Raw genomic sequence first — 72,089 nt, 5'->3', positions numbered from 1 at the left:
TATGGTCCATCTTTATTAAAATTTTAATTTAACATGCTTACAATTTATATTTTTACTCATTTGCTTCCATCAAATTAAAAAATGAATATGACAATTGTCACTTTTCTTATTATTGTTCATCTTCACTGAAATTTTAATTTAACATGCTTAAAATTTATATTTTTAAATCTTCAAAATAATTGAAAAATTATGGATATGACAATTGTCACATTTCTATGGTTCATCTTTCCTTATATCTCAATTTAACATGTTTAGAATTTATTTTTTTTACCCATTTGTTAAAAATAAAAAAAGACCGCGAGCTATTATGAATTCTGTTTAAAAAAACACTTCCCGATTTTATGAAAAATAAAATTTAATCATAATAATGAAATATTTTTTTATAAGGCATAAACCTAATTAGAATAGATTTCACTTAAATCTTTATATCTCAATATTTATCAAATCAAGGCATTGAAGATTATCAGAAATAAATATATTTTAAAAAAATAGTGTTAAAAGAAAAATTAGGCAAACTGATCCGCGAAAAACCCGATCAGCCTAAGGAATCCATCTTCTTACGCCAAAGACTTGCTACCGCCATCATTTGCTCTAACTATCTAAGCTTCATCTCTTCCATTAAATAACCTTCCATTTTCCAAATTTCCTATTTTTTTATCCCCCATCCTTTCCCGTAAATTCTATATCTAATATTTTTCACCTTTATTCATTTTACCTTTTTAAAAAATCAATTATTTACTACTACATTTTGACAACATATCATATCAGTAAATATTCAAATAAAGTAATCCATGACCGGAAAAAAAAAATTTATTATAAAAAATATAATTCATATAATATTCGTAAAAAATGTATAAGTTAACATTTTGAGAAATAAACCACCTTTAGAAATTAATTATACATAAAAAAAATAGTAAAAATATGTTCGTAAATTAACTTTAAAAAAAATATATAGAAAGAATTATCTTAAAAAAATATATAGAAAGAATTATCTTAAAAAATTATTAGCATAAATAACAAAAATTATTAAAAAACATATTGTTACATATGTATACTATAATAACTTATCTTTTTATTATTATTTGTTTTTAAAGAATCAATTTATATTATTGAGTTTGCAGCTATGTTTTATAACCGTAATTGATTTACATTTTATAAAAAAAAAAATATATTTTTCTATTATATATAAAGCTCATGAGTAAATTATTTATAGATACAGATTTTATTTTTATACTTTTAATTGATAAATTAAAGAAATCTTCGCTCGATAAATTAAATGAGCTAAATCCCTACTAATTTCTCTCAAGACCGACGGCCAATATACTATTTTAGACAAGACTTTTCCCCGCTTGTCTTTAGATATAAAGAAATAAGCTTAGCAAATTTATTTAAAAAATAATATAACATGAAAAATAAATCATCTTAAAATATATATTAATAGATATATTAGAAAAGTAAGAAAAAAAATATATATATATACATTTTTTCCGGTCATTGGTTATTTTATTTGAATAGTAGCTGATATAATATGTTATCAAAAGGTAATAGCATTAATTAATTTTTTCTTAAAATAAAATTAATAAAGGTGAAAATATAAAAATAAAATTTACGAAAAAGGATAAAGGGAAAAAATGAAAACTAGGAAAGAGAAGAAGGAACGCACAGACATGGAAGATTATTCGATGAAATAGATAAAACTTAGATAGTTAGAGCGAATGATGGCGGTAGTAAGTCTTTGTCGTAAGAAAAGGGATGCCTTAGGCTGGTCGGCTTTTTCACAAATCCGTTTGCCTAATTTTTTTAAAAACTTTGAGCTTTCTACCGAAGGTGGTGAGAATGGAGCAGGCGATAGGTATGAATAAGAAAGAAGTGTCTATGGAACTATCTGATAATTTTCCGGAATTCTGCGAAGGCCTGGGCGTCGACGTTGTGGTTGGATGGTGTGTGGATCAATGCAGGTAAAATCCCAAACCAGGAGCTGTCGGGAAATTTGAAGATTGAGGTAAATCGAAGATTGTAAAGAATTTCGGAATTAAAAGTTTTTGAGGAGAAAAAGCTGATGAGGAAGGAGAAACTTAGAGATGCTTTTAAAATGAAATAAGCTAGATGATGCATCAGTGAAGAAGTGATTGTTGGATTCCAGATCACCTACTGGGGGGGGGGGCGAGATGAGTGAGGGATGAGAGATCGGTTGTGTGGAAGTTATAGGTGAATGGAATGAAACAATGAAGCGGACAGATCTCGGTTTTTTATTCGCTAAGTGAGAGTCCAATTGCATGGGAATGTGTTCCCTCATAAGGTGGGCCGCACAATATTCCCTCGTCAATGTATCAAGTATGCAAGAGAAGATTAGAGTTGGCGGAAATTTTTTTGATCATATCATTGATTCCTGTGCAGAAAATATCAAGCCCTGAGGATCGCCTCCTTTCTGATGATGAAAGTAAATAGTTGTGGAGATGAGATGGCATGGATAGCAGGAGTGGAAAAATTGAGAAAAGGTGGGAAAGAGTGGTATATTTGTTGGATAAAGTGAGAGTTACGAGTGGAGTTGTAGGCATTAGAAAAATCAGTTTTAACGAGGATTTTGTCGCTTGGATCTGGAGATGAATAAGAGTAGCGTGTGTTTTTTTTTCGGAACCACCCTGGATGCCAATCCTAGGTGGGTTGGTTGCTAAAAATTAGGCTGCATTGTCCCTAATTCTAAAAGTTATAAGTTTAGCGACAAGACAAGAGAATACGGTACCGATTGCTATTGGTCGGATTATCTTTTCGGGCCTTTCGAGTGCGATTAATTTCACACCGAATAAGAGTGGTTTGATAGATTCGGGAACAGGTCCATGTGCTATTTTTTTAGAGAATGTCGTTAAATTTTGTAAGATTGAGTTCTAGCTGACTATGAGGTGAGATGTAAGCACCTAGAGGAGATGGGATAAGCCCATCGTAACCGGGTGAAGAGTTGTGATGAAAAGTTAGAATGCATTTGCGCACCTCAGCAAGGGTGAAATCATTGGGAAATATAATCTCAAAAAAATATATTTAAACAGTAATGTAAGAACAATAGATATATAAAAAAAGTATGTAAAGAAATAAATATATAAAACAACTAAAATTATAAATGATTAGCATAATTTTTACTGTTCATTGGTTTCTTTATTTGAATGATAAATGATGAATGTATTATTATAAAAAGGGTACAATTATTTTCTACTAAGATGAAATTAATAAAGGTGAAAAATATAGAAATAGAATTTAAGAAAAGGTATAAGGGATAAGGGATTTAGAAAGAAGATGTCTAAAAAAATAAATAGTAGGTAGAAACTAGGAAGGAGAAGGAAAGAATAAATATTTTTGATTTATTATATATCAAATATTATTTTATTAATTTTATATTTAAAAAAAAAATTTTTTGCCAATAATTCATATTCCATCATTTTTGATCTATTTTCTTAAAAGATTTAAACACAAAACAATTAACTCGATATTGACCTCGTGATATTAAATTAGCTATAATATCTTCGCAATATATTTCGCGAAATAGTTTTCTCTATATTGTCTTCCTGATTTGGGTTTCGCGATAGTGGCTTCGCTATAAAATTTTTGAGATATGTGTTTCGTTTCGCACTAATGTATTCGCTTTTCTATATAAAAAATTTGCGATAATTGTTTTCATGATATTGTCTATGCAGAAAAGTATTAGCTGATGTGGATTCGCGATAAAAGTTTCGCTATAATTCATTAGCGACAAACGACATCTGCTATAAAAGTTTCGCGAAAAAGGAGGTTAATGAAGCTTACTACCTTAAGGTACTACCTATCAAATTTGAATTTTGTTTATTTTTCATTTGGATAGGCACTACCAAATATATTTATAATATATATTTGAAAAATCGTTATTTTTGGAAAGCCTCTATGGCCTAGTAGGCAAGAGCTTGGCTTACTGATCCCATAATCCCGGGTTCGAATCCCGGGTATGGTCATGTTTTTTTTCTTAATCTAACTTGGTGGTTCCATCCTTGGGGGGATAATATATAGGAGGCCGGACTCGAACACGTGATTCCGTAAATAATAAGGGTCATATTACTAATAAATTTTGGTCGGTATTTAGCAAATTAGGTTGGTATTTAGAATATTTCCATAGGTTCACTTGGTATTAAGCATCATTAACCGAAAAAGTATTAGTAAAAAATAGATTGAGATGGTAATATTCAATATATCAATTGTATTTTCTTCTTTAAAGCATTTATTATCTTATTGTCGAGATGACAGGCCTCCCTCCTCAACATTTTAGAACCTCATTTTATTCAGTTTGCTTCCCAAACATTCTATAATCATCCCTACTCTCTTTCTTATCAGGTTTCGTTTTTTCAAACATATCCAATAATATTCGCATTCTACACATTGGTTGGTCTGTAAAATATTTTAAAATCCTATGGAAACTATTGTCTTAGCTTTCTCGGATTTCGCCCACGATTTCTTTGAAACATTTACCACTACTTTAATGGTCAATTTACTCCCATCCTCAGATTCTAAACACTTTGAAAATACGCCTACCACCAATATATTTTTTTTTCTTTTAGCTCAAATAAGTTTAAATAAATACATTTCCATGGCTGATTACTGACATACCTGACCAAGTATTACAGATCTCGCAGCTTTTACTGAATTTTTAATTTCACTGTTCAGGCTTATTCTCGGTTTCACTGTTTTATGCGTCCTACACATTGTTCCCCATGTAACAAATCTAAAATCTTTCTGCCCAATTTCTGAGAAATAACCGCTCAATTTAATTTTAACAAACCCCCCCCCCTCTCCCCATCCATAATTTTCTTTGTGTACCGTCTTTTCACCGTTTTTTTCACCTTTACCAACATTTAACAACCCAATTCCCTATCTTTCAAGAAAATTTTTTTGAACTCCTCCCATGTATTGAGGCTACCCTATATCATATCCGATATCGTAAGAATTAAAGGTGTCCCAAATTTTTTTGCTTTACGTTAAACCTTTCTTTCATTCCCAACTCCCAATCTTGATAAAATATTTATTAAAAAATTTTCTTTGCCTATGTTATATTTAAATTTAATATAGGAACAAACTAGTAATTACCATCGATGTAATCTAGGAGATGATATATATTTTTTATCACCTAAACAATAACGACTAATGATCCGTATAAATTATAAATTTTCTGACTAGGTAGTGCGACATTTGGTTAGGCCAAAATTTACAGCCTGGTCTTCTTTATTACTGAGTAGCCCGTTTCCAGTCTCTAAAAAAAAATTGTAGTGTCACTATAAATCGTGCCTTAATAGCTTCTGAATTCCTTCTACCCTTTACTGGACTTTGCAACACATGGTAAACATTCTGATAGTTTATAAGATCCCATGAAAGAGTTGTGAGTTCTTAATTTATTGCTTTCCTGTCTACATCCTCTCTTCCTCTAACCTAAACTATAAAGCTTCAACCCAGGTAAAACGAAGCAAATGTGTCAAACAAAGTGCAATTAATATAATCCGGGCATACTATATAAGCTTTATATTCTCTGTTGATGTTTTCTATAACCAATTTACACCAACTCCCAAAATTTAACAATAGCCATTATCACATCATTCCATCGTTCTAGACTTAAGACCTTCCCGAAAAATTGAGTTCTGCCAAAAAATTATATTAAGTTCATTTTAAAAAAAATATTTGATATTTTTATTGTGTTCACTTTTTTATGTATAGTATATTTATTAATCATAATATTAATTTGATCTAATATAAAGTATAGTTTACATTACAACATACCTTTTTTATGGTAAATAAGTAAAATTTTACTTTATGAATAAATGCGGTTAAGTGCTCAGGGTAAAATTTTGAAATTAGGACATTCGTAATTGCATATAATCTTAATATATTGCTTCATAAAATATTATTTCATTTAATATATCCTTTCAACTTCAAACCTTTATTAAATTATAGGCTAAAAGTTTAGGCAAAATGTTATAAATCATATCAAATAATTAGTTGAAAACTCATATAATGAATGGTGCATTTATTATTTTATTTACTGCTCATATTTTCAATTATCATTTGAAAAAATTTTCAAATCAACGCCAAATTTATTCGCTAGCTGTAAATTAAAAAAATTTTTTAAACCTTGGCCGCAATTATTTTCTATTCCTAGATCCGGCTGGGCCTAAAAATATGACCTCTGTCTGATATTTATATAAATTTTAAAAAGGTATCAATAGAAAAGTAGATACTGACATCAGCATGCAATTTTGATGCGATACCAAAGAATCCTTTGAAGTTGAACTATCTCATGTTAATTTAATCAAAAAATGTAATGTTAAATACATTTTTAATTATGTGCATTCTAAATTCCCCTTTAGCCCGGTTTTCGATTGCTGGGTTATGGGCCAAGATGAGGAGGGATAATGGACGAGGAACATGGGGCTTTTGGCAATGGATGTAGACACGGAACTGGAATTTGAGATATGGAAATAGTCAGGATTTTTAGCTATAATATTTGTCAAGAGCAAAATATATTTAGTAAAGAAATAAGAAAGTTGATAATATATAAATAAAATGTAACCTTGTGAGCTTTAAAAATCAAAAGATAATCAGATATTAGAACAGGGGCAAAGTATGTTTAATATTATATTTCGTTCCAATTCATTACATTATAATTATATTTTAATAAGAATTGTATATTACTTTTACTTATGGTTAATTATCTTCCCCTCGATAATTTTGGCCAACTTTGAGTTCACCACTAGGGTGAAAAAAATGTTTTTCAACTATTAATTTTTATTATTTCTTCTCATCATATATATGTATTACTAATAAAATATTTAAAAGTAATTAATGCACGTTAACCTTGTTATTAAATATATAAGGTGGTAAAAATTTATTATAAATATTTTTCCACATTTTTTTAATTGGTTTATAGATGTGCTTTAAGAAAAGTTTTCTCCAGGTAGCTTTCAAACGCCTGTCTCCCAGCAAAATTATATATGGAAAAATGTAAAACCTGATGAAAACTAAAGCGTGTGCCACCGTTTGAAAGAAAAAGTTGCACAACTTAAAGCCTTTTTCGCAATGAGAACTTTTAATAAAAACAAAAACGATCCAAGGGATAGAAAATATAGAGGTTATCACGCTTAAAAGACTGGTTAATATGATTAAATTCTTATTTCGGTTTTTGATTTGATGGATCTTATCAGTGACATGCGCAGAAAGCTTCAAGTTAACCTGAGAAGTACCACTTGTTCTAACATCCACTTGTGTAGTATTTTCCTCGGGGAAACCGGATATGATGGAGGTAGTAATATTTTCGGATATATGGCTAATATGTTCGCTGCTACGTGTTATAATTCCTATTCCACTATTTATTTTTGCCAAAGACTTTCGTTCTCTGATAATAAATGAATGAATGGTCAAACCATTCAGTACGAATATTAATACGCAAGGAATTACGTGCACTAGAACAACCTCAACCGGGTCATATATTCTGGAAAATAAGACTAAATTTTTATTGAAGCGTATAAAATAACTGTGTTTAACCTCCGTAGTCCATACAGGTATAGTAGTATAATTTAGTTTAAAAGTATGATTTGGATATAATGATATAGTGACACTGTGGGGAGAGTGAGAAAGTATATCGAAATAAATCACGAAAGGTAAAACAACCATAATTGAGAAAAACACGAGTGCTAATACTAATATCCTAATTATCCTATCAGTATAAGCGCACTTATTACGGTAAAAGATTGGGTACTTCAGAGCGATATAGGTATCGGTACACATTATAGAAATTAAATAATTTACAAAGCATATGACGGTTTCCTCTAAAATCCACTCCAATTTACCTAGCCAAAACATGAAGGCATAAGTTCCATTTTCCCTGGCGCACCCTGGCAGTAAATAATAGTATGGCCAAAATAGAAAAAGGAGGCAAAAAAATAAGCAACCGTAACATATGCCATTCAGGTAAAATTTGACGTTTTTCTTGAAATACCGCACCATCATTTTACTTTTGGAACAATGCCACTCGTTCAAATCAGATAAAATATACATATTTCCCAATATCCCGAAAGGACTTATAATAAGCAGGAATAATGTCAACCCTAAGTTGGTGTCCATGGATAAAGCATTGTCCTTATAATGTTTGTTGTCAACTGAGAGCGAGATGTTGTTGTATGAATCATATTTACATGGCAGGTTTTTGTGAAAGTGTTCTCCACTGAAACTTGTTTTGTTCATCATATTTTATTTATATTTTTTCCAAAAAAGAGAATTATTACTAGCATCTTATATTTTTTAATTATTATTAAAAAAAATTTTAAAGGAAAATATTTATCCAATATTTGTATAATATTTTTTTGTTAAAGAAAATATTAATTGGGTAAAATTATTTTCATTGTTATAATTTTTAGAAATATATTCAAAAATAATTTATTTAGAAAAATCGCAGGGGAAAACATATTATATATACCTTTGAAGTTTGAATATATAGCAAGCACTTAACCAAGAAAGGGGAAAATAGAATTCCCCCCCCCCACTATAGATTTACATATTATGAAAAATATTGTTATAATCATCTAATAATAACCCCCCCCCCCCCCTCACACGATATATTACGACAAACAGTCATTTTAAAAAAAAAATGGTGAAAAAGTTAATAATTATTTCAATATTCAAAATTTTTTAGGATAAAAGAATTTTAATATTTAAAAAAAATAAAATTGCCGAGATTATTTTTATAAGAATTATAACATGCGTTTAATGGACATATAGATATCCAATAATCGCGAGAAATCTCACCTATAAGTGTTTTCCCACTTGCCAATCGAGTAATATGGAAATTAAAAATATTTAAAATAATAAAGAACCGAAATTATTTTTACAAGAATATAACATGCGTTTACAATTAATGAACATATAGGTTCCAATAAAATTTATTGCGCGAAATCTCGCCGATAAATGTTTTCCCACTTGCCATCGATGGAAATTACTCTAGATGAAAATTTAATTCTTAAATCATCAAAAAAACACAACAAAATTAACATATTAATTAATTAAAAGTCATTTTAATGAAATTTTAGAATCACCAATATATTTATAAAATTAATTTTCTTATAAAGGAATTTTTAAAAAAATAAAATAAACTTTAAATAAACTCAAAAATAAATGAGCAAGTTATAAAATAGATTATATTTCAGAAAAATAAAATTTAGCCAAAAGCAGGAATATGATTTGTAAATCTGACTAAATTGGTATACCAGGCCCTAAATTATTTTTATATTTATAACTAAAAGCGGGGTTCCTCGTTTCAGTTCTAAGTATCTGTAAAGTATGCGCTAGGTCTTGCCTGAGATATTTAAATCATAAATTATTAACCAATCAAATTATAATATTCTGCATGCATCATAAATAATACAAATTATTCGCGGTAATTAATAACCTTCATACGGGGGATTAATAATATATTCACGGGAATGTATTCCTAGAAAATGATTTCCGCGGTGATATATTTGAGAAAATATAGATTCACGCTAAATAAGATATTTATTAATATTCAAGTATGAATTATTAACATAATAACTAAAATTTTAGTTTGGTGTTCATTTTAAAAAAATAATAAAAGTAATAAATGGCCCCAGTCGACTCACTTTACCTCCACAAATAATTCAAATCTTATTCTTCGAGAACATCCTGAATACATCTCAAAAATGTTCTCGTTAATATAAATATTTCCAAACTTAAATATTAATAAAAAGACTGGTCCGGACGGTGATGAGGACTGAAAAAATTAAAAGACAGATTTGAAATACGACCTTCGATTTTTACTATTATCTTCACACTAGGTAAAAATGTTAATTATCAAACAAGTGTACGATATTGATAAAATATTTTATATGTAAATCCTGGCTAATTACTAATATAAAAAGAAAAAATTTATTATAGGTGTAATTGTAAAAATAAATTATATTATGTTTTCAAGGCTACTTATTTTTATTGTAATTTTATCACCCTTCTTTGTAAGAAAATAAAATATGAAATTCCCCAATTAAATCTAAGTGAATTAAATTATATATATATATATAATAGTTTAATTTATGAAATTATTTCGGAATTATTTAATTTTTTTTCATTTATCAAGATAGTTGAAGATTCTTGTTAAATTAAAGTTTAAAAAAAATCGATTATTATTTATATAACCATAAGTTAATTTAATTTTTACCATTCAATTTGTTTCATAATTATTGGTAATTAATCAGGAGAATTTAAATTGGTAATATTATACAGGTTATCGATTAATATATTTACCTGAACTCCAATTGGTATAATCTCATAATAAAAAAGAAGGAAATTTTATTAAATGTGAAAATCAAAAAATTATATTTTAGAAAAGAAATTAAAATTTTTCAAAGCCAATATATAATGATTTTTGATAAAATACTCATTGTTATCTATATGGCTCGAATCATGATAGATTTAATGGTTTGGGTATATAACTAGATCGTTCAAAAATGGATGGTTTCACAATTTTACTCCATTTTTTTTATATTGCGGGTAATACAAAATATATGGTTAATCTATACTTGCCTGAATCAAATAATAAATCCTCTCACTCCTAAGTAAGTGAGATATCAAAACAAATCTCCTCTTACCTGCAAATTTTTTTTTATGGAAATGAGAATTAAAAAAATGGAACATATCATGCTACAATGAATTTATATATTTAATCAAAATAGTAATAAAAAAATAATTTAATTGGGAGCAATCTCATTCCTGTAAAAAATATAAAACTTGAAGTGCAACGGCGTAGTCAGGATTTTACCATGGAAATGGGGATTACAGAAGTTTTTGGCGGGTTTTATCCTAAACCTCCATTGCCATCAGCCGCCGCCTATAAAAAATTATGAATTTTCATTTTCCGATGGTTATTTTTATTTTTTTCTAAAATACGTAATATCTTTATGTCAAATTTATAAAGTTTAGCTGAACAATATTCCAAAGTCTATGCCAATGTTTTGCGCTTTATTAATGAACATGATTGCTTTAATAAGTATTGTAAACACAGCTAGTATAAAGGAAAAAATTATCAATAAAGTTTTTACCAACCTTATAATTTAAAACCAACTGAAATCATTTCATTTTTTTTAAATATTTTATTTTGGTGCATAATTATAAAATAATTGAACTCGCTTTATGAGTTATTAACAAAATAAGTAAAAATTTCCAAAATTAGCTTCTTATTAGAAATAGAAAATATTGAAGAGCTAAATATCTGGTTTGCTTTAATGCTTAGCGATTGTTAATTCCTCAATCATATTTTGCGAAAGGAAACCCAGTTATAAATATCTAAACCATGAAATGCTTAATTACTACAATTTATTGCTTTCACCTATTTGGTAAATGGATTAAAGAGAAAATAATTATTGGTATAAATAAAATTTCAAAATTAATATTAAAATATAGAAGTTTTAAATATCGGGTTTAAGGGTCTTACTTATTAATCTTTAATAAATCAATTTCGACAACCCAAAAATGTAACGGAATTATAAAATCAAATAAAAACGATAATATGGCGCCTTAATAGTGTCAGTCAAAAATTTGGAAGCATATACTTAAACCTGTGCGCCGGCCGTTATCCGGCCGCCGACCTTTTTTGGTTACGCCGAAAACGCCGCCGTTTAAGAAAATAAGGCCTGCGCGCCGCCGATTTTCACGGCCGGTGCAGAAATTTCTTTTATATTTCATACCTTTTTATTCTAATAATTGGTTAACATCACTGTTGTAATTTTTTTAATATCAATCAGGATTTTGATGAATTTTTATTTTCTACTATTTTAAAATCATAATTATATTGACGTCATTATAGAATTCAATCAATCAAAAATCTAAAATTCCAAAAGTTACCATAATTTTACATATTTTTAAAATGGATGCATCTACATTTAATAATTCTATAAATAATTTTAGTATCCTAACTCTGGATAATTAAAAATTCATAGTCTGGAAATTTTTTTGCAAAAGAATTAGAGAAATTATTACTGCTCTAAGATATAAAACTGCAGAGGTTGAATTTGATTAACATCAGACATGTTAGATCTTGACAACAATGTTCCATACCCGGATACCCATTTTCAAATTGACAATTCCAATGATAATAATAACAATAATTCCAGGCATATGAAAACCTTAAAATAAAATGTCCCAACACGTTGGCATAGTATATTATTTATTCTAGAAAGCATATCTGGATTAAATAAGATTTAATTAGTAATGTTATGAAAAGAATTGGGAAGCACTTTCTCAAAAAATTATGAATCTGAGCTGTTAGAAGAACGATTAGTATTTCTTAAAAATATAAAAAAACTGTCGAATTTCTTTCAGTATAAAAAGGGCCTACTTTAAACTTGGTGTTACTTTTTAGAAGTGAAATTGAAACAAATTTAATACTAAATGATAGTGATAATTCTGAAATCATTTCACTTAAGGAAAATATGCTAAAAAAATTTGCGTTACGATTTTCGGTGTGTGATTTGCAAGTAATAATATATAAGTATATTCTTTTATTTTTTATTTAAAAATATCTAGGTATTGGCTTCTCTTTTAGATCCAAGATTTTAAAAATTGACAATTGTGTCAAAGTATTTAATAGAGCAAAATTGTTCAGCTTCAGAATTTATAATAAAACATCTTAAACTTATAGAGAATGATGATAATCAGGTAGTAAATATAGTTTATGAGGATCAAGATGAATTATTAAATTTAAGTTATTTGACAAAATTGGTAAATAAACATTCAACAAATATAAATTATGATTCCAAGTTAGGTGACTTAGAACATGAATGCCACAGTTTTCTTGGAAAACGATATTCACAAGATATGGACGTTCTAAATTTTCTGAGAGAAAAGAAAAGTAAACTTCCCAATCTTTCCAGGCTAGCCAAAAAATTCTTTGCATTCGGGTGACTATAGTGAAAGAGTTTTTTCTACCGCTGGATTGATGTTAAATTCAAGGGGATCATTATTATCCCGAAAATTTATATAAAATAATTTTATTCATGATAATTATAAAATTACAAAATCGATTTTAGATTTATAATGAGTTTTCTATTAAATAAATATTAAAAAATATGCCGAGATATCTGTAGAGTAATGTATATTCGTTTTTTTAAAAAATAATAAGCAATTAAAAAATTTTTTGTTATAAAAATTTATAACTGCGCCGATTTACGCCGATTTTCTTGACGGCGGCTAAAAATCGGAGCGCCGCCGGCCGTCGATAGGAATTTTTGAAAATTGCGCCGGCCACCGTTAGTTTGTGGGCGCACAGGTACATATACTCTAAAACTTATAAAAATTAATTGATATTTTATTTCGTATATCTTCATATTTCAACTCGTATGGTAGTTTAAAGAAACCACATCATTGGCATGATCACATCATTCGAGAATAAACTTTATAGAAGTACTAAATATCTAGGCTTGCCAATGTGTAATAAATGTTTAGTAATTACTAATTCATCAATCAGTTTTCCAAATCAATAAACAGAACCAGTTATAAACAATATAAATTCTCTAACGGCACAACTTAACCTGAGACTTGATATCAGATTTTAAATCGCGATTAAAAATTACACATTGAAATACATTAAGGTTTCTTATCCATTTTCCGGATATTTAAAATATTTTTAAACCTTATGATTAAGGGTTCTTATATATGCAATTTCTTTTTAAGGTTTATTTAATAGATATAGAAAATAGTTAATATCTTATTATATTTTTGATCGGGTACTTTAAAAATTCAATATGAATCTCAATATCATATTAAAATGAGGCCCTAATGAAGTTTGCCAAACATTTGAAAGCGTTAAATATTTTGATCTATTTGGTGGGCACTAGCGTAGCCAGTATGAATAAAAAAAAGTTATTAGCAAAATAAGAAAATATTAATATCAAGAATTATAGCACAATATTTATGTGTAAATAGTATTTTTAAAATATTACAAAATGTAGATTATATATAATTAGTAAAATAAATTATATGTTGGGAGGGAGGAGGTCAAATAAGATAAAACGAAAAGTGTAGAAACCCTAAGAAATTATAAGAAAAAAATTAAATAAACAAAATATATAAAATTTTTATCATTATTATAAAAAAATATATATTATATAATATTTAAAAATATGAGACTCGATATTTCCAGCTATAGCTTTGGTTTTATGATTTTAAGAGTTAGCGTAAAAGAGAAGTCAAATAGACTTATTGGCATCTTTGGAAAATATGATATATAAATATGATATATAAATATGATAGATTAGTTATGGTGAAATTGAAAAAGATTACAGTAGATGACTTTTTTAAACGTTATGGTTAAGCAATTATTTAATAGGGCAATAGTAATAATAAGTGCGCTTATTTGGAAATAGAAAAGGTCAAACATCAATCCAGGGACGTCAAGTCTTTACAATCTCAGAGGACAAAATTTTTCAATTATTATTTTTAAATTATTTTCGAAACTACCTTTTTTTTAGCTAACATTACCGAAATTCCCTTCTTTTATTTTTTACAAATTAACTTTTTTTTTAAGCTAACATTATCAAAATTACATTTGGTATAAAAAAAAAATTTAATTTTGAGGAGGCTCGGGCCCCATCGCCCCTCCCTTAGTGACTCTTATGTCCTATGCTAATTATAGCGTCTTTGGAAAACCACCCGTTTTTTAAATTTTGATAATTTATAAAAAAAAAGTTTAAATTAAACTAAAAAGTTAAATAGCTCATATTATTGTTTATCATCGATTTGTAAGATTTTATCAAGTACTTGTAAATAGAAGAAAAAAAATGATATTATTTTATAGAAATAAAAAATGAGAGGAGATTTTAGCAATTTAAAAGAAATAAAAACAAATTTTTTTATTATAGATATTAACATAAAAGTATTATAAAAAAATAAAATCTTACCTAATCATATTTTTCATGCGGATAGGGGGAGCAGTTCAGCCACAAATATCCTCTTGCTGACGCCACTGCTTAAGTATAATAAAAATAATAATATTAGATTTTTAACCTCCACCTCCTTCGGCTGTCCATCGTTCAAAAATGGTTGGTTCCTTGTTTAAGAATTGTTATCCCCATATTAACAATACAACCTATATAGTATTATTAATATTGTTATCAATTAACTTTACATTTTTTTAAAGAAAAAATGTGTCGTTAGTTAAATTAACTAGGTAACCAGTTCCATTATCCCCAATTATATTAATTTTTGGAATGATAAGAGAAAAGTAAACTAATTATTTTTTTAGAATATGTATGATAATAATTTTTCATTTACTTAAGTCACATGTAGAAAGGTTTTTTGTATTTTACCAAATTTTTTAAACTACATTTAGAAGGATAGCAGAAAGTTTTATTCGGAAAATAATGTCTATAATTTTCTGCAATGTATAGATTTGGTCGATGATCATCAATATTGTATTATAATAGGTCTATTTTAAATTATTAATTTTTATGGCAATGTATTTTGTACTATTTCATCTCAAGATATAAATAAACCACCCAAAAATTTATCCAGCCCCCATTAGAGGCGATCCCCCTTAAGAAATGTTGGATACAAAATATTCCTAACCCCCCCCCCTTCGCTCATGTAGACGCTGTCTCAGAGTAGAGGCCTACTTTAAATAAAGCTTTTAAAGATATTTATAATTTGGATATTTTTAAACCAAAGATAATCTGCCTATGTTTTCTTATGGGAATCCATAATTTTAATATTATTTTTTTAAATCGAAATTAAATAATGTTTCTTGTGAAGTTATATTTTTGACCTTTAGTATTGATTTTCATAAAACATATGTAAATAAGCAAAAAATCTAATAAACATGGGACAGCTATTTAGAAGTGAAGAAATGACTCTTTGTCAATTCTTTTTACAAGCAGAGTCTGCTTATTCTTGTGTAGCTGAATTAGGGGAACTAGGTCTTGTACAATTTAGGGATGTATGTAATATAAATTGATATCCATTCTCATATTTCTCTAGCTGAACCCTGAAGTCAATGCTTTTCAAAGAAAATTTACAAATGAAGTTCGAAGATGTGATGAGATGGAAAGGAAATTAAGATTTTTGCAGAAGGAAATTCAAAAGGATGGGATCCCCATGTTAGATACAGGAGATAATCCACCAGCTCCACTTCCAAGAGAAATGATTGATTTAGAAGTTTTAATACCATTAGGAATATTACTATATGCATGTTTATTAGGCTACTTTTGAAAAATTGGAAGCAGAAATGAAAGAAGTTAATACAAATGCAGAAGCTTTAAAGAAAAATTATTTAGAATTGACCGAACTAAAACAAATATTAAGAAAAACACATGCTTTTTTTGATGAGGTTAATTTTATAAATTATATAAATGTTTATTAAATTAACCAGCTTACCAAATATATTAATTATGATAATCATTATACAACTTATTAACTGGCTTTCTTTTTTCTTTAATCTTATAATGTGGTGATTTCTCATGCTATACTAACATTGCTACTTAATTATATAACCAAATGACTATTTTCTATATAACTATATTTCAAAGACCTATTTAACTTAATTTAAAAGATATATATATATAGTAATATACACTCAATGTACCATATTTATTTAGAAGTTAGCTTTATTAGATGTAAATTATTGTGAAATCAGTTATATTCATTATTTTGAGTTTTCTTTTTCTGGGTTTTGGGTTTGTTGAATAATAAAATGTAACTATGAACTTCTATAATTAATTGTCAATTCAGCCTATTGATAGCAAGAACAACTCTCTAAGAAATCTACCAATCTTTTGATCATAGATGCAAAAAATACACCCAGACTAAAGAAACATTTCATTAAAAAACTATTATATATTGTTGGAAGCATTATTCAAATATAGATGAAAAAAATAAGAAAGTATTTGGATTGAACGATTTATTGAAAAATCTATTCAAAACAAAAAAAGCAGGCAATAAACATTGATGTAATTTTTTCAAAATTTTATTCATTACTTGAATGAATGAATGTTTTCTAAAAACCTTTATTTCAAATTGAATTCTATTAATTAAATAATGAATCTTAGATGCATCCTCGAAACAATTTCTGAACCCTACCTCTTTGTTGGAGGAATTTCAAATTATGATAAATATGTTTTAAAGTATCCAACTACTCAATGGATTTTTTTTTATATTCTGTGGTAAAATGAATCTTATTATGCACTGTCAAAATAACCTTACTCATTTATTTGATATAACCTCTCTTCCTATTATCAAGATATCACTCTTATCAATATTTAATTAACATTGGAAACCACCTTTTTATTAACCCTTTCTCCCTTCCCCGTTTTTCTTTATTTCCTCTCTTTTTGTCTCCTCATTCCTTCCCTCCCTCCTCCTCTCAGATTAGGCGCCAATCTACACCTCCTTCTTCACCCTATCCTCATAAAACATATAATCGTCTCTCTAAATTTACCGCCAAAATTCACTCTCCCCCCTCTTCCACTTTTCCGCTTCCGCCCTTGTTTCCCTCTCAAACTCAACTTATTACGGAACGGACGCGGCTTTTATCTTCCTATCCTTCATCTTCCAATTCGAATGACGGTGATGATTCAAATCCTCTCGCGGTTTCCTTTCAGATGCATGACACTCCCCGTGGAATAACGGCCAGACGTACTTCAATGAGCGGCACTGCAATAGACGACCCTCATAGCTACTTGATTCCACCACGCCCTCCGCCCCCAACTTCACCCCAGGGGGATCTTATAAGCATTGGAGGGGACAGCTCCAGCGACTCCAACATTCGGGCCCCTATTGCGGCCAATGCGGGAAATCTCAGCATGCCAGGTGGTTCGGCTAGGAAATTGGGGTTAGGAACAGGCTTTTCCTTAACTTTCATAATTTGAATTACAAATAATTGCCTACGAAATTCAGTTGCCTGAATTTTTTTTATATGTGAATGAATGTTAACCTTACAAAAGACTGGAGGCAGGGCAAAGAGTTTGATTTCATTTGATTTTCGTTTATTGAAAGTTAAAATGTCGAATTATTTTATTTATAAAGAGGCGTCAAGTTTTTTGAAAAAGATAATTCTAGTATAACAATTTTTCATTATTTAGGAAGGTACGTTCAACATAATGATATTGGTTTCCTGAGTCGTTGTTTAGAGATCAACTTTTATTAAATCATTATTTTTAATATATATTATTTTCACCATCATATTTGGCCCTTTTAAACATTAGCTAAGAGGTCAGTTTTAGGAGGAAAAAAACTGATCAAATCAGGGATCGAATTTAACTAATATTCTGCTGCGCTTCAGTACATCATCCAAGAGTTATAACCTCTGAGTCATAGCTACCATTAAAAATAGATGCTTTTATGTATATAATGACAATTTTCAAAACTTCAAATTCGAAAATATTATTTTGGTCAGACTACCACTATCATTTACTGTACAACAATCACTATCATTATTTATTTTACATTTTTTTCTCTTCCTAAACTTTATTATCTCGTAATTATTATAATTCAAGCGAAATAAAATATTTAAATTTATAAAAATTAAAGCGCATTAATAGTACATTCGAAATTTATTTTGCCTTATTATTATTTTTTCTTCTTTATCAAATTTCACCTTTGTATACCTAGCAATTTATATTCGCGATCTATATAAAATATTATAACATAGTATAACAGTGTAACACCAAAACGCAAATAACAAACCATATACAGTGAAACCTTGATATCACCTTCCCGTTTTACCTTTTCCCGCTTCTACCGTTTACAATTATTGGCACTAAAAATTTTCTTAGAAAAATTAAAATATTTCATGTTTTATCATTTAACGTTTAAAATTTATGATTCCTAGAGGAATATCAAATCCGGGTTTTACTGTACATTATTTATTTAATATATTAACTCACCTCACCCAAAAACAATTATTAACATTTTATTTATTTTTTTTAGAGATAAATAATAGAATCTAAGAATTAAGAAAAAAAATTTTGCTAACAAATTTCACTAACAAAATTATATTATATGGTATTTATATAATTACTGGCAAATAGCCCGTCAAAGTCTGACGGGTTAATCGGAAATTTGCCTTATATGAGAATCAGAAATGTATAACTATATTTTGTAGAGGTTCCTAAAAAATATTTTTTTGAAAATATGCTGTCTAAATATATATTTATGCGGGGTTAGCAATTAGGTCACCGATAAATTGATCGGAGTATTTGACCTGGTCAAATGAGGTCAAATACTCTAAAAAAAAATCTGAAGACATAAATTAAAAATATGTTTGAAAAATTGAAAGACGACATAGATACATGTGATCACGATGCTGCTTATTTATATACAATATCAAAAGGAGCATCTTGCTAGTAGTGTATTTAATGAAGTATGGGGGTACATTCCAGGAATTAGGCATTTTACCAGGTGGTGATGATCAAAATATTTTAAGATATATCACAAATTTCAGAAGTGAAAGCGGTATGTTTTAGCAAATTATTTGGAAAGAAGTAACATAAGAAACAATATGGCCTCAAGTTAATGGAATGGGTTTGATCACCATGCCTATTAATATAAGTGGCATTTTATCAAAAATTCCTAGTTCTACTTTTTCTTCGGAAAGAAATTGGTCTATTTGGGTTAATATTCTTACTCGATCTCGACATCAGGAAAATTGATAAAATTGAATATGAAATCAGAAAAGACTTTGTCACGGAAAGCGAAACATTAATTATTGTATGAATGAATTTAAAAAATATTATAAAATTAATATTATAGATACATTTTACTATTATATACAAAATAATTGCTAATATTTTCTTAAAAATTATTTGAATTTGACCATATTTGACCGGTTAAATATCGATCAACCTGTAATTTCAACTATGCATAAATTTGGAAAATATTTGCAAGTCATATTATTTTTAAGGTGTCTATTTCAAAAAGTATTTTAAAAAGGTTCCTCAAATATTTTTAAACACATTAAATCACTAATACAAATGTTTAAATATAAATGTAATATAAAAAGATTCTTTTTTTATTAGGCATGTTTAGATAATTTTTTGAAATTTTATGAAAATCAACATTTTAAAGATAATATAATATAAAAATATTATGTTACAAATAATGTGCGCATGATTTTATTTATATTTTTGCTATGACTTTTAAGAATAACATAATCCCAAAGAATACTCGAGTAAAAAAAAAAAATTTGAAATACTCAATTTATTAAAATTTTAAACCAATTAAAATATTTTTATTTAAAAACAATCAAAAAGGATGTTGCCAAAAAATACATACAAATAGCAGTTTGTGTATCAAGAGAGGGGGTTGTGCCAGAACGCAGGTTTGAACCCTGCAGATGGTCAAAGAAATTTAAATTGTAAACCGCCTTAGATCGGAATTGGTCTGTCCGGATTTTTTTTTTAAAAAACATAACATTAACATTAGTTTATTTGGCCAAATTATAATTCATTAATTTTATATGAAAATTGAGATTTAATGGTATTCGATTAATTGGAGTTCAGGATTAGGCGGCAATGTCCAAAATATAAAAAAATTCGATTCGTAAACTTTTTTAAACTTTATCGAAAAAATAAGCTTCATTTTTTATAATAAAAATAAAAGCATGTCCAAAATATAATTCATGAAAATTTCAAAAATTTAACATTTCACTTTCATTAAAAATTTATAAACTTCTGAAAGTTTTAACACTTTTCTAAATTTTTAAAAAAGGATTTTGGACATAGCTAAGTTGAAATTATTAACATAAAGTTGATATGAAAATGAAATTTAAATATGAAGATAATACGAAAATGATATATAGATTACGGGGATTAATATGTACTATTTATCAGACAATTTTTCAAATATATTTCCGGTGAAACCAGATTTTTATGATCTCAAGAATCCCCGTGAATTCAAAATCCCAAAAAGGGCACGTTGATTTATTTGCCAAATTTTATTAATGGGCATCCTAACTTATTCCCATTTCAAACAGAAGCTAAATTCTATTACAGGACGGCCTAAATCGTTTTATAAACTTTTGGCGTTTTTAAAATGACTTTTGGACTCTCTATTTTTGAAAGGGTAATGCGAAATTCGGGTAATTAGAATCGCCATTATAAATCAAATAATATCGAATTTATGATGGATGTTTTAGTTAAAATTCTTCATTTTATTAATGTTTAACGTTTAAATATATATATATATAGATATTTTCTTTCTCTTTCTTTATAATTTAGTAAATTTTTTTTATAAATCTATGCGCATAGTGTTGTTAAAACGGCTCGATTTGAGCTGATTTTTAAAAATGGCTGACTCAATATTTTAGCCAGAAAAATATTGCCCAAGCCTCGAGATTTCGCTAGTAGATGTCCGAACCTTTGTACCATTTTAGCAAAATCTTTAGGCTTGCGTAATATTTTTCTGATTAAAAATTGAGCTAACCATTTTTAAAAATCGCCTCAAATTTAGCCGTTTAACAACGATAAGACGACATCTATTGTATAGGTTATTTTTGTTTTAATGAAATTTATAATTTTAAAAAACGTATTTATCAAAATTAGTTATGTAAAAAGCCATTTTGCATCAATAGTCCAAGAATTATTTTGTAATTATAGCATTATATCAAATAACCTCATCATCTAGTTCATTATTTATATTATAATTTGTAAGATAATCTAATTATTTTTATTTTACCTTATTTATTACATATTGATAAATTTAAAACAAGCATAATTATATTTTTAAATCAATCATTTGTATATTAATTTTTTCGCCGCCTAATATATATGTTTTTTTTAAAAAAAGCTTTAAATTTTTGCTTGAGATAATATGTCCAAGGGAAGAGATTATCTTGCGATATCAACCGGATTTGACTTATTCCTTCTTTTGGAAAAGGAAGAAATGCGCATGTGAAATCATGAAGTGAGGATTTACTTAATGACTAAGGTAATGTAGTGAAATCATCTGACCTCATCCCATCATCTGATGATAAATTATCGGGCTCTTGGATGTTTGATATACATACCCACTTAAAACTACTTACTAATTATTGGTTTTTTTAAATCTAGTTAAATTAAGTGCCCTTTTATTTATTAAAATTTAATCGAGTACTTCTTTAAAATTGCCAAGGAGTCTCAATTTCCCCGCAAAAATGTTAATCAATCACATACTCTCCTCCAGGATATTAATTTATCTTTCTTTGACGTGCCTATATTCGTAATTAATAATACAAAATAAAACAATTGATTTATATATATATATATACTTAATGTACTAATTTATAACATTGTATTACTTAATATTAAATCATGCGCAACGCTATTTTACTCACGATAAATAGAATATTAAAACGGCATTGGCTGAATCATTAGCGTCGATTATCATATATATTTTGGTGTTGTTTAGGATTAGATTTATGATAATAATAATACCCAATGGGCGTTTAATCAGGCGAGTATATATATTTTTTGAGGCCAAACCTAGCACTCCTAAAGCATACATGATTTTAATTTTTTCTCTCTCACAAAATTTGACTTATTTTTAAATAAGCCTATAAATCTTGCATCGGAGCCTATACCCACGCCAGTAAATACTAGATCCACCTCTAGATTGACTCTCGGCCAATTAGATAAATCGGACTCGCTGACCGATCAGGACCCGGATGCAGCGGCCATCATGTCAGCCCAGCGCAAGGCGATGAGAAGGATGACGGCTTCGCAGGCGTTGAGCTTGCAACGCGCTCGCATGGATTCGAGGAAATCAGATCTCTTAGTACCTGGTCGGTTTGTCGCCGGTGATTTAGGGTTTTCCCGGCTTTCATATAAAAATAATACCCTTAAATCAATTTTAAGCTTACTAATTACTATTTCCCTTTTTTATAATTCATTTATTATATATTTATGCAAATCTATATACTAAATATAATGCTATTTAATATTATTTTTTTTCTCTCTTTTTTTTTTATTGCCCTGCCATTATATTTTACTTGTAATATTTTTTAAGAAATATATTTTATTTACCTTGTATTCACTTTTCATAAAACGCTTATTATTTATAAATAATTATATGCAACTTTCATTATTTCAACTAACAAGAACATGCTTTAATTTAATACCTTTTTTTTGTTCATATTTATTTATATCAAATTTTGCCCTTTGGGAGATCTATTTTAGACGTGAACGAAATTAAGGAATGAATTTTTAAATAATGATGATTAAGTAGACACTTGTAGGCCCGGTTTAACCCGACCGAACATGCCCGACCCTAAAATAGATTGATTAAACTTGGCCATCAAATAAGTAAAAATAAAATCAGTAATTAAGTTGAAACATAATTGTTACGAAATACGGTGTTATTCGCCTCGCTATCTATAGAGGTACAGTTATTTATTTCCTCCTCCGCAAATTATTGATAGCATTTTACGTGATTCTGACATGGAAATGAATGAATGTTGCGTCTGGAAATTTACAATTTGTCGGAAGATGAATCTATTTATGTATTTAAGTTGGATTCATAGTGGAATTCGATCCGGGAAGATTTAACAGCCGATTTTAAAAATCTGTTTATGAGATCAATTTTAATTCTATTCATGAGAATAATCTAAGAATTATTGATTTTAATCGAAATATCGATCTCATTAATAGATTTTTTAAATCGCTCAGCTGTTAAATCGTGTCGGAATCAGATCCCACTATGAATGCACCTTTACTGTTTATAAATGAATACTATGTGAATCGAGTGAATGTTAACACACAGGACAGCATGATTGTGAGTTGAGAACGTAATATACTTTCTTTCTTTCATACATAAATTCTTTTCTTCTCTTTTTATTTGCTTTCTTTTATTCTTTTCTACCCTTTTTTCCAAATTTTTTTAAAACTATTATTTCTCCTCTCGTTTCTTTTATCTCTTTTTCTTTCTTTTTTTTTAATGCAAACTTCTTTAATTTCTCTTTGTAATAAAATAAAATTACGTATATCCAAAAAAAAAGGTTTGTGGCCGGCGTGGTATTGAGGGAAAGATTTCCTTCTTTCGAAAAGCTTTTATGGAGAGCCTGTAGGGGCAACGTATTTTTAAGACGTTCGGACATTGATAACCCGTTGGAAGATCCAGTGACTGTAAATAATTTATACACTATTTTTGACAGAAAGTGTTCTATCCCTACTAATGAACCTAATTTAGTTAAGTAAAGGTTAGAAATTCGCATTTTTAGCTAAATTTAATCTATTTCAATTCTTTAAAAAACAACCTTAAAAAGTCTTTATAAAAAACATGTTTTTTAAAAAAACTTATATAGGTTTTTTTAGGTATCTGAATTTTTTTTAATATTTGGTTAACTTTTCTTTTTTTAGGGGACTATTAAAACTTATAGAATACATAATTCCCTCAACAATTTTAGAATGTAATTTAAGGTCGAAAACGCGAAATGTTAAAAGCCTATGCGAATATTTCTTTATTAATTCTCAAAATCTCGAAAATAACGTTGATTTTTGCAGAAACCCTAGATAGAACCCTATAGTATTTAAACAGCCCCTATTTCTAATCTTAAAAACTGATGATTCTTGATAGATGTAACCATTACTAATTCAGTTTAATATATTTTATAGATATTATAATATTTCGATTTATTTTAAGGGTGACAAAGTTTTCAAGGTGGTTTTCATGATATTCTTTCAAGGCGACCAACTCAGATCCCGCGTTAAAAAAATTTGCGAAGCGTAAAATAATTTTATCTAATATTTTAAAAGATCTCGTAAAAATTTAAAATTTAAGAGTTGAAAAGAGAAAGAAATTGGATTAAAATGTTATTTGAAATTGAGTATTTATTTTTTTTTTGATTATATTTATATATTTATTTTTTACTTTAATTAGTTTTCGCGCAACATTGTACCCCTGTCCAGAGACTGCCGCTGAGAGGAGAGAAATGGAAATGGGAGTCATGACAAGAATAGAAGATTTAAGCACCGTAATTACATGCATTTGTTTCATTCACATTTTTTTTTCGGAACTAGATACTGTATTATTTAAATATTTTACTCGTTATTGCTTAAAGACTCGAGTTCCTATTTGATATATGCCTAAAAATCTACTGTTTTGCTATTAATCAATGAGGGATTAACTTCTGACTGACTTTATATAACTCATTATTATACCTGCTGCTCATTTTTCTATTCTTAGAGGAAGAGAGTGGGGGTGATATTTTTAAAAGATACAGATTTAATCCTTGAATTCTTTGGAAAATAGATTATTCATTTAAAAACATTAGTTTGTAAAATTAGATATGGCCATTTTTTTTGGTTGCTAGTAGTGAAAAATTAACAAGCAAATTTACTCCTATGTTTTTTACTTACCAATCTTTGTCATCTGATAATAAAAACGTCTTTATAAATAATTATCTAGTCAGATTAGAAATGGTTAAGTTTTTTAATAAATAGTGAAAAAATAAAATTTTCTCATATTTTTTTTACTTACCCATCAGTGTCATGTGATAATAAAAACTTCTGTATGATATTTGTGCCAAAAATCAAAACTCTCGTCTCTTACTAAATGGGTCTTATGGACCCTAATGTTAATGTTATATTATCCCGATTTCTCCTGTAATAAATTTTTTTCTTCTCAATCTTATGAAATTAATTTCAATGAAATGAAATGAAAAAAAATATCACGGAAACAAAAACTAAGAAAAATCATCAGGCAAACTACTGGGATGAGAGGACTGACTTCTTTTGGACAGATGCTATATCAGCATGTCAATCACTAAAAACTCATATTTACTTTTAGCACTTCTATCCAACCTGTTAATAATAGACTAATTTTAATTTTTCGACTTTCTGCCATAAATTTTACTAAATGGGAATATCAATTATTGTTTTTTTTTATTGAGTTATTTTGATTTTCAAGAAAAGTTATAATTATTTTTTATTGGTAATAGGTTTTAAGCCAGACCCAGGAGCATAGACATAGAGTAATGGTTGCTGCCGCTAAAAACGCCAAATTTTGGTTCATTAAGGTATATTATATAAGAATGAATGTTTTGAAAAATTTTTTAATAATTTATAAGTCATAAAATGAAAGTTATGTTAGTTCAAAATATTGAAGGAAAAAAAGAAAGAATAAAAAATTACCTTTACATGCAAGGTTCGCAAGATCAAAGCGGTATACTACGCGCTAAATATGTGCAGTTTGGACGTGACCCACAAGTGCCTCATAGCCGAAGGATGGTGTCCGGTGGCAGATTTTGACAAGATAAGAATGGCGCTCAAAAGAGGAGAGGTTGAATTATTTAGTTTTATTTTAAAAAAATATAATTTTAAATCTATCCTGAGTTTCAATTAATAATTAGGCCGGTGTATAGTAAGCAAGAACTGTCAAATGTTAAATTTTGTTTCCTTTATTTCAGTCGAAAATGAATGAACAAATAAGGGAAAATTTTTTTAATCTCGTAAAAAAATATCATTTCACTACAACGAGCCTCATTTTTAAATTTATTTGTACCGATTGGCCCAATTATAAATGTTTATATCTTCGGGATTATTTGAACCAGATTGGCAGCTAATTTTTTACGCATAAAAATTGCATTAGTATAGGTAAGCATTGGAATAGGCCGGTACAAAATAGCAATCGGACAGGCTAAAAATTTGTCACCAATACTGACTTCCCCTTAAAATATCTTTTGTTTGATAACTTACCAAGATGGTTTATACGTTAAAAATTAACTTTCAATAATCTAGCGTCAATTTCTAGATATCAGTGATATTAAAATCTACTTTTAAAAGTAGTGCGCTATCGCTACCGCCACCATTTTCAAAAAAGTAGCGCTCTATTAGCTACTTTGCTGCTTTAGAAATTTTTTTTTAAATGTTTTTTAGGTTATCTCTGCTTCCACATATAAAATATATGACTAAAATTTCAAATTATAATTTATTTATTTTTTATTGCATCAATAATAATAACATTTTTATACTGTCATCCCCAAGTCTAGAGCAACGATCAGAAAGTATGAGCTATGACTAAATAATCGTTCAACACTAATTATTTCAAAAAAATCATCTATAAGTAGGTGGCATTTTTGATCTGTCTAGACTAAAATTATAATAAAAATAGTTAGAATAAAAATTATGTAGGGATGAAATGAATGGCCATCTTTGTAAATTGGCCAGGTCACCACCCTTTAATATTTTATATATCGAACCAATTTCTCTCAAAATTGGTTAAAATGTAATTGATAAAATTTATAAATAGATGAGTGGTTAATTTTAAGCATGTTTAACATCCAGATAATAATTTATAAAATATTATCATTAAATAGATGATAAAATTAAATGTTAATATTAATTATTTATTGAAATTTTTAATTTATAATATAATTCTTGAATCATATTTATGGCCAGTTGAAACATATCATGTTTGGACTGGGCTAGAAAATCAACTTTCACATATACTCAGCTAGCTCAATCTAAACTATTATAGATACAGCTTTGATTCAAATTTTATTTTAATGATTAAGGATTAGGCTACACATTCTAAATCGCTAAGCATTTGGAATCTCGCTTATAACTCTTAGAAAATTTTAAAAGTAATATTGAAAATAATATTAATTAGATGCTAAGGAGAACGTATTTAAATTGAGTTTTTAAACATCGCTAATAATGAAGGAAATATATCATTGTTCCCAGAATTGTCCCTAGCATCTATTAATATTTATTTCAAATTTACTTTAAAAATTTTTCTAGGGAATATAAGCGAGACGCCCATATCTTTTGGTTTTGTAATATCCTCTTCGCTTAGTTCCACATTTAAATTTATGATAAAATTTATAACTCGTGATAAATTAACTTACAGGAGAATTCTGGGAGCTCGGTGCCTTGCATAATGAACAAAATGGAGGTTCCGTCTAACGTATCACCGCCTACTTACAACAAGCTAAACAAATACACCTCCGGCTTTCAAAATATCGTTGACGCTTACGGGGCCGCTAAATATAGGGAGGTTAACCCAAGTAAAAAAAAATGTTACTTCTGCAGAACCATTTTTTTTACATATTAGAAAGCAAGAAAGAAGAAAGAGAAAGATAAAGGAATTGCACATTGAATTAAAATTTGAATGATTTGAATATTAGAAGGAAGATTACAAAAAAAAGAGAAATCTTGAAATTGTGTAGAATTGGGTAAAATGAAGAACTCATGACTAATATATAAACCGTTTTTTCGGGGAAATGCCCTATTTTTTCTCTCTTTCTAAATTTTATTCTTTATGAGAAATAAAATCTACCGGTATATTATTGGATAATTTTTTATCGTCGCAACTAGTGTTGTTAACCGGCTTAATCAAAGAAAAATATTGCCTTTGGCCTCGAGATTTTGGTAAAAAGATGTTCAAAATGCCATCCATCTATGAGTAAAATCTTTAGGCTTGCATAATATTTTTCTGTAAAATATTGAGCTGTATTTAAAAATCGGCTTAAATCGAGCCGTTTAATAACACTAATCGATCACTAGAAAAAGAAATCTGATACAATGTATTTTATTCATTTCCAAAATTTAAATCCTTATCCAGATAAAAAAAAATGGAATATTTTATTATGTCATAGGTAAATTTTTTATAAAATATATATTTTAATACACTGATATACCTTTAATATGAATATTATTTGGAATCATTTAATATAACAATTAAGCAGACGATAAAAAATATTTTTAATAATACTTAAAAATTCATTTTAAAAAAAAACGCTATTTTGCAACGCTCTATTTCTGGTTTACTATCCCTTTAACGGTGTGTTCTTAAATGCGTATCTAACATATCCATCTGCCTGCATAATTTTAAATTTTAGCAGGTTTTTATTTTATCGTTATGTTGTAGTTATATATTATTGGGAGTTATAATTTGAATTTATTTTAAATTAAAAAGCACCTTACACCATGATAACTTTCCCTTTCCTATTCGCTGTAATGTTTGGGGACGCCGGCCATGGCTTGATAATGGCGATGGTGGGAGCTTACATGATCATCAAAGAACGATCCCTGGCCCGGATGGCTAGGAATGAAGTAAATATCATTCCGACATTTTAATTGTCATCCATATTTTACTCTTTTTTTAAAATAGACATTCGGCATTTTTTATGGCGGTCGTTACATAGTGTTTGGTATGGGTTTGTTCGCAATATACACTGGTTTGCTTTACAACGACGTTTTTTCGAAATCTATCAACATTTTTGGGTCAGCTTGGAAGGCAAGGATGCCTCAATATGCCATTGGTATGCCTTTCTTTTTAAATCGGCTCTTTAATATTAAGATTCTTTTTTTCCATTCATTTATTCCTTTCTTTTTTTAAAAAAAAGTTACTTCCAAAATGTTGAAAATCACAAATTCGATATCTATTAACTCTTTTATGTCAATTTTTAAGATTATCCTAAATCATTCATCGTTATATGATCAATGATTACCTATGCTATGGGTTTCATTATTAGTTCATTCTGACTTTATATTAACATTGCACCAATTTTTTTAGGTCCTAACCCTTCACCAGGCAGCCCATCAAACAGAACTTACTTATCTGACGTTACCATCATTGGCTTAGACCCTAGATATCCAGCCGTTTATAGGGGATCACCTTACCCCTATGGTATTGACCCCATATGGCAATTGGCCAAAAACAAAATCACATTTACCAACTCTTACAAGATGAAGATAAGTATTATCCTGGGAGTCATCCATATGAGCCTGGGCATATGTCTTTCGCTCTTCAATCATACGTTAGTATAATTAAATTTTTATGAATACCATTTTTCTATTGATGAAAATCACTTGGTTCGAGTTTACCCTTATAGATGGATTTTTTCGATCACCTAATAAGACAAATATACTATATTGATTTTTTTTATAAAGATACTACCGCAACCGCTCAAACATTATTACCGAGTTTATCCCACAATTCCTGTTTCTCTTTTGCCTATTCGGCTATCTTTGCATCGTGATAGTTGTCAAATGGATCAAATTTAACGCCACCAACTCCAGGTGTGCCCCGAGCTTGTTGATCAACCTCATCAACATGTTTTTGTTGAGTTATCCTCCTCCAGCCCCCGGGGAAATTTGCAGTCCTTATCTTTTCAAAGGCCAAGTACTTTTATCCATATTTTTATTTAATAATGGATAAGATAAAAAAAATCGCCGGGGTGGCCTAGTGGGTTTATGATGTATACTTGGAAGCCGAAGGTTCCAGGTTCAATCCTGATAAGGAACTGTAAAAATTTACAGATTTTTCTTCGATGACTGATGTGTAAAGATATATGATATGATAAGTTTCTCAGCTTAGAAATTTCACCCCGGCCCCCGACAGTCTTGGACAGCCGAGTGCTAGGATACTTGTCCAATAAACCAAATGAAAGATACAATGGATAAGATAAAAAATTGTATATTTTTTTCGTTTAAATTGGAGAATATCATTTTTTTTCGTTCTTTCGATTGTATATAAATTCTTTGTTAAGCAATTATCTAAACGAAATCATAAGACATTTAAAAGTAATTCAATAATTGTAATCTTTTGGTTTATTTTAAAAAAAAATGATTCATTAAAAATAAAATGTTTATGTAATTTTACGCGACTAAGAAAACCCTACAATACGTTCTAGTTATAGTGGCAGTGTTGTGTATACCTTGGATGCTACTGCCTAAACCGTTGCTCTTGAGACGTAAAAATAAGAATTTCATGCAGGTTAGCTTTCTCGATTTCTTCTATTCTATTACCTAAATGAAACTTTTTATTTTCATCAAATCGAGTAAAAGTAAAATTTTAACTGGAAATGTGTTTTTTTTTTAAAAAACAAATTATTTATTTGTTTGATTTTCAAGTGTTTAGTTTTCATTTTACACGTTTGCATGGAATAAGCATGAATTCGAATATTTATTATACATAATCACACTAATTAGCTAACACAATCGCATGCTTTTAGCTTCCGACTAACCTTATCTTTTTTTTTGCTCTCCAATTTTCTTCACCACCTCCCCCATCCCCGCTTTGTATTATATTTCGCTATGTAATTTAATTTAGCGCCTCGTAATATTTTATTGTTAAGACTTGTCAAGCTGGTAAGCCGCATGTAGTACTAGTTTTCAGAGATTTACCAATGCCGAGGTCATTAACGTTACTAGGAGGCACTGACTGATAACTAACGAAATTTATTTTTGTAAACAAAAGAAAATTTATACTAAAAAACACGAGCCCAAATAAATGATTAATTTATCTAGCGGGGAAAATATTTTTATCTTAAAAAATAATAATAAAATTAATTTCTTTCTTTTTCAGTTTTTGGTTGTTTTAAATTTTCATATATATATATACGCTATATTTTTAAATCGTTTTTTTTATATGACCTTTGTTTTAAATTCGTTTTTTTAATAATAAACTCAATTTATCTCTTAAGAAAAAACTTATATATATGGGAATTTTTTTCATATAAAGATATTAAGTTCGTCTCTCGTAGGTTTATAGGCTTTTATGGTACAATTTAACTCCGAAGGGAGAAGAATGCACTAGTTGTTAGGTAAATTATCGCAGCCTAGATAAGCGTAATCAATTAAAAACGTAACATTTTGTTACGCGCTTTAAATTTAAACATTTTTTTTCGAAATTTAGATATCGCATTTTATAATTAATTAATCTGTCCAAACGCAATGCTTTCTATCCATTCTCTTTAATGGAGGTATTATTATTATTATTATATATATATATATACTTAATGTATATTAAAATCAATCGCGCTGTTTAAAAATACTCAAAAATTCCAATTTCTAACAATATTTTTTTTTAAGACAGCCACACAACTAACCTCGCCGCGTTAAAATAACGTATAGATGAAGCTTCTATGATTATATTTTAAAAATTTAATAGAAGAAATACGCTAAAAAAAAATTTTTTGCTAAAAATAATCAGAGGCAAACTAGGCTGATGGGTCAAGAAAATCCTGTGGTAGATGTTCATTACTCGACGAGTCCGGATGTACAACACAGTAGAAGACTAACTAGGGCTTCGCTTCCCATTAATGCCGAACCCATAACTGGGGTCTAAAACAACATTTATCTTTCTCACTTTGTCCCAAAAAATTTGGAATTTTTTTTTAAGATTTATTTCCCAGAAATCCGAGAAGAAAATAAGAATTTCCCTGTAAATTTTTTTGTAAAAAAAATCTATTAAATACCATGATATTTTATTTTTTCGCACAAACGCCCACCTTTCGCCACGCCTCGGCGCAGCTGTAAAGCTGCTACGTTTTCTTTACTGTTATGGAACCATTTGGATAAAGAGCATCATAAAACTATATGATGGTTCGATGTAGTATATTTATAAAATTACCGATATGGCAATAATTCCACAGTATATTTTACTTTTCGGGAATAAATATGCATGACCTAAATAAATTTGCATGGTTTTGTATTTTTTTTTATATTGTCATCACTTTTTATTTGCATGAATTTGATTAATTATGATTTAAATCATGAATATATTTTATTTACATACTATAATTATTTCTTCAATTTTTTTGTACTTGAGAGTAGGGCTGGAACACAAATTGAACACAAAACAAAATCTTCAATTTTTATGATTAATTTCAAAAGAAATCTCTTGATATTAGTATATATATATATATTATATTAACATTTTTTGAAAAAATATTTGATTAAAAGTAAGAAAATTTATGAAAATAAAAATAATTCAGCCCTACTTGAAATTTATCACACTTGAATGCGATACCTTATTCACTACCCATAAAAATAATCCTTCCATTTTTCCTTTCAATTATTTTTTTTTAGGATTAGGTAAAGGCTATAGTTTTGATTTTAGCATCCATAATTCATACGATTGTCAAATTCACTTAATAACCTTTTCTCCTATTCCTATTAAAAATTTCTCCTTCTGAAATCCGGTCCATAGCGCCGTTTTCCGAAATTCGTTTGTTTCTCATTTTTCATTCCACCCGCCTTTTATTTCTCTATTTTCCCCTCCTTTTCTTTCTCATTTTTTTCCCCTTCACTTGACCTATCTTTTTTTTAATATAAATTTGTCAAAAAATAATTATCACCCAATATATTTTTAGGACGGTTTACTGAGTCCAAACAATATTCAAGACCCAGCCGAGGGCTCGCTCGATTCTCGGAATGAACCTGGTGTCAGTCGCAAACCTTCTATCAAATCTGCGGATGAGGGTGAAGTGGTAATGTATTAATTCTAAACTTCTAGATTTTTCTTACTAAATAATAAGTAATCGTTTCAGAATGATGAGATGGGGGGAGGGGGGTATATTTAGGATTTTGTTTCGGGACGTGCAAAAGAAGAAATCACATAATTTAATAAAATTCCCATTTATCAGTTAAAATAAGAGTTTAAAAAATTTGCGGAAAAAATTTTGGAGGGTGCGAATGCCCATTAAATACACCACTGCAGGGAGGGGAGGGTATATTATTTAGTTAGATTTGAACTTCTGACCCAAAAATTTTTTACAATTTTATGTTATCATTTCAATGTATAAGGGATGAAAATTGTCATTTACATGACTATTTTAGCCAAAATATTTTTAAAATGATAACTAATTTCTAATTTGTAACTTTATAAATATCTTTTATCTTTATCAGCCAAAATTTTATTTAAATGGCCACTTATTAACACTTTAAAGAATGAATAATATGGTCTTGGCATATTATTCTTTGCCTATTTTCTTTTTTGTTTTAATTAAAAAAATAGGTAATAAACTATAATTCTCTAACCATTACATTATTTGTTTATATTTATACCAGAATTATTACCATTTATATTTAAAAGTTAAAAAAAGGTGCTACACTGAATAGGATACCATGTTATTCTTGTTGGGTAATCCATCCCCCCTCCCCATAATTTTAAATATCCACAATAATATAATAACAAATATTCCTAAAAATATATTATATTGTTAATGAACTTTCTTTTTATTTTAAAAAAATAATCTCATCTAGTTCAATTTTTCCGAGATAATGATAGAACAATGCATTCACACGATAGAATTTTCTCTGGGATGCCTGTCCCATACAGCCTCTTATTTGCGGCTATGGGCTTTAAGCTTGGCTCACGCACGTAATTTTTTTTTTAAATATAATTATTTATTAATTCGAAGTTGTTGTTTTTTAATATTTAATAATATACATTAGTTGGCAAAGTGTTATAACAAGAGCTGTATCCGATATCGGGTCAAACCCAGATCTTCCCCTTTGAGACTCAGCCGGTTTTTTTAATTGTCGGTTTCTGATCGATTTTTATAAATTTGCATATAATATATAGGCTGGCGCCTAAAAACTGAACCCCTTTCATTAAAGGAGACTTGGGTGTTTTTAGAGGGGTGTATGAAATTTTCAATGTATGAACAAGGTAATAAAATAGTTAATTTATAATCGCAAAAAAATATAATGGCGATAGCGATGTAAAAATTAGATAAAAGCAGTATAGCACAAAAAAACCACATCTAGATGAGTAGAATAATTGAACGCTGTCGAATATAAAACAATGTATTCATATATTTTTAAAAATTATTTGACCGAACGAATAGAATTATCGGAAGTTTTATGGCAAATGGTGTTCAGAGTAGGGTTCAGCTTCAATTCCAAAATAGGTAGCATAGTGTTATACGTTGTGTTCGCTTTTTGGGCGGTATTGACAGTCGCCATCTTGCTATTCATGGAGGGACTTTCGGCCTTCCTTCACGCACTTAGATTGCATTGGTAATATAAAACGATAAATAATTTAACATGAAATAATAAAGCTTCTCGTTATCTAAATAATTATCTTTACTCAAACTTTAAAAGTAACTTATAATATAGCGTTCTTAGTTATATAGTATTTAAAAAACTTATTATACTCTCTACTTTCTTTCAAGAGTACACTATGTAACCAATCATAATATTTTAATGGTTTTATATATATATATATACGCACACACAAAGGGTTGAGTTTCAAAGTAAATTTTACTCCGGGACCGGTTATCTTTTTGAGCCTTTCTCATTCCAATATATTCTTGACTCCGTAGCAATGATTGGTGGGTCCGAGGAATAATTTACGATTTTTGGAGCGCCTATATTTATTTTATTTTGTAAAAAGAATCAATTGAAAGAAATCATTGTATTAATATTTAAGTTTAATCGGCTATTATGTTCACTTGACCAATTTATATAATTTTTATACTAACTTTTATTAATTAATCATTATTGTGGTCTCTCAAAATTACAAATCAATATATTGTAACGCCTATTTTAATTTTTTTTTTCATTAATTATAAACGTCATAAGTCATTTATCTATTAATTATTTATAACATAGAATAAAAAATAAAAATTTGTAAAAATGTTTGTTATGATCAGAGTTGTTAAAGTAGCGCGCTATCTTTTTTGGTAGCTATAGCTAATAGCCGCTACTTTTTTTTTAATTATTTAATTTTTTAGCGCGCTACTTTTTTTTAAAGTACTAAGTAGCACGCTACTTCGCTACTTTTAAAAAATATAATGAATGTAAGTATAAACATGAAAATTTAAATATAATATCATATCATAATTAATTATTATTATTTAATTTTGAAATTTAAATATATTTTCAATTTTTAATTTATATTTTCAATCTGTGTTAATAATCTAAAATGGCATCGCCCATGGATATCCAAATCCTTGACAGTGATTCAGACATGGAAGATTCAATGGAAGAAAATGTACTTAATAACTCTAATAACGATTTCCCATTCCCTAGATTTGAAAAAATTTTTTAAAATAAATATTAAAACAAAATCTGGATTCAAATTCCTGTGCTTAAAATGTAAAAAAAATATATCATCAAATCAATTGAGTAGCTATAACCTGAAGAAACACCTAAAGGTAAATTGTTATTTTTACATTATAATATTATTTATTTTATTAGACTGTTCACGCCAATTGCTATAAGGAAATAGAGGAACATATAAAAAAAATTGGTATAGGAGAATCTTCATTCAAAAAGACAAATACTATCCAAACCAAATTAACTGATAATAAACATGCCAATATTTCACAAAAATTGGCTGATAAAGTATTTGTTGATTTTATTATTGACACAGTTCAGCCATTGTCCTTGGTTGATAATCCATCATTTACTATGATGATTAAAACTTTATCCCCTGGCACAACAGTTTTATGTCGCCAGATACTTATAAATAAAATAGCCGACAACTTCAAAGTGATGAAAGATGCTCTAATAGTAGAGTTATCAGATATATCTTATGTATGTACCACGGCAGATAGTTGGACACATAACAGAATATAAAAACTTATTTATATTTATAAATTGATCTGATTAAATATTTTTAGAGCTTATTTGGGAATCACAGGCCATTGGTTAGACCCTAGGACTTTAAAAAGAAGATCTGTAGCCTTAGCCCTAAAAAGGATTATAGGATGCCAGACATATGACGTACTTGCAAATAAAATTATTGACATCCACAAGTCTTTTAGGATTCATAATAAAGTTTGCAAGATGGTTACTGATAATGGGTCTAACTATCTGAAGGCATTTAGGTTATATCACAAATTTATTTAAAATATTTATTTTAAGTTATGATTTTTTGGGCAGTAAATTAATCAGAATGGAATGGTTATTATTTAATCTATAAAATATTTAGTATTTTAATATTTCACATTATTTATAGAATTTTTATTTAAATACACACATATTTTAGTAATATTATGATTATCATAATTTATATCAAATTATAAATAAAATTAGTGAAATTAATTAAGAAAATATACAGAAGTGGATTATTTCATTAATTTTTATTGTACAGTGTCATTGAGCTATTCTAACATTTAATAAGATATGGTTATTGAATATTTCATGGATGATTAGATTTTTACTATATTTATTTCTTATTGATTAATTGCCATCAATTTATATACAGTACAGGGAATTCATTCAATGTCTTCATTTGATATCTGCTTAGTTACATTATAATTCCTGAGGTTCAAAATTTAGAATACTAAGATTTTGATAAATATTACTAGACATTTCTATTAAAACTGGATTAATAATTTAATTTGTCCTATTTAATATGAATATAGAATATTTGGTGAGAATAATGCTGAAGATGAGATACAGAATGATAGTCAACATGTATTGGAAGAGGAGGAAATAGGTGTTGATGCCAATGATATTAATGAGATCTTAGAAGATGGTTTAAATTATTTTATAATACATGTTAATCTAATCAATATTCTATAGGATCTTCAACTAACTCCACAATGTTACCCAGCCATCAGAGATGCTCCTGTCATAATTTAAATTTGATAGCAACAGTAGATGCTGAATGAGCTTTAAATGATGAAGATTTTAAAAGGGTGTCAAGATCGACATTTTATAAATGTCAAACTTTATGGAATAAGCAGAACAAATCTCCTAAAAGTTCTGACATGTTTAAAAAAAAATTAGGGAAATATTTATTAACCCCTAATCGTACAAGATGGAATTCTGTATACCAAGCAATAAAACTAATCGCTTTTTTCTGGAGGAAAGAAGATTAGAGAATAATTATCTCTGTGATCTTGTTGAAATTGAATATATTAACGATGAAGAGCATACTTTTATAAAAGAGTATACAGAAGTAATTCTAATTAATAATGATTCATATTTTTTTATAATCTAAACTAACTATATTTTTATATTTATAAATGTTGATTTTTATATATTATTTATTATACATTTACATTATAAGCAAAAAAAAATAAAAAAAATTTGTTTCTAAATTTTTTTTTATAAAAAGTAGCTTAAAAATAGCGAAAGCGGTAGCGCGCTACTTTTTTTGACAAATAGCTATAGCGGTAGCGCGCTACTTTTAAAAATAGCGTTTAACAACTCTGGTTATGATTTTAAATAACACATTCTTATTGAAATCATCACCTCGTTCGGACAGGCGGATTGATAATTTTAAGCAATGGCAAAGGAGGGGGAGGGGGTTAAAAACAGGAAGACAAGTGGGAAAAAATTAGACGGGCAGGAAACTTTCTTTTATTGTATATATATAGTATAAGTAATTTAGTAGCTAATTTTTAAAAAATTCAAGTTCATTGCTTGTGGAGAGAAAATCTAACTGCGAAAAAAAAAGATATCGATTTATTAAAGAAATGAGCCAAAAAAAAATAATCGAAATATTTGAGATTCATATGTTGCATAAAATTGAAACATTTCTTAGTACCATAATTTCGTAAACTGATGATTTATTTTAAATTAGATTAATGAAGTAAAAAAGTTATAGAATTGCAATTTAATTTTGGCGTAGGAGAGTAATCATTTCAAATTCAAATACTGTAGGCCTTAGTTTATATTTTAATTAGTGAAAAAGATTTTTTGGAAAATATAAATGGATAATATTTTACAACTTTAAATGTATTTTGGAAACGGGAGGCAACGGTTGAATATTCCTGCTCGTTCAATGTCATGGCGGATTTGTTGTCTAGTAGGGTTATGAACCCAGTGACATAACAAAATAAATCTAAGAAGTGAAGTTTGTAAAAAATTAACTATATTTTAGCTTAGGTTATTACTTAAGCTTTGCAATTTACTCGTGTTGTGCCTATATTTATCGAATCGGCACCGATATTTAGCGATCCGATATTTTTTATTGTTTTGGGTTATTTTATGATTGTATATATAATCCAATGACATATATAATACCTAGACTGACGATTCATTCATTAAAATGCATTTTTAAGAGTCGTTAAAAGCAAATCAGCTGACATTTTGGTAACACGTATAGTAATTATTCTCATGTTACAAACCACTATTAAATTGTTAACTTGCTTCCTTATTATCTCGATGATCCGGTAATTCTTTAATAAAGTTTGCATCCGATATAGGAATAAATTAGGCTCTCGTTTAAAATTTTAATAAGGATTAGTGTAACCAAGATGGCGTCTCCAGCTGATTTACTTTTTTTATTTTATAAATAATTTCATAATAATAAATTAATGAAAGGAACTAAATTACTATTTATTTGTTATAATGTTCAAAAAATTTTACACTATTTTTTGTTATGTTATCTACAACAAGAAAAGAATTTTAAAATATCTAACGAGTCACATTCATCTAGTGTTATTAAAGGGCTCGATTTAGTCAATTTTTCAAAAATGTTAATATATTGGCTAAAAGTAAATTACTCAAGCTTAACAGATGGCAGAAGGGTTTTTAAGCTTCGGTGAAATTGCGAGGCTTAAGCGAGAATATATTGACGTAAATCTTGATTTAGCTTTTTTTTAAAAAATCGATTAAATGAAGCTATTTAACAACACTACATTAACCCATTGCGTATTTTAAATGAGATTTAACTTTTGGAGAATAAGAAAAATAAAATACAGTTATAATCATTTTAGTTGGTTTTTTTAAATAGAAAAAATTGGTATTTTTATGACATTTATACAAAGATAGAAGGTAAATAAAAATCAATATAAATATTTGAATCTAATCTGTTTTTTTTAGCAATATCGGATCAGTGAAAAATTTATGGATCGGCACAGCCCAACAATTTACCTAGCAATTTATCATTAAAAAATTAGTTTTTTTATTAAGGTCTCACTTAAGGATTATCAAAAAAAAATGTTCCATTTTGGTATTGAAAAATGGTTAGCTATATTCGCGATTCCAGCAACTATCCGTAATTTTATTTTTAATACTGTTTTTATGTAGGGTATTTTCCTAAATTATAAAATTCCCTAATACAAGGTATCCTGCAAGGAGATCCTCTAGGTCCTGAATTATTCTGTCAGGTCAAATTAATCATAAAATAAGTCTCTTCAAGTAGTGACCTTAAATTAAACGTTTATAAAAAGAAACAAATCTATTGTCTAATTTTTTTTTTCGTTCTTTCCGCTTTGTATCTTTTGACTTGATTAGGTATTTTTTCGATCTTATAGGTTTTAGATTAAGACCATGTCTCCCTTTGGAATTAACTAATATTTTATGCATGTATGTGGTTGAACTATGTTACATCCAATTCGATGGCTTATGGCAACTCTTAATTGTTCATCTAATAAGAGGTTACCTAGGTTACGACTTGGTAATACTTCCAGCCATTCATAACTACTAGTACAGTCAGTATTTTATAATATTTAAATATATACTATGTAAGGGAGGGGATTTTAATTAAAGGTTCAAAAATTGATTGATGTGTTAAAAATATGGGTAAAGCAGCTTCAGGTAGAGCTAAAGATATCCAAGCTGTCAAGGTCGAATTTAAAAGGTTATCTTTAGGAGTGATATGACGTTGTTCATCAAATGCGTTGCTAAAAATGAAGAAAGTGATATAAGATTTAAAGGATATAAATCGAAATCACCCATTTTCGAGAGTAATTGTGAGAAACCCCAGTTAAAATCTTCCAATTTAATATTATAAATATTTTCTAATATATTTCTAAATTCCTGAAAATGATTAATAATTCATTATTTTAAAAAAAGGAAGAAGATCTAAAAATATGTAAAATCTTTGATAAAAAATTTAAAAGAAAAAAACTTTGGTGTGTAGGTATTTCATTTAAAATATAAGTCCTAATAGGCCTTTAAAAACATTTTGCACCTCACAGTTGGAAAACTGTTTAAAGATGAACCATGAAGATTAATTTCGCTTTCTTTAATGATTTTGAACCCCTGGACTTCGAGGGTATTTGAATTTAAAAAGCATATTTCATATCTAGCTTTATTTAGAGTGAGACAATATTTAGAGAACTCTGCTATATATAATGTATCGCTGCTAAAATATTTTTAGAAGGTCTACAGATGGTGCCATCATACAGATACCACATTTTTTGTTTAAGTTAAAAGGGGTTTTTTAAAGAATGAATTAGATTATGCATGCCTAAGCAAAATATGAGAGGGCCCAAAGGGTCTCCTTATTGTATATTCTCATAAGAAGGAATTGTATTCCCCGAATTTGAGGGGGTTCTGCAGATATGACTGTTCAATAAATCTTGCATAAACTGGAAATTTTTTATAAGGAATGTTCTACTTTTCTGGATATTGAATTAAAAGCATTTTTAAAATACACCTTACAGACTATGGCATCTGGAGGAGGATCTTCTATATATATACTAAGAGAATGGGCGACTATTTCTCATCCCCCTTTAGTGCCAAAGCTAGCTGATATGTTTAGAACATTTTTGAAGCATCAGGTTTGATGCGCTCAACGATTATCTTAGCTAGTCGTCTCCTAAAAAAAGACCCTATTGCAATCATCCCAACCCCACCCATGTAAAATTAATCTCGCATCAAAAAGGATTTGGTGAACCTGACTAGGTAAATCTTGGTTTAATATATTTTCGCTAAGTATTACTAACGAATTTACAAATAAATTCTGATTAAAATTTTTAGGGTTTATTAAAAATTGGAAATAAGAGGGTCGAAACCCGACAATTTCCCCTGCTGAATGTTTATTAAAAGATAAAACTGCTTTAATAAGTTTTTCTTTGCCTATTTCGATTGAATTAGATTTTATAGGAGTGGGAAGATCCTCAGCACAAGCCTGAGGATGCAATTCTTTCAATAGACTGAAAGTATGTTCATCAAATGGGACCAATTTGGTGAAGCCAATTTGAGAGCTCGACATACATTCCCTTGGTCTATTTTTTTTTTGACTATTTTACATTTGTGGGCAAAATCAATCATATAAAGTTTTTAAGTTTATTTATCTACTATATTAATATTATTATTTAAAAATAAAATTTTTTTAATTTATCCTCAACCATCTAGTCCCCAATTTGAATATATATTTTCAATCATATAGATATTAAATTAATTTGTATTATATTATTTTAAAAATAAATTTTATTTTAAACATTACTCAATCTCTTAATCACTAATATTCATGAATCATGATACAACAAAATTATATTTAATAATTTTATTTTATTTTATAATTTAAAAAAATTTTTTTTTTTTTTAAAATAACACTTTTTAAAATTTAGAAATAACCTTTCCCCCACCTATTTTTTTAATTTTCTTGGGTATGGAGAAATATAAACTTAACCTAGGCTATTTGTTTTTATTAACATGGACCCACTTTAAAACCATTTATAAACTCTGGTAAACCCCCTTCAAATGATTGTACAGCAAAATTGAAAAGAACCCCTATAGTAACTCAAAATTTCAATCCAGATTTTTATGATAATTTTTTAAAGTGGGAAAAACTACCAACCTTAGTCCATCTCTACCTTTTAAATCAGGGTCTTTAATTTCTAATTTTTTAAGAACATTTATTGTGTAAGTTAATTTAAATTTTTTAGCATAGGAAAAACTTTTCCTTTTAAATTTAACCTACAGATATAACATAACTTCTTTACATGTTTTATTAAAAATAGAATTGACCATTTTTATGCTTTAGAAATGAAAAATTATGTAATTGATGTTAGGACTACTTGTGATTTTGTTCACAAATGCAAAATAATCAGAAAAAGATGGAATATGAGTGAAATAACTTTTATATTATTTATTTGTAATTAAGAATATCATTTTATCAGTCTAATTTTATTGTGTGTGTATATATATATGTATAAATTTAATTTGAGATTTTTAGAGATGTAGATTTTTAAATATATTTTTATGAAAAGAGATTCATAGTAATAACCACTCCCTGCCTACCTTAATAATTAAATTTTAAAGTTCAATATTATTAAATCCGCAAGTTGGTGTTTGTTGCTTAAAATACTAATATATAAAATAAAATAATTTAGAAAAGTTATATATCAGATTATACTCACCAAAGTATTAAAGTTTCATTTCAATAAGCTGGATTACCATAATCTGCATGGTTAAGGGCTATGTATAATGTTTAAAACTAAGTCATTCCCCGATTTAGTAAACTGTATAAAATTACAATGTACAATATAATTTTGTGTCATATGATATTCAATAATATCAACAAGTGGCTATTTAAATAAAAAAATTCTAATATTATCGATTCTGATTTATCTAACTATTTTATCAATTCATTTATTTATATTTGCTAAATATTTTATATAATTAGAATCACATATATATAAATATTTAGGAAAACTATATGACATTCATTTATACCTATTCTTATCTTATATTATGAAAAATCTACATATAATAAAATCAATTCCCTGTAGTAACAATTATTTATCACCCATTTGGTAACAATTATTTATCACCCATTGGTAACAAATTTCATCATCAGAGAATAAAAATTCTTCTCTATACTACTTCCTATAGGACAAATCGATATATTAAATAACATATTATAAATAGCTTGTATTATAAATTTCATTAATTAAATTTAAAAGGGAATGATGGAAAAGGCAGATATGAAGCCATGCTCTTCATTTCTAAGACTATTACTTCGCATAATTCAGCATTAAATGAATTAAGCTTTATTAGATTACATTATAATATTTCACCTAAATGTAATGATAATTTTTTTAGTGGAGGAAGACCTCATTTCTCAGATTGTTAAAATTATCTCAGGGGTATTTTTTAGAAGATTATTTAACTATAAAAGTTATCGAAGATGGCAATCTAATCAATTGTTCAATGAAAAATCATGATGTAATCATAAACTTTTACAAACATTATAAAACATAATCTTTACAAACATTATATTTATTATAAATATTGAGAATAATATTAGATAATATATATTCTAAATATTGGAGAATGATATTATTGTATGATAATATTGTAATTAATCTATACAATGTAATTTTAATAAAAACAAAGTACTAAATAGACAAAAATGATTTTACCTTAGTTTTTCCATTAAAGTGTGATCATTTGTAATTAAGTTTTAAAAAACCATATTTGTTCTAGAAATTTACTCGTAATTTGTTCCAATTAATTTGATAAATAATAAATGGAATTAAGTTTACTTCTTGAGTAATAATAATTATAATTTTTTTATATAAATAAAAATACGCCACCTTGCGGATTATATTATGTGAATTATATATTTTTATTTTTAATTATTTATAATATAATTTTATTAAGGATTTAAACCATCTATTATTAGATTAAAGAAAGTGCCAAGAACAATGTATATTTCTACAATGTTGAATTTTCTAGTTTTAATATTTATTTTTTTTTGAATAATTCTATTTATTATTTCATTATAAATTAATTATATTAAATATATCAATAATATTAGAATATGCAATATATATTACAAGTATATTAAACAAATTATATAAATTATGTAAATAATATTAATTATTATATATTTATTTAATTTATTATTAAAATGTATGATATAATAACGATTAATATAATAGTAAATTTCATTAATATGTCAATTTAAAAAATAATCACATTTGTTAGTGTCTCTTTTAAGAATAAATAATAATATATTTAAATAATATAAATAAATATATAGTAAATTAATATAATAAATTATTTAAATAATATAAATAAATATATAGTAAATTAATATAATAAATTGAGCATATGATTTAAAAGAATTATGAGTTTTCATAGTTTGCCCTTCAGTTTTTCTTCTTCCATCTGAATATTCCTCTCTTGTTAACTTTAAAATGTATTTATTTATTTTTTTAGTTGATATTAAAATGTATTTATTTATTTTTTTAGTTGATATTTTTTTATTTTGATTTTACTTTTTACACTGGTAGTTCTTAATTCCAACAACATTAATTATTCAATTTTTCTTTTTTCAAACTCCAATAATTTTTTAAAACAAAATAATATTATAACAAAAATAAAAAAATAATAATTAATTTTTAAACAACAAAGCAATATGTAAAAATTTAAACAACAACTAATATTATCGATAATAAAAAATAATGTATATCTAATCTACACTAAGCCATTACTATTTTAAAATATAAAAAAATATAATAATTAATTTTCTTCCAACTACAATACGCCATCCCCCAAGTTTTCATTTCACCGGACCCTCTGGCTTTGGCCCCAACAAAGACTTCAACTCCACATCCGACCTATTAAGCTACGATATATAACACAATACATTTAATTATTTCAATAACAATTCCCTAAAATTTCCAAAAAATATATAACACCATTCATTTAACTATTCCAATAACAATTCCCTTTTCAACCCAACTCAATTCCTACCCCAACAACAATTACCCTAACTCAACTATTTCCTAAAAGAAATTATCGTACTCTAAAAAAAAACAACATAACATTTTTCTTTTACCTTATTTTTCCGTTTTACGAATTTATTCCTTGCTTGGATATTTTTCTGCAACAAGAAAACTTTAAAAAAAACTTTTGATAATTCCAAATACAAAAAAAACTTTTTTTCTTTTTGTCACCCCAAAATCTCTAATCATCTTTATTTAATTCCCATCTAATTTTAATTTAACTTTCTTCTTTTCCCACCCATTTACTTATTCAACTTAATTTATGACATCTTTTAACTCTTCTTTTTTTTCTCAAACCCCAAATTTTTGGCATATCATTCCTTTTTTTCAATTTTATTTTCGATTTTACTCTAACTTAACTTTCCCAAAAATAATTTTCAATTTCTTGATTTATGACTCCTATCACCCTTTCCCTTGCAACATTTATATTGACATTTCCTTAACTTAATCAACATTTTATCTTGTTCATTTTTTCCTTATTTTATCTTGCTAATTATTTTCTTTCAAACTTTTTAAATTAAATTCCCTCCACCTGCCGCAAACATCTCCCAACTTATTCAACTTAAATTATCTTTGTCCTTCAGCAATAATAATTTAATTTGCAATTTTTTCTTGTTACGACGTTTCCCGTGGTTATTTAAGATAACCTCCTTAAGATAGGCCGAATGATAATGAGAATCTTTTTTATATATATATTTTTCTTTTTATTTAACCCCAACTCATTTACTTTTCATATTGACCCCTTGATCTCTTCTGGCGAACCCTCTCAATTTCTCCGGGTCAATCCGCCTGCGAAGCTGATCCCTGTGTCTCACTCCTTGTCTCCCATCGGCAAACTTCACCTTATTTACCCGGCTTCCCAGATTTTTCAAAATCACCTCGGTCTCCCATTTCTTGTTACTTCCATACATTCTTGCCCATATTGCTTGCCCTACCATTAATTCCGATTCATTCTCCAATCCGAACCGTTTCTCTCCCTCACCGGCCGGTTTCAGTATATCCAACCAAATTTGAGTTCTTCGTCCCAAAAACTTCTCCGCTGGCGACGGCTCCTTTTCTACTGTTGTTATAATAAGCCACGGCCACCCACATCTCTCTGCCTCCATCCTTTGACTTTCTCAACATGTTCTTGACCACCGCTACCATCCTCTCCGCTTGTCCATTCGAACTCGGAGGATATGCAGCGCTAAAATGTCTTTCGCTCCAGTTTCTGCACAAAAGATTTTGAAGTGTCTACTAATGAAGGCAGGGCTCCCGTCCGTTACTACTGTCATAGCAACTCCAAATTTAGCCCATAAATTTTTTAATACTTTTATCACGATCTGAATGGTTAATCCTTTTACTTCCTCATACTCTACCTATTTCGAAAAAGCATCTACCACTAATATATATTTTATTTTCGAAGTCAAAGAAATCCAAGTGGATACGCTCCCAAGGCTACGCTGCCTTCGGCCACACACTTTCTTTATCCTTTCGTGGCATCGGAGTCCAAGAATTACATCTAACACAGTCGATTGATATTTTCAATGTCTCGGTTCATTCCTGGCCACAAAAATATTCCCGTCCCCACTGTTTCATTCTTTCAATTCCTTTGTCCAGCATGAATCATCGCCATTACTGCTTTTTTTAGCTTGGATGGTATCACACTCCTATTTTCTCGCACCAAACATTCATCTATTATCGCTAACTCATTCTGTACATATTTATAGGTCTTGTCTCCATCCCGCCACGTTTTCTGTCTCTGAAGGCACGCTTTGATCCGTCTCAATTCCTTAGTCACCCTTTTAATCTCTTCCCATATTACTGGCCCGCCTCTAGATACTCCCGCCATAGTCCAAATCAGTCCTTGTTCAATTTCTTCCTCCCGTTCCTCTTGTTCTTTCTCCTCTAAATCTTCTCCAGCTCCGCATCTGGATAAAATGTCCAGCAAAATTGCCCAAGAGCAATAACCATCTCTGCAGCCTAGGCGACAGCATTAGTTCTTTGTTGTCCTTTCTAAATAGATGCACCAACGGCTTATGATCCGTGTATATAATAAATCTGCGCCCAATCAGATATTCACGGCACTTCGTTAACCCGAAAATAACGGTCAATGCTTCTTGCTCAATCACTTAATACCCGGTCTCCGCCGTTCTAAAAATTCTTGAAAAAAATAACACCGGCCTCTTTACCCCATCAATAGAATGCAACAGTGCTCCTCCTACACCTTTATTAGATGCATCCACCGCCAATATCACCTCCAATTTATGTTAAAACACACTAAAACGGGTTCCTTTCCTATTTGACCTTTTAAATCTTAGAAGGACTCCTCTTGTTCATTTGTCCAATCAACGTAAGCCCATCTGAATGTGAATATAAAGATTTATTTTCAACATTTTTTGGCAATAAGAATATTGAGTTGGTGGACCGTTTTTGTTATCCTGATTCGATCGAAACTTTATCTTTTAAGGAAATTAAGTCAATATGTTTTAAACTCTTTAAACCGACGTCAACAGCTTTTGCTTCTAGATTTGATTTCGTTAGATTACGGAGAACAACTGAAACCATAACTGAATTTGCAGATAAAATTAGAACAATTGGCAAGCGTTGTCATTATCTTAATGATATTGACGAGCGTTTACGTGATCAGTTTATGGTTGGCATGGAAATACCGGGATTGGAAAGAGATCTTAGAGCTCTATATCCCGACGGTCTTGATAGAGATAATAATGTACTGACTTTTCAATTTATTCTTGATCTGGCATTAGCTTCTGAGCGAGCAGATAAAGAAATGGCAAATAAAAATATGCCTGCTGTTAATAAGATAAATGATAATAACAAAGAAATGATAATGATAATAATTATAAACATCCAATTAAAACGACGACTACATTTGATAAAGGCTATAATAAAGTCAAGTATAATAATACATTTGTAAAAGAGAATAATAAATACAAATATAATAATGATAAAGATTATAATAAACTTAAATGTTATAAATGTGGTTTTATTCATAACCGAGAAGTGAGATGTCCAGCTACAAATGCGGCATGTAATAAATGTAAAAAAATTGGTCATTTTGCAGTTTGCTGTAAATCAAAGAATTTAAATTATATAAGAGTGTCATCAAGTGATTCTATTCATAATATTTGGAAGATTCAACAAAATCGAGAGAATCGAGCAAAACTAACTGCAGAGATAAATGTGTTAGATGTTGATGATTTTGACACTGGTGCACAAGCGTCATTGATAGGAATTGATATATGGACAAGTATTGGGCGACCAAAAATTAGGCCAACCAGTCCATTGACTGCATATGGTGATCATCCGTTAGACGTCAAGGGCGAGACCCAAGTCAATGTTAGGATTGGATCACAGACAAGGACTCTACCAGTGGTAATAATGAATACAACTGGGGTGCCTCTTTTCGGATTACCATGGATTATAGCATTCAATTTAGAAATGCCTCGTCAGGTTATGATTAAACAAGTACGCAATTTGGTCAACAATATTGAAAAAGAAAAATGTTGCATAACACTAGATTCTAGAATTCGAGATTTGATTAATAAACACCAAGAAATTTCGGAAGAGAATCAAGATTCTAAACATGCTTTGGATATTCGAAGTATTAATTTGGATGATATGCAATTGTCAGAAAATATTCTGCGAAAAGAGTCGAAGCAAGATTTAATATTAAAAAAAGTAGCAATACATATTCAGCAAAGTTGGCGAAACTTTGATCGTCATAAAGATAAAGAAATAGTTAATTTTTATAATCGACGGGAAGAGCTTTCTGTCAATCGTAATATTATAGAATGGAATGGGAGATTGGTTATTCCTAATAAATTAAGAAATGCAGTGTTAGGAATGATTCACTGGAGACATCCTGGGGAAAATGTAATGAAATCTATTTATAGATTGTATTGTTGGTGGCCCAGATGTGATGTTGATATAGAAAATTTTATCAAAATATGTTCTGGATGCCAGAAAAATAGACCATGGTTTAATGCAAAATACCTCTGCTGATGCTATGATAAAACGACTAAAAAAATGGTTTGCTAGGTTTGGAATACCCAAGTACATTGTGTCAGACAATGGACCACAATTCTTATCTGGGGAATTCCGTAGGTATTGTGATTTAAATAACATACGTCATATACGTTCGGCACCCTATCATCCAAAAACTAATGGATTAGCTGAACGTACAGTACGAACTTTGAAAGGTCGGTATTATGCAACGAGAGATTCAATTAGCGATCCCGAAGAAGCTATGACACAGGTTTTAACAACCTACCGATTGGGAGAGCGAGCATAGTTCCACAGGGAGATCTCCTGCTAAAATTATGTTTGGGAGGCAATTGAAAACAAGTCTGGATTGGATCCGACCAAATGCCGAACACGAAATAGTAAGGGCCAATGATAAACAAAGCCTTCATCATGATTTACATTCAAAGGAAAGAGAATTTGAAATCTCACAACCTATATGGTTAAATAATGAAAATACCAATGGTTGGAGAGAGGGAGTAATTAAAGAAAGAATAGGACTTTATTCCTATATTGTTGAATCTTCCGGGAAAACATTACGGAAGCATGCATATCAGTTAAGAAATCGTTTAGTTATCCCAAATCATGAAAGTTCTTTGGAAGTTACAGAAATGGTTTTGCCAGTGAATGAAGCAAATACAAACACAAATACAAATACCACATTACGTTGCTCATCAAGAAACCGTAAACCTACAAAGAGGTTTATTGAAGAAAATTTTCTTCCTTTCTTTAATAATTGATAGCCATTTGAGCAAATCCTTCCATGAACCGATTATAAAAATTTACCATGCCCAAAAATGCCTGTACCTCTGCTTTATTACTGGGTCTTGTTGTATGATACAACTTATATTATTTAAAGTGGTGTTTTCAATTACATTTACGTTTAATATTACTCATTGACAAATGTTTCACTTAAGGCGAAAAGAAAATATATTTAGATTGTAATAATATATTAAAGGTTGTTAATTGTATAACGTGATTGGAAACAATTGATTTACGAGATATATAAAGAATTATTATTTTACACAGATAAAAATTTATTCATTTTATTTCATTCTTAATAAATACGTCAAATAATCTCTGACTTAACAGGCGAATTGAACTTTTCCCCTTGTTCAATAGGTCTTATCATATTATTAATTCTGGTCATATTTCTGTCCACAGGCCGCACCTCCTTTCCTGCGATCTTATGCCCCAGATAAGTCACTTCGGTAACCCCCAACACACTTTTCTCCCCGCTGGCTCAATCCTTTCTCCTTGATTCTTCGAAATACTTCTTCCAATCTCTGTTCATGTTGTTCGGGATTTCTTCCCGTCACCAAGACATCATCCATATAGTAGAAAACTCCCTCCATTCCCTGGAAAACCGGAGCCATAGTACGCTGAAAAATAGGAGCTGACTTAGCCCGAATAGTAATCTACAAAACGCAAACAATCCCTTCGGCGTAGTAATCGTTAATAACTTCCTTACCTCCGGCTTTACCCGTAGTTGAAGATATGCATTAGAGAAATCCACTTTTGAAAAATAAACACTTCCTTTTAAACTAACTAGTATATCTTCAATTCTCGCCAAGGGATATTTAACCTCCACTACCCAACAGATTTATTGTAACTCGAAAATCTACGCATAAACGAAGTTTCCCATTGGCTTTCCTCACAGGCACTAACGGAGTCGCCCATTCACTGTATTCCACCGGACATACAATACCTTTCCGTACCGATTGATCCAACTCCAATTCCGCTTCCTTTCTCCATTCAAACGGTATCATCCGTAACGCACAGAACTTCGGAACGCAACCATCCTTTAATTTAATGTCTACTTCATAATCTATGAGGCATCCCAAGTCTTCGTTGAAAATTTCCCGATAACTTTGTACTAATCTCCGTACTGATCCTTGCACTCTGGTCATAGCCAATTTTCTTCCCTCGTTTTCTTTAGTTACCAAATCATCTTCCCTGGGAATTGTTCCTTCCTTCATTGCTCCCGATTTCCTTTCGTCTTTGTATTCATCATTTCTCGATTTTCTTGCGTCGTGGTATTCATCACTTCTCGATGTGACTCTTCCTTTTTTTTATCCGCCTTTCCTTCCTCCTCCCACTATGTAATATCACTACCCCTCTCAACGACTCCAACGTGCCCCGGGTAATTTCTATCTACTCCTTCTCTTGGATCATAATTTACTGCTTCTCCCCTAGAATTTCTTTCCCCTATTTACCTTTTGGACTCCTTTTCCCTATTTCGCCCTTAGAGTTATTCTCTTTTATTTCCGTTCTATCATTACCTCCCTTTATTTTTCTCCTCGAATTATTTTCACTTATTCCGCTCCTTGAATTATCGCTCCTTGTTACGATCCTGGAATTCTTTTTCCTTAGTTCGCTCCTTAAATTAACGCTCCTTTAATTACTTTGACTTGTTTCGCTCTTTGCATTGTCGCTCCTTGAATTAACACTCCTTGTTTCGCTCTTGGAATTGTTCTTCTTTGCTTCGTTTCTTAAATTATCACTCCTAGTTTCGCTCCTAGAGTTATTTCTCCTTGTTTCACTCCTTAAATTATCGCTCCTTGTTTCGCTCCTAGGAAGATTTTCGCTGATTCCCTCATTAAACAAGGTCTCAATTCCAGGCAACACATTCTCTCTCAAGATCATAACGGCATATTCCTCATACAAATATACCCCACCATGAGAATACTCCCCAAAAACTATACCATAGACCAATTCTAGTGATCCAATCCCAACCCATCACCGCTTCTATATTCCGATCAGTGGCGTAGCTACGGGGGTGGTTTTCGGATTTGGACCCCTCCCAGAGCAAATTTTTTTTTAGATTATACGTTCAAAGACTTAAAAGTGACTTTGTATCAAATAAATACCATTAATATTTATATTTTTCTGGTTTTGATGTTTGTGAAAGGATATTATATTACTATTGAATTTATTCTGGGTAGTATTATTATAAAGTCATTGAGAATAATCTACTAAATTATAATAACATTATCTACTAAATTATAATAACATTATTCATGCATTTAAAAATATTTATATATATTGTCGAAGATGTGGTTATGATTTTTAAGATAAACCCGGCCGAAGACCAGGCAAAAGGGCCGAAGGCCCGTTAAAGAAGGTCTGGGGGCGAAGCCCCCAGGATTTTATATGTATGGACCCCCTCTAGGGAAAATTCCTAGCTACGCCACTGATTCCGATTAATAATCCATAAATCTAATATTTCAACCCTTTCCTCCGATGTCGCTACTATCTCTACCCTACCCATGGCTGCCAACAAGGTTCCATCAAAAATTCTCAACCCTTGATTCTCTATCCTTATCCCCAGGCCAAATACTTTTATATCCATTATATCCAATTACCGAAATGGCAGCTCCTGTATCAAATAACATGAGAACCATTCTTCCCCCCAAACTTATCATTACTCTAGGACAAGGATCATGTACTATCCCGTCTTGTAGCATATTTACTATCCCCTCTTGTAACATATTTACGCATCCCCCTTTATTTGTTTTTCGCTGATTAAATCCCTCCTCCGTCCCTCCTAACCATCTTGCAATTTTTTCACTATCATATAGTCACAAATTCTCGCAATCCCTCGCCACATGCCAACCCTTTCGGCATCGAAAACATTCTATATTTTTCTCCTCCAACTCTTTGACATTAACTGCCCGCCCATCTTCCATTCTCTCCCGCTCAATAGTTCTCACATTTAAAGCATTCGGACTCATCCCTCTCTGTTGGAAACCACTTTTTTTATTGTAATTATTCATATTACATTCCTCCTTATTATGCCCAAACCTACCACAACCCGCACATCTTAATCTCTCTTGTTTACCCGGACAATAAGGAGCTATATGTCCTAATTTTTCACAACCAAAACATTTCGCCTCCCGGCAATCTCTGAGTATATGACCTGGTTTACCGCAATTATAACAACTCATTACCCCTCTTCCCGGAGATTCAAAATTCTGTCTTATTTCTACTCTCCTTCCCCGAGATTTTCTCTGGGCTCTCTATACGGTCGCAACACTTCATTATTTCCAAAACTTTATTTATCAGAGCTATATATATTACTGTTTATATCGCTATCCGTCCACCCTTTAAATAAATCCTGAACCGGTAACCAAGTAACTTTACCTATCATATCCTCCTCTCCATTATGTCCCTCAATGGTCAAAGTTTGTCCTTTAATTCTTACGCTGCGACTCCTTCTCATTCTCCTGCCCCAAACTATACTACATATCCATATTAATAGTATAACCAACGCTCCAAAAATATTATACTGAACCTCCCAGTATTTAACAAATTTTAAACTTTTCATCACGGCTTTATAAAAAATTGAATAAAAATCTTGGTTATTTGTAATGTCAACAAGTAAGATATTATAAGTAGCATAAATAAGCCATTGATGCACATATACATGCACATATACATGCACACTTAATAGGTCAATGGATGACAAAATTCTTGCAAATTTCTTGTAACAGATTTACGTTTAAAAATATTTGGGCAGCACTTCCTATAATCTTTGGTAAAATTAGTCCAACAATTTTATAATTGCAAAAATTTGGGCAGCACTTCCGTACATCTGGCTTAATTTCTAAAATTTTGGGTAAATTTGTTTAATATATTTATATTTGGAAATATTTGGGCAGCACTTCCGTGTAGCTGGCTTATTTAGTAAAAATTTGCGCTAATTTCTAATAGATCTATTTTCGCAACAATTTGGGCAGTACTTCCGTGTAACAGGTTTTTACAGGCCAAAATTTGAGCAGCACTTCCGTATAATTTTTTCTTTTACTTAAAACCCAACAAATGGGTCAACAAAATCTTTCTCAATGTAACCTACCCAACAAATGGGTACTAACTCTTAATTAACTCTTATTGACTATACCCGCATAACAAATGGGTAACTACACTCAATTGAACTCTTGCTGACTATAACCGCCCAACAAATGGGTAACTACATTCTTAGTTGAACTCGTGCTGACTATAAACGCCCCAAATGGGTTACTACACTCTTAATTGACTCTTGCTTGCTATAACCGCCCAACAAATGGGTAAATCCACTGTTAATCGCTTGTTCACGCCGAAGGTCGCGAGTTTTTTTGGCCACCAATTTTCTAGTTTTAATATTACTTAAACTTTAAATAAAAATGTATTTATTTATTTTTTACTTGATATTTTTTATTTTGATTCTACTTTTTACACTGGTAGTTCTTAATTCCAACAACAGTAATTATTCTATTTTCCTTTTTTCAAACTCCAATAATTTTTTGAAACAAAATAATAATATAACAAAAAAAAATTATAATAATTAATTTCTTTTTAAACAACAAAGCAATATGTAAAAAAAACATAATTAATAAAAAATTTTTAAACAACAACTAATATTATCGATAATAAAATAATGTATATCCAGTCTACACCTAATTACGATTTTAAAATATAAAAAAAAAATATAATAATTAATTTTCTTCCAAATACAATATTGAATATATTGAATAATTTAATTTTTATAATCCATTTATATCTATTGCTGCGGTGTAACTAAACTGAGAATTGACAGGTAAACTCCGAATGGACAGATAAACTGAGATTGGAGAGGTAAAATATATGTTTATTTTATAGCCTTTCAATTTTATTTTATAAAAATAAAATAAACGTTTTTATTTTGTAAATCAAATTTATCCAAATTAATTTTATCTAAATAAATAAAATAGAATATAGAGGAAATTGTAGTCCATAAATATAAAACAAATATGTTACATAGAAAATCATAATAAATTTAAAAAATCATAAATATATTACCGATAGAAGGCGTAATATATTAAAAATTTAGTTTTTAATTAAAAAAAAATATGAATAATAGGAGCATAATTCTTTACTTTAGATTAATTTATTTGGTACAAGCTATATCATCATAAAATGAAAAAATTTAAGTTTCATCATTATTTTTGAGTTATGATGTCAATTCTCAGTTTAATCAAAATATTTCGATTTTTGGGATTTAAAAATGTTTTATTTTTTGACTCAATTTGTGTAAATTTACCATAAACATAAAATGAAAAAAATTTAAGTTTCCATCATTATTTTTGAGTTATGATGTCAATTTCAGTTTAGTCAAAAATATTTAGATTTTTGGGATTTTAAAAATGTTTTATTTTTTGACTCATTTTGTGTAAATTTACTCATATAAACATAAAATGAAAAAAATTTAAGTTTCCATCATTATTTTTTGAGTTATGATGTCAATTCTCAGTTTAGTCAAAAATATTTAGATTTTTGGGATTTTAAAAATGTTTTATTTTTTGACTCATTTTGTGTAAACTTACTCCTATCAACATTAAATGAAAAAAAATTTAAGTTTCCGTCATTTTGAGTTATGATGTCAATTCTCAATTTAGTCAAAAATATTTAGATTTTTGGGATTTTAAAAATATTTTATTTTTTTGACTTCATTTTGTGTAAACTTACTCATATAAACATAAAATGAAAAAAATTTAAGTTTCCATCATTATTTTTTGAATTATGATGTCAATTCTCAGTTTAGTCAAAAATATTTAGATTTTTGGGATTTTAAAAATGTTTTATTTTTTTGACTCATTTTGTGTAAATTTACTCATATAAACATAAAATGAAAAAAAATTTAAGTCTTCGTCATTATATTTTGAGTTATGATGTCAATTCTCAGTTTAGTCAAAAATTTTTAGATTTTTGGGATTTTAAAAATATTTTATTTTTTTGACTCATTTTGTGTAAACTTACTCATTTTGTGTAAACTTACTCATATAAACATAAAATGGAAAAAAATTTAAGTTTTCATCATTATTTTTTGAGTTATAATGTCAATTCTCAGTTTGGTCAAAATTTTTTAGATTTTTGGGATTTTAAAAATATTTTATTTTTTTGACTCATTTTGTGTAAACCTACTGATATAAACATAAAATGAAAAAATTTTAAGTTTCCATCATTATTTTTTGAGTTATGATGTCAATTCTCAGATTAGTCAAAATTTTTTTAGATTTTTGGGATTTTAAAAATATTTTCTTTTTTGACTCATTAAGTGTAGACTAACTTATATACATAAAATGGAAAAAATTTTAAGTTTCCAACATTATTTTGAGTTATGATGTCAATTCTCAGTTTAGTCAAAAATTTTTAGATTTTTGGGATTTTAAAAATATTTTCTTTTTTTGACTCATTAATATACTTAAAATGAAAAAAAATTTAAGTTTCCAACATTATTTTTTGTATGATGTCAATTCTCAGTTTGGTCAAATTTTTTTAGATTTTTTAGATTTTTGGGATTTTAAAAATATTTTATTTTTTTAACTTATTTTGTGTAAACATACTCATATAAACATAAAATGAAATTTTAAGTTTCCATCTTTATTTTTTGAGTTATGATGTCAATTCTCAGATTAGTCAAATTTTTTAGATTTTTGAGATTTTAAAAATATTTTCTTTTTTTGACTCATTAAGTGTAGACTAACCTATATACATAAAATGGAAAAAAATTTAAGTTTCCAACATTATTTTGAGTTATGATGTCAATTTTCAGTTTAGTCAAAAATTTTTAGATTTTGGGGATTTTAATAATATTTTATTTTTTTGACTCATAAATAAATGCATTCATTAATTTATAGTTGTTATTGAATCGGAAAACTAGTTTACTTCAGTTAAAATTTAAGGGCCTTTAAAAGAGCCGTTGGGTATTCATTGGTCTTAAAATAGACTTATTTTGTATGAAGAGTTAAAAAATCCATTTGAAGTTCAATCTAAAAATTTTGCCGAATATTTATATATACCACTCTCTCCGTCCAATCAACTTTCGACATCTATAACACTTTATCCAAAAACCTTTAGACATTAGAGCTACCCCTATTGAAGAAAGTTCTATGGGCAGGGGAAAGTTTTAATAATTTTGGTTAATATTTTAAAACTGTCTCTATTTTTACATCCTATAAAAGTTTTGAATTTAATACCTAATGGGGTAAAAAAATAATAAAGTTTTATAATTAATAATAAATTTAAAATATTATAAATGTTAGCGAAAAATCAGTCTTAGAGGATAATAACGAAGCCTGGACTGGAAAGCCAAGAGGATCGAATATAATTTATTTTTTAAAGAAAAACAAATTAAAAATCATAATATTTTAGAATTACTTGAGCCTCCCAAATATTGGCAATTTAGTAATTCTTCATCGTTACTATAATGCGTTAAGAAATTGTGAAAAATATAAGAGAAGGATATCTTATTTGGTTATAATTCAAAAAAAAATGGCGGAAACTTAAAATTTTTTTCATTTTATGTTTATATAAGTTAGTTTACACAAAATGAGTCAAATAAATAAAATGTTTTTAAAATCCCAGAATCTAAAAATTTTGACTAAACTGAGAATTGACATCATACAAAAAATAATGTTGGAAAATTAAAATTTTTTCCATTTTATGTTTATATCAGTAGGTTTACACAAAATGATTCAAAAAATAAAATATTTTTAAAATCCCAAAAATCTAAAAAATTTTGACTAAACTGAGAATTGACATCATAACTCAAAAATTAATGACGGAAACTTTAATTTTTTTTCATTTTATTTTCACAAAATTGTTGTAAATGTTAGATTTAATTTTCATAAAGAATTCTTTTGGATTTTGTTGTACTTTATATTTAATTTGCATAAAGAATTCTCTTGGATTTATTATTATAACGCGTGATAAAAATATTATATTTGAATAGTTATGAATATTAGTTATAAGAAGATTGAAAAGAGTATAAAAAGGCCAATTTTTACCATACAAAAAGATCTTTTATAATTATTAACTTTTTGTATTTTATTTTTTAATTTTATTTTTTATTAATCTTTTTTTTATTATTTTTACTTTTATCGCCGGGGTGGCCTAATGGGTAAGATGTAGGCTTGGAAACACGAGTATGAACAAGGACGCGTGTTCAATCCTGGTAAGAACCATAAAAACTTTCAAGTTTTTCTTCGATGACTGATGTGTAAAGACATATGGTATGATGAATTTCGGAGCTTAGAGATGACACCCCGGTCACTGACAGGCCTGGACAGCCGGGTGCTAAGGATACCTGTCCAATAAACAAAATGAAGGACACAAATGAAAATATGAATATGAAAGCTAGGGCGTTCCCTCCATGCGACGCCCAGGGTGTAGACCTCCATCTTGTGAAAAATAAAGTAAAAGTCAAAGCAAAGAAGACAAGACTGGCAAGTTTGAATATTGGGACGCTTAAAGGTAAGACGAGAGAATTGGCATCAATGTTGAACAAGAGAAAAGTTGATATAGCGTGCATACAAGAGACGAAATGGAAAGGACAGAAGACTTTGATGATTGGAGATGGGTATAAATTGTACTATAATGGACTTGTTAGCAATAGGAACGGTGTCGGCATCATCCTCAGCCAAGGCCTAACCTTTTCAGTAGTAGAAGTCAACAGGATCTCTGATAGACTAATGAAGATAAAACTCTGCATTGGTCAATCAATACTACACATCCTATCAGTATATGCTCCTCAAACGGGTTGCAAGGAAGAAGAGAAAGATTACTTTAGAGCTATCCTTGATGAAGCTGTAATGGAAATCCCTAAGGATGACCTAGTCATAATTGGTGGTGACTTAAATGCGCATGTGGGGAAAGCAAGAGATAGCTACAAAAGGCATCATGGTGGTTTTGGATACGGAGAAAGAAATGATGAAGGAGAGCACGTACTGAAATTTGCGCAAGCCTTCGACCTTGCCTTAACCAACACCTACTATAGGAAAAAAGACAATCATTTAATAACATATGAAAGTGGTACTAGGAAAACACAGATAGATTACATGCTAATCTCTTGCAGAAGATTAAAAGATGTAATAGACTGCAAAGTCATCCCAGGAGAAGATATCGCCGCGCAACACAAGCTACTAATCATGGATTTACAAATCTCAAATAAATCACTCAAAATAAGATAAAACTGGAACCATGCATCAAATGGGGCAAATTAAAAACAATGACAGATGCCTTTGCAATCAATGCAAACATTGAAACAATAAATTGCTCACAAGTCAGTGAAAAAATCTGGACAGACCTTTCATCCAGATTAATAGACACTGCAAAATCGACGCTAGGCTTGACAAGAGGAGGCAACAAATCACACAAAGAACTATGGTGGTGGAATCAAGAGGTACAAACCACTATACAGGAGAAAAAAGCCCTTTATAAAATATGGTACAAATCCAAAAATGCAGATGACAAGTCAAGATACAAAAAATCCAAGAGATTAGCTACAAAGGCGGTGGCTAGGGCCATATGGCATACGATGATATGTACGAAGATCTACATACCAAAGAAGGGCAAAATAAAATATACAGATTAGCCAAACAGCGAGAAAAGAACTCTAGGGATATAAACGGAGCTCCGAAAGTAATCAAAAATAAAGATGGGAAATTGATAATAAAGGAAAAAGAAATAATGAATAGATGGAAAGAATATTTTCAGGAGCTTCTCAACTTTAATTCCCACATATTGCATCTCGATGAACACTCCCCTTGTCAAAACCTTGTACAACCTATAACAGAACAAGAAATAATCACATGCCTCAAGCATATGAAAAACAACAAAGCTAGGGGTCCAGACGATATTCCAATAGAAAGCCTTAAAGCACTAGGAGATGATGGAATACATCTCCTCACAAATCTGTACAATAAAATACTTGGAAATGAAGAGGTTCCCCAAAAATGGAGGCAGAGCTATCTAGTTCCTATCTTCAAAAATAAAGGGGATCCACACAATTGTCAAAATTACAGGGGCATAAAACTAATGTCACACAGTCTAAAACTATACGAAAAAATAATAGAAAAAAGATTAAGAGACATAATCGAAATAGGAGAGACTCAGTTTGGCTTTATTCCTGGAAGATCAACAACTGATGCTATCCACACAATTAGGGAAATTAGTGAAAAATACAAGGAAAAGAACAAAATGTCACACATTGTCTTTCTCGATCTAGAAAAGGCCTTCGATAGAATCCCAAGAAAACATATCTGGTGGGCGCTACGCCACAAAAAGGTCCCGAAAAATATATAAGAATAATCCAGGTTGTGTATATGAGCTACAACAATGGTCCGTAGCACAACAGGTACTTCAGCAGGCTTCACAATAGCCGAAGGAGTTCATCAAGGGTCGGCTCTCAGCCCACTTCTCTTCATTACAGTAATAGATGTATTAGCACAGTCTATACCTCAAACAGTCCCGTGGAATATGATATTTGCAGATGATATTGTGATACTTGCCGAATCCAAGGATGAAATGAAAGAAAGGTTAGTGAATTGGATAAATATCCTAGAAACGCACGGATTAAAAGTAAATAGAGAAAAGACGGAGTATATGGTGATAGGAGGAGATGAAACGGAGAGTATTGATATAAATGATTGGCAGATATCCGCAATTGGAAGCTGCAAATATTTGGGCTCCACTATACAAACAAACGGCACAATAGAAAAAGAGATAAAGAATAAGATTAATCAAGGGTGGTTAAAGTGGAGATCTTTATCTGGAGTGCTATTTGACAAAAGAATCCCACACAAATTAAAGGGAAAAATCTACAGTTCCATAGTACAACCAACTATTCTATATAGTTCGGAAACATGGCCAACCAAAGAATCAGACGAGAGAAGTCTACAAACTATGGAGATGAGAATGCTGAGGATGATTGCTGGGGTAACAAGAAAGGATAAGGTGCGCAGTACAAGAATACTAAATAGTTTAAAGGTAGTGCCCATTAAGACTAAGTAATGGTAAACAGACTTAGGTGGTATGGGCACACAATGAGAAGGCCTATGAACTACATAGGAAATAAAGTTGAAAGTTTGGAAGTGATGGGCAAACGTAAAAGAGGAAGGCCAAAACTTCAATGGGGCCATAAAGTTAGAGCCAATATAAAGAAGTATAAAATAGATAAAAGAGATTGTATGAATAACATAAAGTGGAGAGAGATTTTGAAGGAGCTTACCACCAGAATAGGTGAAAGCTAAAGAGAAAAAAGAAAAAAAAAATTATTTTTACTTTTATAAATTTGTTAATTTGATAATGTTATAATTGTGAATAAAGAGATAAATTGATTTCATGATTTCGTGATTCCTAATTATTATTAATTTCTTTTTTATATATATATTTCTTTTTATTTTTAGGTTCTGATTTCCAATGTCAAATCCTCATGGTGACAATGGTGTTGGAGAGCGGAGGAGACCGGCCCTTTACAACTTTCAGTCTAATGCAAATCACGCATTGTGACCGGTGGGACAACAAGGAGATGTGTCAAACTGTATTCTAATACAAAAAAAAAATTAGAAGAACGTAAGAAAAATATGTAAATAAAGGTGAAAAGGAAAAATTATGTTGTTAAGATTATGTTTATTAAGCCAAAAGGCATAGAGTTTTTCTTTTATTTTCTTCCTTACATGACATGCGATTTTTTGACAATAAATTAGTTCCAACTGAGAAAAGCCTTTCACAAGCAGTTGATGTACCTTGTATAGATAGATAATCCCTTGCCATTTTCGAGAGCATGGGGATCCTATATGCATTTGCTTTCCACCACATACTAATCATTCTAATAATGTTTCTTAGTTTTAGAATTGAAGGATCTAAAATTTTTAAAATTTCTTTGGATATTAAATTAATTACATGGCCAAAGCATCGGGTGTGCCCTATTTTTATTAGTGGATATTTTAAAGAAAATGTATCAATAAATGTTTTATTATTAGTTGCATTATCTAAAGTTATATAAAAAATTTATTCACTAAATTATAAATTTTAATTATTTTAACAAAGGCTTTAAATATATTTTCACCTAAATGTGTTTCATTTATTGGACTGATATCCAAAATTATGTTATTTATTTTAAAATTATCATCAATAAAATGGGCTGTTAGCCTTAAAAAAGGAACCTGTGTTGCTAGTCCAAATGTCAGATGAAAAATTAATCTGACTTTTATTTTTATATATTTTTCCTTTACCAACTGTTCTTTTTCTGCAAATATATTATACATGTACAATTTAAGAGTATTGGAGCATATTGAATTTTAGAACAATCAAGATCACTTATAAAATTTTTAAAATCATTTGAATTAATAATTTTAAAAAGTATATTATTATTTATAATTTTAACAAATTATCCTTAAAAATTTTTTTATGAAGAATTCGGTGTAGACTTTAAAAAATATCAATTTTATTATTTATTTTACTAAGGTGTGAATGAAACCTATTATAATGATTAATAATAGGAGATGTTGTTTTGCCTTTACATTTTATAATACTTTTGCAATGATTGCAAGCAGCCTTTTCACCGTCTTTAAGGATTTGATATTGATCCCATATGATTTCTCTATTTTGTGAGGAAATGTTTTTATCTTCAACATCAAGCATAATTTCATCAGAAGCATTCTCCTCTAACATAATTAGGCTAGCTAACAATAATTATTGTAGAGATGTAATATATTTTTATATACCCCTGGTTTATGTAATTTTAAATACAATTTATTATGAGATTCAAAAAATAAACTTTTCATGAGATTCAAAAATGTGGCAAATAAAAATTTAAATTTTCACTAGAAATTTTTGAATTTGTGCTAGAATTTTTATAAACACAAACACATCACCTGTCAGATTGGCAGAGAAATGACAAATGTTAGATTTATTAAACAATTTATTAAATATTACGAATAATTCGTTTTAGTCGTATTCAGATAAAACAAATAATTTATTATTCGTATTCGTAATTATTCGATTAGATTCGAATTATTCGAATCGAATATTCGAATTATTTTTGAATAGGCCTAGTATATACACAGAGTTGGGCAGGTCCTCCAGAAAAAGAATCTAGATACAGATACAGATTCTTAATAAAAAAATGAATCTTAGATACAGATACTAGTATCTTTTTCAAAATATCAATAAGATACAAGATAAAAGATACTTGTATCTTTTACTAAATTATCTTTTATTAGAGTATTTTGAATAAAAGATATTTAAATTATCATTACCAATTAAATTAGAATAGTTTATAGAATACAGTTTTTATTATTTATTTGTGAAGAACATAGCATACACATATAAGAATGAATATTTGCAATAATTAATAAAATATTTATTAATGAATTAATTATAATAAACAGAGATTTTAATATTAGTTTTTGCTCATTAATACCTTAAAATTTGCAAATAAGAAAAAAAATTAAATCAAATGTTTTATTAGAATTTGCAGGTTATTTTCTGTGTTGTTTTAAATATCGGATTATATGGCTAAATGACGTCTCTAAAAAAATATACTAGTTTTATTTTATTCATTATCTTTAATAAGTATTTATCATTACTTGTTTGTGATATTTTTTGTAATATCATATATAAAAATATCATTTAAATCTCTTTTCAAATTTTTTTAATATATTTCTTGCAAAATTATTAATTATATATAAAAAATATGAAAATAATGTATAACATTATATTATAATTATTAAATACATAACAATTTTCTTTAATGCATTTTAAATTGATTAAATTTTGTAAATAAATGCTGTAATGTAATTTTACTTATATCATAAATAAATAAAAGTAACTAATAAAGTTAAATTCTACTTTATTATAATTAATTTATTAAGAGCCTTTTAAAATTATCTAATGTTATATATCAAGTGTAGCTTAAATATTTCCTCTAATAAGAACTTGCTAAAATAATTATATATAAAATATATTAGGGAGGTGCCTATATTTTTTATCGGATCGGGTCGACTTCACTCTTTAAAATATCGGTTATCGGCCAATATTATAAAATTTGATCCGATATAAAATGGCTTCTTTAACAAAAATAAAATGTTATAAAATTTTTAAAAAAAAGTTATATCTAAGATCATTTATTTTTATAAATAAAATCGAAATCCATTTTTATGTATATTTTTTTAATAATAATAAATAATTAATAAACATTCTGTCATATTGTTATTTTTTGCGCATTCTGTTTATTATAGTGTGCGAAATTTTCTTCAGAATCTGTTTTTAGTGATTGGTGATATTGACAGTTACTATCGCCGCAAGCTGACCTCTGATAAATTGGAAATATTGGTATTTCTAAAAAAAAATCTTCGATATATTAATGTTAAATATTATTTCAAATTTCATAATATAATTGTTTATTACTTATTATATATATATAGATTAATGTAATTACTTATTATATAAAAGTGAAATGTTATTACTTACTTATTATATAAAAGTGATTTAACAATAAAAATTTTTATATTTTTATAGAATTGCAATTGAATTGAATATAAACTATAAAATATATTTAAATGACATAAGTTATGGTATAGTTAAATTATAGACGTTATACTAATAAAAAGTATATTATAAATGAAAACCATTGGTATCTTTACAGAATACAAAATTAGATATGATATCGGATCGGTAATCGGGATATCAATTGAATATCGGATCGGATTGACCTCTAAAAAGTGGTATCGGTACACCTCTAAAAATTATATATCCAAAATGATTTTAATTTGATAATCAACCATCTTCTATAAAAAAAATTAATAACAATAAGAGGGACCTAAGTATAGGTATTATTATGTTAATAATTATAAAATAAAAATGTATAATATACTTTAATATGTTTAACAAAGTTTGTAGAGGAGTTTGTTCAACCTTTAATAACATTTTTACTTGTGCAATTTTGACATTCGGCTTGTACCTTGTCCTTTTTCACATAAATTACTTTATAAAATTTTCCATCTAGAATTTTAAGATTCGGATTTGATTCAGGAGAACATATCTCCATAATTTTATCTTCACTACTATAAATGTTAAACATTCTACAAATTAAAAAATATTACATATAAAATATATCCTTATCTTATTTAGTTTTGGTGTTGTTATTTTTAATCTATCAATCTTTGTGACCTGTAAAACTTCCAACTAATTTTGGTTATCAATATATTTAAAATATAGCGGGAAAAAATAAAGAAAATAATACAAGATTTCACGAAGAAAATAAAGTTACATTGTGTGATATGTAAATGTTTTAAACATGAATATTAAAAAGAATCTGTATCTGTATCTTTTTAAAGAAAATGAAAAAGATACAAGATTCTTTTCAAAATAAAGGATCTTAGATACAGATACTAGTATCTTCTTAAAAATGTCAATAAGATACTGAGTACAAGATACAAAAGGATCTTGTATCTTAGATACAAGTATTCGCGGTACTGCCCAACTCTGTATATACATAATAATGATTTATCAATAAAATAAACAGATCTTATTGCAAATTTTGTCAAATTTAGTCTACTTAATATATTATAAAGGATGGATATTGTATTTATTACTATAGCAAATAATTCTAACGAAAATAAGTAATACATGGGTTATTTTACTGGGATATTTTTTTTTCCCAGTACCAATTTGAACATCAGCATTTTTTCTTGTTTAAGCATTTTTTATGGAGGGTATATGAGTAATCTTTAAATAATGAATTGGGGCCTAAAAAAATTTATTATTAAATATATTTTTATATTATTTTTTTCTAAAATTTTGTCTATACTTAAATTCAAATAAAAATATACAGATATTATTAGATCTTAAGTAAATTGGAAAAAAAATTTCAGGGTTTTTTTTCCGGGATTCCATATTTTCAATTCCTGTTCAAAAGAATAGTTATCCTTATAATTTTTTTCTGAGCATTGTAAAAATAATCTATTGTATTCATTTCTTTTTTATTGTTAACGTGTCACATTTTCTTTCCAAATTGTCAAAAATGGATTTGACAACCTTTTATGTTATTGTTGCTAAATAAAAGTATCAAAGTTACTAGTCTTGTTAAACTGTTAGTTTTTAAAAATAGTTAACCTAATTTTATCCAAAAATATTACAGGCCTGGAGATTTATCGCATAGATGGCAGAAAGGTTTCCACATCTATTAACTCCAGGCTTGGGTAATATTATTTTGGCTAAAATCTTAATTTAAATTCGGATAAATCGAATCATTTAAACACTAAAAGTTTCTGTAAAAAGAGAAGATTTTTTAACCATTGTAAAGATATTGAGAATAACAATTGACAAGCAGTAAGAAATTTTATTAAGTAAGGGCTACATAAGAATTAAAAAATAATGAAAAAAATGATAGTAGAAAATTAACAAGTACCATAAAATAATAATTGTGTAAATCGTACAAGAAAAAATTAATGTTTAATTATCTCCACACAAAATAACTCTCTTTAAAAAATTAAAGTTTACATCGTCTGTAATGTTTTTCTCAAACATTTCGCATATCTAATATATATAATCTCCTTAATCAAAACATGATCGTTTGCATATCTTTCTAATGTATTTAAAATTTAAGGATTTATAGTGTAATGTTATTTTTTTGCTCTTTACTAGAGTCGAACCACTCAAAGGCGTATGTTTTAAGCATGCACCAACTTGAATATAATTTAAAATATTTATTATATATATATTAATTAATAGCTGATATTTTAAAAATTTAGCCGTTTATTACCATACTAGCTGACGGGGTTGAAAGGTAATTATTTAGTTTGTGAGTATGGTACCAAATATACTTTATTATTAAATTTTATATAAATATTAAAATTTAGGAGAAAAAGAGGTAAAATTGTCACAATGTATACCGTGAGCATGTATTAGAAATATCAAAATTTATATTTGTGATAGGAATCATATTGGGTAAAATTAAAAATAGAGATGCCTCAAAATATTTGAATATATGGGCTAGACATTGACCTGAAATTTTTTTTTTGCAGACATAGCCAGGCCTGATCAAAAAACCAAGTCGCATGCAACTTTCATAAAATTTTGCCATTTATTTTTATTTTTATTGTAATTTAATAAAAATGTCTTAAATTTAATTTTATATTTAGAATAAAATTTAGATTTGTGATAGAAATCATATTGGGTAAAATATAAAATAGAAATGCTTGAAAATTTTTTAATTTTAAATATGGGCTAGACATTAGGCTGAAAATTTTTTTTTGCAGAAATCGCCATCCCTGATTAAAAAACCAAGCCCATGCAACTTTCATATTCTGATTTTATTTTTAAATGAATTATGACTTTTATATATTTTATTTTCTCAACTAAAAAAATTATTATGGTCTTTGACGGGCTTGAGAAAATTTTCCAAACAATATGGTTTTCAGATACTTACCTAACTCCAGGCTTGGGAAAAAAATTACAAAATTATTATGGGTTGGCCTGGTTTGAGAAAAAAAAATTTCAGGCCAATGTCTGGTCCATATTTAAAATTAAAAGATTTTCAAGCATATCTATTTTAAATTTTACCCAATATGATTTCTATCACAAATTAAAATTTTTATTAAATTTAAGATATTGTTATTAAATTACAATAGAAATAAATGGCAAAATTTTGGGAAAGTTGCATGGGACGTGGTTTTTTGATCACGCTTATCTGAGTCTGCAAAACAAAATTTTGAGGGCAATGTCTAGCCCATATTTAAAATTCAAAAATTTTGAAGCATCTCTATTTTTAAATTTACCCAATATGATTCCTATCACAAATTTAAATTTTTATTTCTAATATACTCTCAATGCTCAAGGGTTACATTGCAACAATTTTATTTTTCTCCTAAATTTTAATATAAAGCATATTTAGTACCATATACACAAACTAACTAATTACCCCTCAACCCCGTTATTCTTGACGGGTTATTAGCTAGTAATAGTATAAAAAAATATATAAAAAAGCTTAAATAAACATTAATTTTTTAATTTTCCTAATAGTCAAATTAGCTATATAATTCATGTAATCACAATAGTTAAAATTGACCTATTGAATAGCTCAGAATTAAAACTGAAATGCTAAAAAAAAATCTACTCAATGCTCAGAAAAAACCCTGAATGTCCGGAATTATTTCTCAATGCTCAGATATAAACTGAATTTAGAAAACGGATAGTCATTTTAAAGATAAATAGCTAAGAAAAATATATGAAACAATAAATATTTTTCCCATAGAACTATTTATTTTAAGAAAATAGACACTATTACCGACTACTGCGATATTGCTTTTATCCCAATATTGACTTAGCGATAATAATTTCGCTATATTTGATTAGTAAAATAGTTCGCTATTTGTCTTCGCGATAATAACCTCATAAAATTTTCGATATCTTAATGTTAAGTTAAATTTAAAACAGTATTGAGTTTGAAAAAATTTTATATACATAAAAATTACAAACAAATAATTAGAATTTTTAGGTAAATTTGATAAATAATCTCTCTCAAAGATTTTTGTTCAAATTTTTTGAAGATCGAAATAATAAAAATTTTATAAATAAGTTTCAAATTATCTTTACCAAAATGTGTATTATACTTTTTGAATATTATTTTAAAAATATGACTCTCCCTTTAAAAAACTCTCTTTATGGCTACTTCGATTCCTATTTCTTCGTTGGTTCACTCCAGAACCCTAATTGAAATAATATACTTTAAGGATGTTAACATATTTTTACTCATTTCTTCAAAATAAAGTTAAAATAATATTTGTGAAAAACGCCATTTTTCGATATTTCTTCTTCACTGAAAATATAATATAACTAAAAAATTCGAGAGAGAAAATCGCAACTTAATAGTCAGTGGGCAGTAACGCGAATACTTGTAGTATATGTATTTTAAATTCTAAAAAATATAAAAGTTTTTATATTTATCACGATTTTCAGACTAATTCAAATACATTTTTATTACAAATTAAATTATAAAATGTAAATCCATATTTAATTATTTTATTAAATTTGTGACAAGAGTTCGCCAAAAAATATTAACATCTCCCATTTTAAATCCTATTTTAATTTAAAATGAGTATTATTGAAAGCGAAAACACAAGGATTTTTTTGAAGATAAGGATATAGTAATTGGGAAAATAAGTTTTTATATAAAGCTATTATATTTATAAGATATTTTTGCAGGGATTCTATGACAACGACAACATATTCTAAATTTAATTTGACAATTATGAATGGAATTCATCAAAAATTAATAAATAGTGAAAGCTAAATATAATTTCTAATAGCCAAGATCATAAAAGCGATTTCATCCTTTCTGCAATTTATTATACGCACTGTAAAACAATACTAATTGTATCAGAGTTGCTAAAAGATACTTTTTAAATGAATCGACACAGATACATCGTATAAAAGCATATTTAGATAGTACAATTTAAAAATGTATCTAGATACAATGTTTATCATACTTATATACAGGGTTCGCCGTCTCGAACAGAAACACTTATTAAGAGAGCACAAAATACATAAACAACATTTTAATATTTTGTTTTCATTTAATTATAAAAAAAATGTCAATACCACTATTTTTATCGTTCTTTCGAACAAATTCTCATTTAAAATGCGCATTTATTTAAAAATAAAAAATTTTACATTAAATTTATAGTTTATTCATTAAAAGTTAGTGGTATTTATAAAATTATTTTAAAAAATTATAAATAAATTTATTTGCTTAAAATAATTTTGTGCTACAATGGTATTGTTTCTAATAATTATGGGGCGTTATGGTTAAGCAAGGATTATATTCCTTAAATGATAAGAATATCCTTCACAATCTTGAACTAATATCTATAGGTTTAATTAAATGTGAGGGAAAAAAATATTTAATGAACATTTATATATTTTTTTTTATATATAAGTTAATATTTTGTATATGTATTTTTTAATTTTCATTATACTAGTCTTAATATTTTTCAATATATATTTATTTAAATTTTATGCTCATATGAGATCAGGTAAATTTTTCATTCAAATATATTTATTTTTAAGATAAAAAACGTCTAAAATAGTATCTAGATGCAGATACTTTGATATAAGTGTATCTAGATACAGATATCGATTATGTACAGCAGATATTTGATGTTTTTAGAAAATGTTTAATAATCAAAAATTATATGTTTAACTTTAAGTATTATTGCCAATTTTAGATATTTTTAAAAATAATAATAAAAAATATTTGGTATAAAAAAATGGAAAAAAAACGGGCTACACGTTACCCCCAGAAGTAGGCAATGAATAGCGTTCCTTTTCTTCAATATTAATAACGACTTTACTTTTTTGAAGTAACTATATAGCACTAGTTTTAATATTTAAATTAACTTTTTAAAACGTATTTTCATATTCCAGTATATTTTTTGAAGTGTATTTAATAAATAATTTATATTTGAATACAATTTTTTCAAAATTTTACCGCCCTGTTAATAGTGCATCTTCAGAAATAATATTTTACTGTAAAAGTTACACACCCCTTACTTCCAACCTTTCCTAAACTTACTTTGCAATTAAATTGAAACGATTGGATGATGTTAATTTTCTTTATTTAGTTTCAACAATTTCGATACACAAAATATAAAACCAAAATATGAATATTTCATAATAATATATCATGTATAAAAAAAGCTAATTTTATAATCATCAAAAATATCAGAAAAAACACGAATAATCTACAAGAATTTCAATAATCAAAATATATCAGGAAAAAAAATCTCATAATTTTTTAATAATGTTATTTTACAATTATAATCGAACACGAATATTTTTTATCACGTGTTCTTCAATGTTAATTATAATCCAATCAACCTTATTTAAATCGGTTGATTGGCATTATGTAATATGAATATATATATAAAAATACGGCATGCCACCTCTTTATGGGATGGCATGCCTATAAAAAATATATAACATGTACTAACATTATTTATTTATATACAAAAATGCAACTATATATTCGCGACTGAGATGTGGTGCAAAAAAAAAATAAGTTAGCTTACTTTAATGCCATAAGAATAAAGCCGCGACTAATCTCCTTAAGCGGACATGGGGTTTCCCCAGAATTCATCAGTACCGACTGGCGGAGGGGCCTCTGTGGCCAAAGTCGCCACAGCTCTTTGCAGCAGGTCTCCCTCATTCGGACCTCGAGATCCGTTCTGGGGCTGGACACGAGCGTCGTAATTTTGAATAGTTGGAGGATTCCGATCGATATTCGTATTAGGCCTTAAGGGAACTGAGGTCGTTGGCTCTCCCGGTTCCATCTCACGGTACGTACGTTTCCGACCATCGTTAGTTCCCACTCGCGGATTTTCCGACACTACTCCCATTGGCACGCGGACCTTCCTGGATGGCAGGGAAGCCCTCCTCCTGGCAGTTGTAGCACTTCTTGCACCGAACTCAGGGGGTCGGTGGCTGATTTTCATCCACGGGTCTCACTCCCAATGTCATGCTGTTGTTTTTCCTGATCAGGATGACCTGGAGACCAGTCTTGAGGTCGTCTCCATCCGGCAGCACTGAGGATATTCACTGACAAGGCGTTAATGCGATTACAGAAACTTAAGGAATTATTCAGATTTTCTCTCTTAGAATTTGCGAATGATACAGACAATTTATATTAATAAACGAAATTAAAATTTACAAAAATAAAACTTGACAATTTCAGGGAAATAATCTCCTATCTGTTTTTTCTGGGAATTCTCTTTCAGGAGAATTTTTTTCTGGGAAATTACCTTCAGCTTACCCATAAATATAATATCACTTACCAACCATGTCCAATGTAATTATTTATATAAAATGGAATTTTACTTTTTATTTCAAATTAGTACACGATATTTATTAGGTAATTAGTATTTTTATCAAAAATTATTTTAAAAAGTATTTAGTTACCGTTACATTCTTAAAAAAATAAGTAGTTACATTAAATTATTTTAGAATTAAAATAATATAAACTAGTGATCTGCATCGGGCCTGATTTTTTAAGCCTGGCCAGAAATATTTTTTAAAAAGTTAT

The 72,089-nt window shown here is 28.4% G+C and overlaps 2 protein-coding genes across 4 annotated transcripts; one reads left to right on the top strand and one right to left on the bottom strand.

The window, feature by feature from the left end:
- The first annotated feature begins 15,825 nt into the window (after positions 1 to 15,825).
- On the top strand, positions 15,826 to 35,337 carry LOC135928205 (V-type proton ATPase 116 kDa subunit a 1-like). Of its 3 annotated transcripts, none has more exons than XM_065464592.1 (20): positions 15,826 to 15,997; positions 16,039 to 16,215; positions 16,259 to 16,387; positions 17,424 to 17,887; positions 24,026 to 24,152; positions 24,670 to 24,752; positions 24,907 to 25,000; positions 25,967 to 26,044; positions 26,173 to 26,307; positions 27,877 to 28,033; positions 28,945 to 29,081; positions 29,140 to 29,290; positions 29,545 to 29,788; positions 29,922 to 30,153; positions 30,643 to 30,747; positions 31,966 to 32,094; positions 33,128 to 33,244; positions 34,020 to 34,137; positions 34,607 to 34,778; positions 35,001 to 35,336. In XM_065464592.1, the coding sequence occupies exons 1-20, from the start codon at positions 15,881 to 15,883 to the stop codon at positions 35,107 to 35,109; spliced, it is 3,075 nt and encodes a 1,024-aa protein (XP_065320664.1). In that variant the 5' UTR covers positions 15,826 to 15,880; the 3' UTR covers positions 35,110 to 35,336. The 3 variants fall into 3 exon arrangements, with proteins under 3 accessions (XP_065320664.1, XP_065320666.1, XP_065320665.1); XM_065464594.1 differs by having other exon boundaries at positions 17,658 to 17,887; positions 35,001 to 35,333; XM_065464593.1 differs by lacking the exon at positions 31,966 to 32,094 and having other exon boundaries at positions 35,001 to 35,337.
- A 17,454-nt stretch (positions 35,338 to 52,791) lies between these two features.
- LOC135928557 (CCHC-type zinc finger nucleic acid binding protein-like) lies at positions 52,792 to 53,157 on the bottom strand. Its single transcript, XM_065465012.1, has one exon. It carries the CDS (start codon positions 53,155 to 53,157, stop codon positions 52,792 to 52,794), a length of 366 nt encoding a protein of 121 aa, XP_065321084.1.
- Positions 53,158 to 72,089: the final 18,932 nt, after the last annotated feature.

This window comes from Gordionus sp. m RMFG-2023, chromosome 4 (assembly GCF_954871325.1).
Source record: "Gordionus sp. m RMFG-2023 chromosome 4, tfGorSpeb1-WG-v2, whole genome shotgun sequence".
NCBI lineage: Eukaryota > Metazoa > Nematomorpha > Gordioida > Chordodea > Parachordodidae > Gordionus > Gordionus sp. m RMFG-2023.
Note: the sequence above shows the minus strand (reverse complement) of the source record. Positions and strands in the feature narration are given on the sequence as shown.

Excerpts from the sequence above, each read along its gene's own strand:
- LOC135928205 (XM_065464592.1), top strand. The coding sequence starts at position 15,881 with ATGGGACAGCTATTTAGAAGTGAAGAAATGACTCTTTGTCAATTCTTT. Across the intron at positions 16,216-16,258 it reads GAGAAATGATTGATTTAGAA|GCTACTTTTGAAAAATTGGA; the intron begins GTTTTAATACCA and ends CATGTTTATTAG. Across the intron at positions 17,888-24,025 it reads GGTTCGGCTAGGAAATTGGG|GTTTGTGGCCGGCGTGGTAT; the intron begins GTTAGGAACAGG and ends CCAAAAAAAAAG.
- LOC135928557 (XM_065465012.1), bottom strand. The coding sequence starts at position 53,157 with ATGAGTTGTTATAATTGCGGTAAACCAGGTCATATACTCAGAGATTGC.